The sequence below is a fragment of the Pinus tabuliformis genome, chromosome 5_2 (assembly GCF_031772625.1).
Source record: "Pinus tabuliformis cultivar Carrire ecotype Pingquan chromosome 5_2, CPIR1, whole genome shotgun sequence".
Classification (NCBI taxonomy): Eukaryota; Viridiplantae; Streptophyta; class Pinopsida; order Pinales; family Pinaceae; genus Pinus; species Pinus tabuliformis.
This window is the reverse complement of record NC_142306.1, coordinates 180,402,484-180,474,572: the sequence shown is the minus strand read 5'-3', so window position 1 is coordinate 180,474,572 and position 72,089 is coordinate 180,402,484. Positions and strand designations below refer to the sequence as shown.

Here is a 72,089-nt window from a genome sequence, read left to right as displayed (position 1 = left end):
AGATTGCAAACCAATGGGAGACCAGATTTGACAAAGAAAATAAGATTCAGCACATAAAGGTTGAAGTCCGATTGGACTGCTGAGTTGGCGAATGAATCATTTCACAAAGTAACCGAAGTAACGAACCGTTTGAGGAAGATCTTGCAGCTCATGAGGAGACAAGTGGCCTCCTCTCTGTGAAGCGTTACAGTGATGATGATGTAGAGCAGGGGATCCCAAGCAAACATCAATAGGCATCCGAACAGACGGAAGCCAAAACGAACAGTCGGTGAACAGAATGGTTCTTGGCCATGAACAGACAGAGAGTAAAAAGGGGGTAGAAAAAGGGAGAGAGGGAGGAGAGTAGACCTGGAAGCAAAGCAATGAGAGTTGAGCTCGCGGTAATAGGCAAAGCCACCAGAGGTTGGAGGCAGAGCCGCAGAGCGAACAGCGAAAAAACACTGAATATGCAAAGATTCTTTGGAGCCACTCGAAGGTCGAGTGGAAAGCCAGAGATCTCAATTGACATCAGCATAGTGTTGTTGGAGTTTCTTGGAGGTCGAGCGATCCATAGAGTCATGGAAAGGCCGAGAGAAAGAGCTTTGAGAACCAGATCAAACATCCAGAGCCAAGAGCCAGAGTAAGCACCAGAAGCGAGAGTTGAGAGCCAGAACCAGAGCCAGAGCCAAAGAGCCAGAGCTAGAATCAGAGACAAGAGCCAGAGTAAGAGCCAAAGCCAGAGCTGGACAGCCAAAGAGCTCTAAGAGCCAAGGGATAAGATGGTGTTCTGAGCCCAATGGTCCTGTATAAAACATTGGAGTTAAGTGTAGCACTTGTAAAAGAATTGAAGCCATAATCCCAGAGAGCCTAATCAATTCGATTAGAGCATAAGAAGACGTAGCCCAAGATATCAGGGTGAACTCCATATTATACTGTTGTCTTATGTGTTTGTTTTTACTGCTGCTTTAACTACTGTTATATGCATTTATACATCAGTTTAAGTAATTTCACATATCCTCACAAACAACAGATTTTAAAGTAAATAATCAACTGAAAACAAATACAAGCATACACCTTATTTTCTAACATTTCTTAATTCCTCATTGGTTAATCATTAAGACTTGGGAAAATTTAAAGCTTTGGAAGTGGGAGAGGTTCTTGTATGTTAGAAAAGAAACCTAAGAGCCCCATTTTTAGATCAGGTGGTATCAGAGCTTAAGATTGATCAACCCCACCTTCAAAGAAGGTTGTATCAGAATGCTTGATGGATAGGGAAAAGATTGCTCATCTAAAAGGTGTTTGGATAGTCAAGGATTGATTGCCTCATTGATTGTATGCTTGGTTGCAGACTGACTATTGCTTCAGTTTGCAGAGGTGAAGGAAAAACTACTAAAGGAATTCTTCTATCCCCAAGGACCTCAAGGTAATCCTTGAAGCACAAGAGGTTTGTTCCAAAAGGTTACTGAATAAGCTCTTTAATAATCTTGTTTGAAGTTCTTTTGTGCATTTTGAAAATGACAACTTCTATAAGTGATTTCTCAAATTCTTCTTACTCTTGAAGTTCCTTTAATGGAGAAATGAAGCAAGACTTGTCCACCATGATGGATATGGTGAGAGAAATGTATGAGGATGGAAGGAATAACAACATACTTAGAGAGAATTTGAATTCTGTGGAGGGAGAGAAGTAGATGCTTTCTGGCAAATTGCAGGAAATGGAGAGGCAACTTCATATTGCAAGTATGAACTTGAAAAGGATGCATGAGTTGGAGTCACAACTCTTTGTTGCAAAAGAACCCTTAGCCAAATATCAGCTTGAAGAAGTGGTAAACCATTCCTGTTTGTCTTCAAATTATTCTAAGAATGCTTATATTGGTTCTTTTGAAAAACATACCAGAGGCATAGGTTCCAAGCTAATGTCCAAGATGGGCTATGAAGGAAAAGGATTGGGAAAACATGCACAAGGTATTGTTGAGCCAATAATGGTTGAGGAAAGGCCTAAGTATATGGGTCTTGCCAATGGACAATCTTATGGAGAGAGTTCCAAAGCTTCCATGAAGGCCATTGAAACAGTTCCGAAAAGGAGTTTCATTGCAGGTCCTCTACCTCTAAAGTGTGAGGATTGTATTCAGGAGGAATGCAATAGCTCGAAACATCATTCGCATGATGTAGGTGCTCAGAAGCACACACTTTAACCAGAGAGTTGTGGAAACTCTGACAGCCTTGAAGAAAGTGATAGTGTTCCAAAGGGAGCTACTTCTTCATTTGTTTTACCTCCTCATGAAGGCAATAAAGGTGAAAGAGGCAGGTATAAATCTGGTTAAAAAAACATCCCTTTTGATTTTGTAAAGCATGGAAAAAGAATTTCATGTTCTTTTTGTGGTTTGGATAACCATTATGTTTCTAGATGTTGGAAGAGGATGGCCACATACAGGAAATTTTTGAAGGAAAAGAAGCAAGCAGCCAAAGGTCCACAGGACAAGGCAAATCATGTTGTCAAAAGGATGCACATGTGTTGCACTTACTGCCATAAGCAAGGGCATCTTAATAAAAGGTGTTGGACTTTGAATCCCACACTGCTTCCGCCAAAGCTGAAGGAGAACGTGGAAAAAGAAAATGGTAGGGATGGAAATAAAGATTCCATGATTTATGTGGTTCAGGATGATTCACATATTGATGTTGATGTGCAAACAAAGGAGGGACCTTTGAAATGGATTGGTAAGAAATGGTTAGAACTCTTATCCAATTAAGGATGCATGTCTAGTGGTGCATCTATTTGCATTTCTTTGTGGAACAAATGCAAGTTGCAGGATCTTACCAAAATGGTAAATGGAAAGAGGTTGAGTAGGAAACTCAATTTATTACTGCAACAATACGTTGGCTTGGGAGAAGTTAACTTGGTCTCTAAAAATGGAGATGAGGATGAAGTGTTTCATATTTTGGAAAAGATTCCTAAAGGTCTTTTCCTACATGCTTGACTTGAAGGGTCATTTGTTGTAAACACATGTTTTATTAGCTTATTATCCAGCTAATCATTTGTATATAGATATAAGACATGGAAGGGTTCACAAGATGTGAAATCTGTTTCTTTGTTGAACCAGGAGTTAGCCCATGCAGTTGCTGTCTGTATGCCTGCTGTTGTTAATAGTTGTTGTTGGTAGCTTTTCAAACAGGTACAAATGAATGTTTTGTGGAGCAGATGTAATTCACATTTGTTTGGCCACCTTGGGTCAAGGATCAAGGCAAACAAGTTCAAACTACCTTCTGTAAATTTCCCAATAGAAGTTTTGCATGAAGTCAAGGAGGAAAACAATTCTTCCCGAGGTGACCAACCCATCCAAGAAGGGAAGTGGTAAGAGATTTTGGTTCAGAGGCACTATGCAAAGGCAAGTGTAGGGAGGCTGAAAGAAGAGGGCGTTGTTACTCTCATTTACTACTCAGATCAGTATATCAGTCTTTTGGTGGACCAAAAGTTATTTTAGTGGGAACGCGTGATCCGAAATTGGATCCTTAAACTCTCTTAAAGCTACCCGAACTCTATAAACACTCATACCAAAGTTTAAAGTCTTGTGGATGTCGAAGCCTATCAGAAATAACCTCTGAACAACGAAAATTGCATCCAACATGTAGCAACGAGGACCTTCGGTCAAAGCACGCTGACCGAGGCCCATGGAGACTGCATAGTGGTGCAAACTAGCACTTGGGAAATCCAGATCAGAAAACAGAGGTCGTTTATGATGTGTGATTAGTGCAGAGCGCTAATCGCGCATCGCTAGGTAAAACCACTTGAGAAGGAAAAGCCCCGAGTGCACGGTCACAAGCGGAGCCAAGAAACCATGGGAAAAGCGCTAAGATAGATGGGGGGTCCCATGCTCCAAAACCTGCGGAATATCGGAGGCGTTTCAAACAGTAAGAAGGTTTGTCAGAAGACCCAGTGATTCCATACAGCAAATGATGTGTGTCCGGTGGATGAGAGAGAAAACTGCTCTCATCACGGGCTAATGTCCAAGCAAGTCAACCGCATGATAAGAGCGAACACCATAGGTTCTGGAGGCCCCAGATATAACATTGGAGACTGCACCCGATGGGAGACCGGATTTGATGGAGAAAATAAGCTTTGGCACATAAAGGTTGAAGTCTAATTGGACCGTTGAGTTGGCGGATGAATCATTTCACAGAGTAACCGAAGTAACGAACCATTTGAGGAAGAGCTAGCTTAGCTCATGAGGAGACAAGTGGCCACCTCTTTGTGAAGCGTTACAGTGATGATGACGTAGAGTAGGGGATCCCAAGCGGACATCAGTAGGCGATCCGAAGAGACAGAAGCCGAAACGAACAATCGGAGAATGGAATGGTTCTAAGCCACGAATAGACAAAGAGTAAAAAGGGGGAAGAAAAAGGGAGAGAGGGAGGAGAGTAGACCTGCAAGCAGAGCAACGAGAGCCCAGCTCACGGTAATAGGCAGAGCCACCAGAGGTTGGAGGTAGAGCCACAGAGCGAATAGTGAAAAAAGGCTAAATGCGCAGAGAGTCTTTGGAGCCACTCGGAGGTCGAGTGAAAAGCCAGAGAGCTCAATTGGTAGTAGCATAGTGTTGTTGGATTTTCTTGGAGGTCAAGCGATTCACAGAGGCATGCAAAGGCCAAGAGAAAGAGCTTTGGGAGCCAGAGCAAACAGCCAGAGCCAAGAGCTAGAGTGAGTGCTAGAAGTGAGAGCTGAGAGCTAGAGTCAGAGCCAAGAGCCAAAGCAAGAGCCAGAGTGAGAGCGAAGAGCCAGAGCTAGAAAGATGAAGAGCTCCAAGAGCTAAGGGATAAGATGGTGTTCTGAGCCCAATGTTCCTGTATAAAACATTGGAGTTAAGTGTAGCACTTGTATAATAATTGAAGCCATAATCCCAGAGAGCCTAATCGAGTCGATTAGAGCTCAAGGAAACGTAGCCCAAGATATCAAGGTGAAATCCATATTATACTGTTACATGAATTTATATATCAGTTTAAGTACCTTCCCATATCAGCACAAACAACAGATTTTAAAGAAAATAATCAGCTGAAAAAAAATATAAGCATACACCTTATTTTCGAGCATTTCTTAATTCCTCATTGGTTAATCATTAAGACTTGGGAAAATTTAAAGCTTTGGAAGTGGGAGAGGTTCTTGTATGTTAGACAAGAAACCTAAGAGCCCCATTTTTAGATCAGGTGGTATCAGAGCTTAAGATTGATCAACCCCACCTTCAAAGAAAGTTGTATCAGAATGCTTGATTGATAGGGCAAAGATTGCTCATTTGAAAGGTGTTTGGATAGTCAAGGATTGATTTCCTCATTGATTGTATGCTTGGTTGTAGACTGACTTGCTTTAGTTTTCAGAGGTGAAGGAAAAGCTACTGAAGGCATTCTTCTATACCCAAGGACCTCAAGGTAATCCTTGAAGCACAAGAGGTTTGTTCCAAAAGGTTACTGAATAAGCTCTTTAATATTCTTGTTTGAAGTTCTTTTGTCCATTTTGAAAATGACAACTTCTACAATTGAGTTCTCAAATTCTTGCTCCCGAAGTTCCTTTAACGGAGACATGAAGCAAGACTTGTCCACCATGATGGATATGGTGAGAGAAATGTATGAGGACGGAAGGAAGAGTAGCATACTTAGAGAGCAGTGTAATTCTGTGGAGGGAGAGAAGCAGATTCTTTCTGGAAAATTGTAGGAAATGGAGAGGCAACTTCATATTGCAAGTATGAACCTAAAAAGGATGCATGAGTTGGAGTCACAACTCTTTGTTTAAAAATAACCCTTAGCCAAGTATTATCTTGAAGAAGAGGTAAACCATTCCTGTTTGTATTCAAATTCTTCTAAGAATGCTTATATTGGTTCTTTCAAAAAACATACTAGAGGCATAGGTTCCAAGCTAATTTCCAAGATGGGCTATGAAGGAAAATGATTATACAAACATGCACAAGATATTGTTGAGCCAATAATGGTTGAGGAAAGGCCTAAGTATCTGGGTCTTGGCTATGGACAATATTATGGAGAGAGCTCCAACGTTGCCATGAAGGCCATTGAAACAGTTCCGAAAAGGAGTTTCATTGCAGGTACTCTACCTTCGAAGTGTTAGGATTGTATTCAGGAGGAATGCAATAGCTCGAAACATCATTCGCATGATGTAGGTGCTCAGAAGCACACACTTTAACCAGAGATTTGTGGAAACTCTTACGTCCTTGAAGAAAGTGATAGTGTTCCAAAGGGAGCTACTTCTTCATTTGTTTCACCTCCTCATGAAGGCAATAAATGTGAAAGAGGTAGGTATAAATCTGGTTCTAAAAACATCCCTTTTGATTTTGTAAAGCATGGAAAAAGAATTTCATGTTCCTTTTCTAGTTTGGATAACCATTATATTTCTAGATGTTGGAAGAGGATGGCCACATATAGGAAACTTTTGAAGGAAAAGAAGAAAGTAGCCAAAGGTCCACAGGACAAGGCAAATCATGTTGTCAAAAGGATGCACATGTGTTGCACTTACTGCCATAAGCAAGGGCATCTTACTAAAAGGTGTTGGACTTTGAATCCCACACTGCTTCCCCCAAAGCTGAAGGAGAAGGTGGAAAAAGAAAATGGTAGGGATGGAAATAAAGATTCCATGACTGATGTGGTTCAGGATGATTCACATATTGATGTTGATGTGCAAACAAAGGAGGGACCTTTGAAATGGATTGGTAAGAAATGGTTAGAATTCTTATATAATTAGGGCTACATTTCTAGTGATGCATCTATTTTCATTTCTTTGTGGAACAAATGCAAGTTGCGGGATCTTACCGAAATGGTAAATGGAAAGAGGTTGAGTAGGAAACTCACTTTATTACTGCAACAATATGTTCATTTCAGCTTCAAAAGTACATTGTACTTAAGAGAAAGTTGATAGATGGAATGCATGCATGAGCATGAGATGCATGTAATGTTGGCTTGGGAGAAGTTAACTTGGTCTCTAAAAATGGAGATGAGGATGAAGTGTTTCATATTTTGGAAAAGATTCCTAAAGGTCTTTTCCTACATGCTTGATGTAAACGCATGTTGTATTAGCTTATTATCCAGTTAATCATTTGTATGTAGATATAAGACATGGAACGGTTCATAAGATGTGAAATCTGTTTCTTTGTTGAAGTAGGAGTTAGCCCATGCAGTTGTTGTTTGTATGCCTGTTGTTGTTAACAGCTGCTGTTGGGAGCATTTCAAACAGGTACAAAGAAACAGAAGAAGGGAAGTGGTCAGGGATTTTGGTTCAGAGGCACTATGCAAAGGCAAGTTTAGGGAGGTTGAAAGAAGAGGGTGTTGTTACTCTCATTTACTACTCAGATCAGTATATCAGTCTTTTGGTGGACCAAAAGTTCTTCTAGTGGGAAGGCGTGATCCGAAATTGGATCCTTAAACTCTCTTAAAGCTACCCGAACTCTGTAAAAACTCATACCGAAGTTTAAAGTCTTATGGATGTTGAAGCCTATCAGAAATAACCTCTAAACAATGACAATTGCAGCTAGCATGGAGCAACGAGGACCTTTGGTCAAAGTACGCTTACCGAGGCCCATGGAGACCACACAGTGGTGCAAACTAGCACTTGGGAAATCCAGATCAGAAAATGGAGGTTGTTTCTGATGCACGATTAGCGCAAAGAGCTAATTGTGCATCGCTGGGAAAAACCCCTTGAGAAGGAAAACCCCTGAGCACATGGTCATAAGGGAAGCCAAGAAACCATGGGAAAAGCGCTAAAACAAATGGCAGGTCCCGCACTCCAAAACTGGTAGAATATCATAGGCATTTCAGGCGGTAAGCGGGTTTGTCAGAAGACCCAACGATTCCATACAACGAATGACGTGTGTCCGATGGATGAGAGAGAAAACCGCTCTCATCGCAGGCTAACATCTGAGCAAGTCAACTGTGTGATAAGATCGAACACCGTAGGATTTGGAGGCCCCGAATCTAATGGTGAAGATTGCACCCAATGGGAGACAAGATTTGACGGAGAAAATAAGCTTCGACACATAAAGGTTGAAATCCGATTGGACCGGTGAGTTGGCGGATGAATCATTTCACAAAGTAACCAAAGTAATGAACTGTTTGAGGAAGAGCTGGCTTAGTTCGTGAGGAGACAAGTGGCCACCTCTCTATGAAGCATTACAGTGATGATGATGTAGAGTAGGGGATCCCAAGTGGACATTAGTAGGTGATTTGAAGAGACAGAAACTGAAATGAATAGTCAGGGAATGAAATGGTTCTAAGCCATGAACAGATAGAGAGTAAAAAGGGGGCAGAAAAAGGGAGAGAGGGAGGAGAGCAGACCTGGAAGCAGACCAATGAGAGTCGAGTTCATGGTAATAACCAGAGCCACCAGAGGTTGGAGGTAGAGCCGCAGAGCGAATAGTGAAAAACGCTGAATGCGTGGAGAGTCTTTGGAGCCACTTAGAGGTCGAGTGAAAATCCAGAGAGCTCAATTGATAGCAGCATAGTGTTGTTGGAGTTTCTTGGAGGTCAAGTGATTCACAGAGGCATGCAAAGGCCAAGAGAAAGAGCTTAGAGAGACAAAGCAAACAGCGAGAGCAAAGAGCCAGGGTGAGTGCCAGAAGCAAGAGCTGAGAGCCAGAACCATAGTCAGAGCCAAAGAGCCAGAGCTAGAGTCAGAGCCAAAAGCCAGAGCAAGAGCCAGAGCCAGATCCAAGAGAAAAAGCTGGAAAGCTGAAGAGCTCCAAGATCCAAGGGATAAGATGGTGTTCTGAGCCCAATGTTCCTGTATAAAAAGTTGGAGTTAAGTGTAGCACTTGTAAAAGAATTGAAGCCATAATCCTAGAGAGCCTAATCGAGTCGATTAGAGCTCAAGGAGATGTAGCCCAAGATATGATATGGATCTTGGGAGGAGGCCCCCAAGATCTAAAAGATTGAAATGGATCTTTGGGGGAGAGAACCCCAAGATATGAAAAATTGAAATGGATCTTTGGGGGAGAGAACCCCAAGATCTGAAAAATTGAAATGGATCTTGGGGTAGAGACCCCCAAGATCTGAAAAGTTGAATTTCCGGAAGAAAAAGAGGAGAATGCCCAATAAAAAAAACCACAAAGAAGCTTTTATTTAAAATAGTAATGCTTGATAAACCATCTAGGGCAATTGTAGCTTATCTCTGAGAAGAGATGTTGCAGCTACATGCCTCTGAACTGTAAATGCTACATTGTGGCGAACAATCTATCCTTTTACAAAATGTGACTTGTTACTTATAGTATTCTTCAGTTACAATACCACGGGTCAATTCCATGGGTGAATGAATACCATGGGTGGATTTTACAATACCACGGGCAGATTCCATTTACAATACCATGGGTAAATTCCATGGGTCGATGAATAATATGGGTGGATGAGTACCATGGGTTGATACCATTTTCCATTAGAATCATTCCTCCCTCCTTAAGAAGAAATGGTTCCCATTGCATAAAGTTCCCTCCTGCAAAGCCTTTATTTAATATGAAGAGCCACTGAAGATAAGGATTTTATGTGGTTAACCCAAACCCGTGATGAACGAAGATCCGAGGATAGAGATACCCTATAATGCTTGTGACCAACTGTGATTATGACAGTGTGCGGCCTAGAAAATGGACTTCAATGACAAATATTATATACGGTTGACCCATAACCATGATGTTGGTTGCTGATGAAGTAGCAGGTGCCTACATAGCCTGGGGTGGGAGGGCACATCTCCAAATAACCCAAGCCAAATGCTGCTCCAGAATTAAAATGGACATTACTCGGCCAATATAACTCAGAATATTTATTTTAACCTATTTTTGGAAGCAGAAGGATCATTTTTCATCTTCCCATGAGTTGGAAATCCTTATCTAGGCACTCTGTGATCTCAGATTTGCACTGCAACAGTTCCGCCATCACAAAAATTATGATAAAATAGCTTATTTTAAATCAGCGATATCTCCCACATCCGGACTCCGATTTGACCCATTTTTTTTTTAAATTGGGTGATTTTTCGAGAGGAATCCAGATATGGCATTTTTTTTTTGTAAATTTTGTACCAAATGTTTCAAATATGATTTGCAAAGTCGCCGCCCAAAAAAATTCATGCAAAAAAATGAAAAGAGAAAAATTCTTCCTACTTGACCCAAGAAAGTGCTCTATGGAGGTTGTAGCACATGCCTGAAGTTTGTTGAATATTGCTGCAAAATTTGAAACTGAAATATGCATCAAACCCTCATTCCCATGGAATCATAACCTGCTCCAATACCACTGATTTGGATCTTGGGAGGAGGCCCCCAAGATCTAAAATATTGAAATGGATCTTGGGGGGAGAGACCCCCAAGATCTGAAAAATTGAAATGGATCTTGGGGTAGAGACCCCCAAGATCTGAAAATTTGAATTGCCAGAAGAAAAAGAGGAGAATGCCCAATAAACAAAACCACAAAGAAACTTTTATTTAAAGTAGTAATGCTTGATAAACCAGCTAGGGAGATGGTAGCTTATCTCTGAGAAGAGATGTTGTGGCTACATGCCTCTGAACTGTAAAGGCTACATTATGGCAGACAATCTGTCCTTTTACAAAAAGTGACTTGTTACTTATAGTATTTTTCAGTTACAATACCACAGGTCAATTCCATGGGTGAATGAATACCATGGGTGGATTTTACAATACCACGGGCAGATGCCATTTACAATACCATGGGTAAATTCCATGGGTCGATGAATAATATGGGTGGATGAGTACCATGGGTTGATGCCATTTTCCATTCGGATCAAGATATTAGGGTGAACTCCATATTATACTGTTGTCTTATGTGTTTGTTTTTACTGCTGCTTTAACTACTGTTATATGCATTCATATATCAGTTTAAGTACCTTCCCATATTAGCACAAACAATAGATTTTAAAGCAAATAATCAGCTGAAAACAAATACAAGAATACACATTATTTTCGAGCATTCCTTAATTCTGTATTTGTTAATCATTAAGAATTGGGAAAATTTAAAGCTTTGGAAGTGGGAGAGGTTCTTTTAAGTTAGACAAGAAACCTAAGAGCCCCATTTTCAGATCATATAACCTTATCGAGATGAACAATTTCAAGTGTCTTTGTGAGGAATTTTTGAAGATATTTATGAGATGGACTGGGCTATTCAGTTGAATAAGATGGTGCTGAATCATGACTAAATCAAGATTTATCCTCCCAATTCTCTCAATCACATCATTCAAAGTGTCTTCTTGATCAGAGGTTGGAGCTTCATATGGGGAGAGAGTGCTTCAAAAGGAGATTCCACATATTGATCCAAGATAGGGATTCCCCCCCTTCAATATTTGGAATCTCATTATAATATTATTGAAAGGATTTTGCATGTCTAAATATGTCAAAGTGATCAAGATTTCACTCATTAACATTTTTAGTCTTGGAACATTCAAGAATGATCACATCTCTATATATTATAAACTTCTTATTTACTTCATCATAGAGACAATATGCTTTGGAGTTATCTAAGTACCTGAATAAGATACATTTTCTATTCCTTGCACTAATTTTTCTTCTTTATTTCTTAGGTATCAAGGCATAACAGGTGGAACCAAAAACCCTAAGATGCCTCGCTGAAGGAATGTGGCCATAGAATATTTCATAGGGAGTTGTGTTTTTTAGAGGATGATATGGACACATATTCTTAATATATACTACACATAGAACCACATCAACCGAAAATATCAACTTTACCTTTTTTAAGAACATCATTGAACGTACCATATTTAATATTGTCCTATTCATTCTTTTAGCTACACCATTCTATTAGGGATTATAAGGCATGGTTGTTTGATGTTGATCCCATGCAGGAAAATATATTTTTCAAATTAATTTGAAGTATATTATTTTCCATTATTAGTACGAATAGAGCCAATATGAGATTGTGTATCATTTTTAATACATGCATGAAAGGTTTTTAAAGTTTCAAAAGGTTTGCCCACGGGGCTTTGGATTGACGGTGAATGGGTGCACTGTTAAGGCACTCCTTGCGATAGGTCACTGGTTCAATTCCCCTTGGGTGCTTAGTTTAGTCTTAACATAGAAAAAAAGTTTCAAAAGGTTTATATTTGTTCTTTCATAGATATACCCAACACATTCTAGTGTATTCATCAATAAATATCATCATGTATTTATTACCATTTGTAGGAGTAATAGGCATAGGGCCACACAAGTTAGAATGAATGAGTTCAAGCTTTGTATGTTCTCTCGAATGATAATCATCAAAATATTATTTGTTGTGATTTTCTAAAATACAAGAATCGCATTGCTTAAGTTTCTTAGGAATGGTTGGAAATATAGTAACACCATTTCTATTCAATAAGCACAGATTGTCATAGTTTAGATGTCCAAATATAGCATTCCATAAGAGATTGGATAGTATTGTACATTCATCAAACTAAGAATTGTATGCAATGTTTGTGCACGAGAAGAGATTCATTGCAACTTTAGGAGACTTTCTTCTTCTAACCCAGTCATAAAATGTGAGTTGTATTAGAAAATCAAAAGGTAGAAAGATTCTGTTATGATGATAATTACTTGTGTTATTATTGTATTCTTATTATATTCTTTATGTTCTTCTTTTATCTTCTTTTCATCAAGAAATTATCAAATAAAAACATGAAGATATATGAAACTAGATGTAGGCACTCAGCTAGGGCTAAAACTCTTATCTAGGGGAAAAAAAAGTGACACTCTTCCATTAATCAAATTGAGATAGAACAAGACCTTATACCTGACCAAAATACCTTCCTCCTCCACTAAGTCAGCCTTCTAAGATGATTCACAAATCTTTTGTAGTCTCTTATTGTCCAGCGGCTTCAACCCAATGTTGACATGCGAAAAAATTCTTCCTGCAATGAGTGAGTATTGGCCCAATCAGAGCCAAAATTAGAGCTTTTTCATTGAGATGATTATATACTCTCAGTAAATAATTCCCAATTTCCTATGCTAAACTAAACTAAAAATAAAGGAAATGAATAAATAAACTATTTTTATAAACTAGGGAAAACATATTACATATTTTAACCTTTACAATATCTACAAAATATAAAAAAAGTTGATCTTTAGATTAGATCAATTTGAACAACATGGGGTAGAGGATTTATTCAAACATAATAAACCATGTGAAATATTATGTATTTTTAAATCTGATTGGAATTTAGGTCTAGCTAGCCATGCAAAGAGGTTTTGTGGGATTTTTTTATACAAAAAAAAAAAAAATTATCAGTTTTTAATCCTATTCAAACTAATTTTTATTTGTTTTATAGAATAAATATGCATGCATTAATGAAAAGAGGAAAGAAAAAACATTATCTCAAAAATTAGAGCAATTAATATTCTATCTTTTGAATATCATATTCCAATCATGAGACAAGAATATAAAAAGTTAACAGTTCATAAACTCCTACTGATAATAAATCTGGATTGTAACATATCCTAGGAAATGTTTAAACAAAACAATCAAATTTTCATTCAGAAATAAATATGCACAAGTTAAAGAGAAATACCATATGCATTCATTAAGGAATTAAAAAGACGACCAAACATTAATCTCATAGCTCAAAACACATTTGAGTTTGAAATAGGTATTCAAAAGGGTTGTAACTTCAAAATCTGATTCAAAAATGGAATTTCTAAGTCTTTGCAATTTCTCCACCTTTACTCCAATCTAAGAGGTGTTATAAATACTTAAGAGCCAAGGTAAGCCTATTTGACAAATATCAACTTAGGAAATCATAAATATTTTCTCTAATAAAGAAAATCTCTTAAAAATAAAAGTTTCTTCCTTTTAAACTAATTTCTCCTGAAAAGATGACCAGATGTTAATTTTTCTTCCTCATCCCCAGAGTCTTTATCTTCCACATTGATTAACGGATGTGGTGCATGAACTTGGATGTTGCTAACCCAATTTGAATATACTTGAGTAGCAACTGAGAAGTGCATTGGATGAAACTAATTTATGTTTTCCTAGCAATCTAAAACTAAGCTTTCGACTATTCTCTTTCTCTTTTGATACCCTTTACAAATTTAGAGATGAGCTTGATTTGTTCAAAAGGAAACTCCAGAAATTCCTAGAAAGTCTTTTGTGTCAATATTCGGATCTCGCTTATTTGTTTTTGATCTATTATGATGATTTGTTATGATGACTACTTCAACTCTCCTCGAATGACTTATTTTAATGGCTTTGAACCTACAAGATCAAATTCTTCAATAAAATAAGTTCCCTTTTCCCATATTGCTAAACATTTCCCTTGGCCATTTTTAACCCATTATTTGATTTTCCTGGCTTCTAATTTTCTGTGGCCTAAGGATGTATACGTAAATCTTTTATCATTCTTAGAATTTTTTGGAATTACTGTGGACTGTAATTCCTTTTCCCAATCCAAGATGGATGAAAATTTAACCTTGATGTATTTATCTTCTTCCACTAAAGAATCAATCATTTCATTAAGATTTAAAGTTTCTTGATAAAATCTTGAGATTTTATCCATGCGTTTATAAAACTTGGATTAATCTTTCCTCAAAATTAAATAGATTTATAATGTTTGTTCCTTGAACATTTCTACAGTTTCGATTACTTCATGGTTTTGTTTGAGAAGAGATTGAAGAGAGTCAACCTATTCTCTTAAAGTTGTAGTCATGATTTCAATGTTACTTTCATCCTCCTCTTCTAATATACGAGTTTTATTCTCATGAGATTGCTTCAAATCTTGAATGTGTTGGTCATGTTTTGATTTTAATTCATTTAATTCCTTTTGGAATCAATTTTGTAGATTTTCTCTTTCTACCGCAAAACCTTGTACAAGAGTTGCAAAATATTTTTACCATTTTTCTTCATTAAATAATTTGCTCTTATCTAGCTGTTTTTCCAGTGCTTTAATTCTCTGTAACTTGTTGTCATAGGAAGTTTCTAGCTCATTAAGATGATATTTCTTATATTTTACAAAATCACCTAAGGCCTATGAAGATTCTTTGGCCTTTTCCTTTACATCCCCTTGGGATTGCCAATTGTATTCTGGAACGGTCTCTACATAATCAAAATTTCTCTTCTTGGTTTTTCTCACTACTGACTTGGTCTGAGAATTAAAGTAGTACTCTGTTAGAGAAGGAATATTATCAAAAACTATTTCTAGATTAGAAACAAGGTTAAACAAAAAATAATCCCAAGGGATATTAGTGGAAATAGGTGCCATTGAAGTGTTAGGAGATGTTTGAATGACAAGGGATCTAATACTCTTTGTATGTTGTTCCAATGCCTCTTTGTATTTTTCATAAGAAATATCATCATATATTTTCTTATTCTTCTCTTCATCAACCTCCATTTCATCACCCGCTATATTATAAGTTTGTTTTTTTTTTCTGTATTGTTAGGAGAATTGATCACAATTGTTATCACCAAAATAGATCACCTACCTAATTCTAACTAGGGGGTCGAAATACACCATGTAGGATTAAGTTTATTGTCGCAAAATGGAAATAATTTAGTAAACCATTTTTATTAAATTATTTAAGATTAAGATTAAAAAACCCCATGAGAATAATTGGATAAATTATTATTTATTTAATTTTCTCTAGGAATAATTATTATTATCATTATTTGATAATTATTCCTTGTCACATTTGACTAAATCTCCTAAGAATAACTAAATAAATCACTATATATTTTTTATTCCATAATTATATTATTGGAATAATTGTTAAATCACTATTTAATAACTATTACAAGTTCACACCATTCTTAATGTTCACGTAATAATTAATAAATAATTTTATTTGTTAATTATTTCTAAATAAAGATATTTGACCATTTTGAATATCTTTTCTCTCTCCAAAAAATATAATAAAGTATTCCTAACTATTAGATCTTGATTTGGTCAATATTATTTTATTGTTTTCCATTTTCGATATCAGCTAAATACTTTGTTATAAATAAGAGGGTTTTCCATTCATTCTTCACCATGATCATTATCATCATCACCATTACTGTCTTCTTGCATTTGAGTTCCCAATTGAGTTCTACACTTTCTTTGGGATTTTCACAGATTGGGAGAGAGAATTGACTACTGAATCATCAAGGAAATCGAAGGACCCATCCCATGAAGTGGGATTTGCAAACCCCTTTTGTAGAACTCCTTCACCATGTGTTATCAATACAGATTATTATTCATTTCAAATTATTTCCATATTGGGTTATTACATTAGATATATATCATTTTTTGTTGTTTTGGATCGCATATGTCTTTTTGTTGTATATTTTTCTCATTTTATTATTGCATATCTTAAGCATAAGAAACCACAAATTTTTGTTAAGGTCACTTGTCACAAGTGACTTATGTGAAGTGTTTTTGGTACACCTTACAAGAAATTTCATACTAACAAATGGTGACTCCAATGGTGTATTAATTCAGATCTTAAGTGACTGAAGTTTTAGTAAATTTCAGGATTTCTATAGCTACTTATAGCCTCTTAATTTCTATTTATAGTTTTCTTTCCTTTTTTGTCAAATTTTCATATTCTGGCCTTTCTGGTTCTTTCTGTAGTACACAGGTATCAAACGAGCAGGAGATGGAAAAATCTATGTGAGATCTACTGACTGAGAGTCCTAGGATAAAACCGCACTTTTTAGCCTCAGATCTGCATTCCAGAGTGCACTTTGTGGCCCATTATCTGTGGTTTCCACTATTTCTAGGTCAGTACCTGCGTTTTGGATTTTTTTCGAGAAACTTTTAGAACTTTTTCAGACTTTCTGAGAGAGTTGGGTGTTAACTGGGAAAGGCTTATTATCTTTGTTTTAGTCTCCCCTAGGCCTATATTCTCTTAGTTTTTCTCTTTGAGGAAGGAAAAATCCCCTAGGGTTTATAGTACACCTCCACCTTTTTAGGAAGATATTGACTAAGTGAGGAGTCTGGGGTTTCAACATTTTCAACCACTAATTTTCAGAGTTTGATCCATTACTTTACAACACTTGTGGATACGTTTACTTCACCTTTTCTCCCTTTAGGGTTTGGGTTTTACCTTTCCTCATTAGGATCCCCTTGAGCATCCTAGATTTTTGATCTTCATACCTATCCTTTGCAGTGTTTCTCACCTCTGATTTTTGTTGTGTGTTTGCACCATTTATAGTAGATTAGTTCCTCTAGATATCGGTCCCTTAGACATTAGGTATTTTAGGAATTTTATGTATTTGAGTAGCTTTTTTGCCTTCTCTTGCTTAACTTCTTGATAACCTTCTTGGGTGGGGTTTTGTGCACTTGATTGGCTATTTATTTTTCTATCCTTTTCATCATTATTTACAGTATTTCAACGATTTATTTTCAACAGCACATGCCATCATAAAACATGCTCAATTAAATCATCCACCTGACATATCATTTTCACACACTCACACCCTAAGAAAACGCAAGGTTGGTTAACATTGCTAAGCCAAGACTTGATATACTACGCCTTAATAGTTTAGCATACATATATTAAGCCCACGTGGGCACTAGGGCCAAACAATATGTGTAGTTTAGGTGTAGGATTGGTGGGATAGGCTTCAAATAACACCCATCAATCACTTACATTGAGACATAGAAGTTGACATATTAGGGAGCTTAAAATCTTTCACCATCTCATGGTCTAAATCCAGAGTGCATCAAAAACCTGATTCAGAAGGGGATAGGCTAGGTCATCGTGTGAGCGGTTCTCCTCAGGGCTACCCAACCCATGGCAAGGAATCTCGTGTGGTGGCTGATCACAAAGAAGTTCAAGGCTCGACCAACCCCATAGGACAAAGGTAACTATAGCAACCAATCTTAGGAAAACACCCTATAGGATTGGCTATGGGAAGCAGTAGGTTCTCTACCCTACCTTTCGATGGACAACTCTACTTGCAGGGATGAGATTCTATCAAGTAAGAAGTTCTTTGGAAGGCCATCTAAAATAATATATTTAGGATTGTTTGAGGATTTAAACCAGTTATAGGCTATAGGTATTTTTCTTTGATAGGACATGTTTTCTTGTATTAAAGTAGCATCATTAATATAGTCAGTTTACACTTGGCACCATTGCACTAGGTGTTTCCTTGTTGTTTATTTCTATTTTTCTCCTATCATCACCCTTTAGTTCTTAAGGTCATCATTGTATTGACATCATTGTGCCCCCTAGGTGTTTTTCGTGGAGAATTTGAGGCATTTTCCCCTAGTTTCCATTAGGATATATTACTCCTCCTCGTCGAGTTAGATTCCATCCTCCCATTCCTCCATCGAGTCCTCATTCTGACTCTGGTTCTCTTGATTCTTCTAGTTCATCCTTTGGTTCTGCATCTTCTTAACCCCGAACCATCACCATGTTAGGTACAACATGGGTATAGAAAACCAAGGTTGTAACCCAGGTACTAACTAGGGTAACCCCACAAGCGGAACCTTTAGCGGTATGGTCACTCCAACTCTATTTCTTCCTTTTATGGCTAGTTTGAGTCTCCCTCATTTCATCCAGCTCATCAACAATCCTCTTCTCCATGATCCCAATTAGCCAACTGTGCCTACGAAACTCCCTTCCAACATCCCTATGTTCGAAGGTAATCCTGGAGAAGATCCAACAAATCATGTTCATTCATTCCATATGTGGTGTTAATCCAATTCTATCACTGAAGACTCCATCTGTCTTCTCCTTTTTCAATGCACTCTTAGTGGAGCTACTACTAAGTGGTATGTCGATCAACCCAGAGCGACTCATTCCACTTTTGTGACTCTTGCCAAAGCTTTTCTAGCCTATTTTCAGTTACCTTTCTATTATGACACTAGTACTGAACTATTGACTTCTTTCCATCAAAATTCTTCCACCCGCCTATCTAATCATGTGCAGGTATGACGTAGAAGGAGGAGCATATGTAAAGCTCCTGAATTCGAAGACCGCATCTATATGGATTGGTTCCTTAGATTTCTTTTAGCCACCAGTTCTAAAGATTGTGCTTCTCACTTCCCTCAATATGAGGAATATGCACTCCGAGTAGCCTTGAAATTTGACCTAATCTTTTCCCAGTCTAGCTATGTTTATACTATTATTCACGATTTGCCTCAGCCTAGTGTTGCTAATGCACGGGGAAATTTCATGTAATTGATGGTATTGTTCAAATCATTTCACACGCTCAAATTAAACCATATGCTACACCTTCAATGAGTTATGGTCAAACCCCAGGAGGGACCATTTCCTCTTACACCTATCCCTCCCCCAATATTCCACATGGCAACTCTTACCCAGGTTCTAGCACATCATATGCATATCCCCATCCACATCAATAAATGTCAAGGCCATATATTTCTCCACCTCTCTATCCCAGTGTTTCCCCATATCCTTATTATCCCTATGCATCGCCTAACACTCTAGGCCCACTGACACCAGTGCCCCAACCCCCCATGCATTTTCCACCTCTGCCACAACAAAAACCTCCTCCATAAGGTCAAGTCTATGCTCAGTAGAGCAAAACCAATCCCCCCAAACCCAAGAAAAGGAACAAGGGGAAAGGTAATGGGAACCAACAATCTCAAGGTAATCAACGTATCCAGGGTCCAACACTTAATGCCCCTGAGCGAAACTAGCTTAATCCCACAACCCAGCAACAGGGCGTCGAGCCAAAGAAAAGCAAGGCTCTTCGTACAAACAAACCTTTTGCTTGTTGCAAAATATTTTGCCATTATACTCATGAGTGTCCCCTTTTGCCTCATATGCGTCAAGTATGGGAAGCTAAAGTAGTTGTCTCTAGAGGACCATTGCCCATAGCTCCTCCTCCTCCTCCTACTTCATCTCAACCGGTCATGCTTACCAATCCTTTTCATAATCAAGGATGTCTCATTGCTCAACCTACACAGGGTCATATAGCTCCCCCACCTCCACCATTTGGTCATAATCATTATCAGATTATTATGGTGAATTATAACAAAGTCAATACCTAACAAGTCAACCTTTAGACTTGATTGCGCCAATATGATAACCCACCCGCTAAGTCAGGAACTATGTCCTGACCCCAAGTTTCCACCGAGCCTCTATCGTCATCGCATGGTACCTTACAGATCTCTCCACCTAAGGTAGAGGTTATCGCCAAGTTCCCCAAAGGTCCATTATTTCAAAATGATGCTTCTACTAAAGTTGCCCATACCTATAGCATAGTAGATGACTTGGGCCTTGGCATAGTATCCTCTTTCCATGTCAATGCTCGAATTCCATGTTTACTCTCTTCTTTGGGTGTTTTGGATCCCTCTGACATTCTTATTATTTTCTTTGACATTAACAAGTCAGAACATCTCCCAATCACTTCATCCATTGCATTTCAAATACCAATCTCTGTAAGAAATGCCATTATTTAATGGTGTATCATATATGAAGGTTCCTCCACCTACATGATGGATTCTAATGTTTGGAAGAAACTTGGTTCACCTAACCTATCTCCTTTGGCCATCAGTCTCTGTGCTTGACATGGTCATCCCTCTCAGCCCCTTGGCTTATATCACACATTTTATATCAATGTTTCTAGTAAGGTTGTCTTTATTGACATCCACGTCATTAATGCCCCATTAGATTATAACATCCTTTTCGGTCATAGTTACACCTATTCGATGTAAGTTGTTGCATCTATGGTTTTTCGTAAGATGTGCTTCCCTCATAATGGAAATATCATCACTATTGATCAACTATCATACTACGATCCTATCTCTTAACCCATCTGGTGAGGGGGGAAATCCCACAAAAGGGGAACCAAAGACAAGAAAACCTAAACAACTCTAGCTCCTCCTAAGACGCTAAAGAATACTCCTCCTTATGCTTTGTGTGATGTTGTTATTCATACAAACAATAATTGTCCTGAACTCCTCCATATCGAGAATGCAGTATCTGATACCTTTCATGATTCTAACATTCCTGAGGTCCACGTCACCTTACCCAAGTCAGCTAAAGAAAAAAAATAATTATGCATGAATCACTCCTGTGTTTTGTGTGATACTTATGGCCATTATTCTCATCATGGTCGCCATCTTGAAGGCCTTTGTGATAAACTTCAAGTGCTTATCAAACTAGAGGCAACTTGTAGTGATTCCACCTCTCCTTTGCCTGTCGGTTTTGGTCTGACTCCTATGCTAGAGCATGAGGTCTCTCAACCACCCATCATGATCCCTCCCCATGATGTCGAGATGACAGATAATACCACTCTTATTCTCTACCTTTCATCATCTATGGGATCGATATATTAGGACGCCCTTGATGTCTCCTATTGTGATTCTATTGAGCCTTCTTTGATGAACAATTCGATCTCAACATTGGTATATGTAACATCTAATACTCACTAAGAAACATGTTCCCTTATATCGTTAACTACATTATCATCTATTAGATCATAGATACATTGCTCAATCATTTAAAAACCAAAACATGAGGAGAGCCATATATCATCACTATCATAATACATGCTTATAAATAGCATAATAAGAACATAAATATGAAGGATACATCAACCATAGAATCCACATATAAACTAGTACGTTTACACATGAGATATCAAGGAATGAACCTTTTATTAAAGAATGCAAAAGCCAATGCAGGATGGGGCTACCATATTCCACTTGACCATAGAATGGATGAGCGAATTCTCTCTTCAACCATTCACCCTTGTGCCATATTCCAAGCGTGAATGTGGGACTCAAACCAAAAGAACTAACCAAGGCATCCTAAGGCTAAACCACCTCATCCTCATCAATAGAAACCAGGATTTACCACAATCCACAACATATCACTAGGCCAAAACAATAAACATGTAATAATAAGCTTTACCATGATCTCCACCAAATCACTAGGAAAAAAACACACATGGATGCCACCAAATTTATCCACCTGCACTGTGAGGAATTTTCCTATCTCCTAGTCTCTCAGGCTTTACTGCAATCCATAGTCTAATCTAGGGATTAGTAGGCCCTAAATAGATACTCCACCCTCTAGGATTTACTGAATATCCCGCCATTCACCAGTAAGGATTTCTAGGCCTAATCAAGGCCAACCACCTCTAGGATTTACTGTTTAACCCTCCATTAACTAGTTGAAGATTCCTAGGCCCACTAAGAGAAGACAAAATCTGGCTTTACTAGAACCCACAGTCTGGTTCAGGGGTTACTAGGCCATGTCTTCTATTATTTAGAGATCCACATCACTAAGCTTCAAATCCATCCGGAAATCCAACTCAACCAAAACATGAGAACCCCATCACACCATTTCTATCCAAAATGGTAAGGCTAGGCTGAAAACACTATCACACCTAAAAAACTCATGCCATAATAGCAAATAACCACATGCAATACCATGCATGCCAAATCTAGCAAGGAAAAAAAATATGCAAATCGATACCTGCAAAGAATCCTACTGTAGTTGCTTCATCCTACTCTTCCTTGCTTGTTCCTTCCTTCCTCTTGCCTCCTTTGCCTTTCTTGATACAATGCCAAAGTGCTCTAATAAAATTCGTGTCTAAGAGTGAGAGAGAGAGAGAGGATAATGAGAGAGAGATCTAACACTGAACTCACAAAAGGTACCAACTGATCCTGAGAAGCCTTTTTATCAATTAGGCCTCTATTTTCTTCATTTTCCATTATTTTCCTTCATTTTCCTCCTCACATGAAACCTATGACCTTTCACCTTCTTTTTCTCCTAATTTTCATTCTTTTCATAAACAAATGTGCCAAAACTGCCATTTTTCCTTTCCAAATCCTTAGTCATTACCTTTCCCAATTTTCTTAGCCATAATAAACCCATGAACACCAACGCTAGGATGTCTTGCCCAAAATTCAGCTTGGCATAAGTGTCCCATCAACCATGGTTATTATTTTTCATTTATTGACTTTTATTACATGCAATTTTCGCCAGGGCTATTACATAACCACAGAAGTCCCTAAAGGAGTACTTGAGAAACATGATATATGAAAAGGATGTACCTTGGGGACATACAGAAAAGCCACATTCCATGATCGGGACAAAAAAGCACATGCAGTCCTTGAAAGGATCCAGTCTAATCTCCGTGGACCTTTGCTGACAACCTCCAATGCCAGGAACAAATATTTTGTCACTTTGATGACCTCTCACAGAAGTGTTGGATCTTCTTCATGTGGAAGAAGGATGAGACAATCTCCAAGTTTGTATAATTCAAGGCATTTGTTGAGAAAGAAATGGGCTAGAAGTGAAGGCACTCAGGAGTGATAATGGAGGTGAGTACGTGTCGAATCAATTTAAAAATTTCTCTGCAAAAGAAGGCATTCAATGAGAGTTGATAGCACCCTATAACCCACGGCAGGATGGGGTGGTTGAGAAGAAGAATTGTAGCATTGTGGGAGAAGTGAGGGCGGTGTTGTATGAACAAGGCCTACCTCTACGCTTGTGGGCTGACGCATGTAACAAAATAGTCTATTTATAGAACTGGAGTCCTCATCGAATTCTAGGCACGATTAGAATGGTGGAGGCTTTCTCAGGAAGAAAGTCAGATTTGTCACACTTCAGTATTTTTGTAGCCTCTATTTACTGCCATATCTCTAAAGATGCAAGGAAGAAGCTAGAGCTAACAACAAAATTGGGGGTATTGGTGGGTTACACAGAAACTTCCCATAACTATCCTGTGTACTTAACATCCCTCAGAATGGAAATTGTGCAAAGGTATGTAAAATCTGATGAAGAAAAAGCAATGCAGTGCTCTCTTGAGAGAGAGCTTCAAATCCCACCGAAGAGGATATTTTAGCTCCAAAGGAGGAACCTTAGGAATTCGTGGAGCAACCACAAATTGAGGAGCAGAGAGTGGAGATAGCCACTCAAGAAAAACCATCCAAAGAAGGTGGAAAAAGGACCAGGAAAGATAAGGGACTTGTGCATAATGCGAGGGAGAATGTATGTGCTCCTTCAAATTAATGCAAGCAGATAAGGTCAACAAATTGGTGCATTGGCTACATGGCTATAATGTCTAAGCCTGTAAATACTAATCCATCCTCTTTCTAGGAAGCAGTAGAGAAACCTGTATGGGTTGATGCAATGGTGGAGGATTTTGAATCCATTGTAAAGAACAGTGTTTGGGAAGTGTTCCCAAGACCAACAGACAAAGTAGTTCTAGGTTCGAGATGGATCTTTAAGGTAAAGAATATAACATACAACAACATAGAAAAGTACAAGGAGATATTTGTGGCCAAGGGGTGCTCTCAAGTTGAGGGGATTAACTATGAGGAGACCTTCTCTGTTGTAGAAAGGTATTCTTCCATCAGATCAATTCTTTCTTTGCTACATAGATGGGGTGGAAGATCCACCATATGGATGTGAAAACAACATTTCTCAATGGATTTATTGAGGAGGAGGTGTATATCAAGCAACCATAAGGCTTAGAGACTTTTGATTGACAGTCTCATGTGTGCAAACTCAAGTGAGAGTTCTAGGGTCTTAAGAAAACACCCCATGCTTGGTACACTAGCATTGATAGCTATCTCATCGGTTTGAGATTCACCAAAAGTGAAGTGGATGAAAACCTCTATCATATTTTCGTAGAAGGTAAATTGTTGGTTATTGTCTTATATGTTAATGACCTAATTTTAACTAGTGATGAGAATCTACTCAGATCATGCAAGGAGGAACTTGCAAAAGAGTCTGAAATGAAAGACATGGGTCTCGTGCACTACTTCCTCATATTGGAAGTACAGCAAGGAAATGGGGAACTGTTTGTCTCTGAGCGTATGTATGCTATTGAGATACTTCAGAGGTTCCACATGGACAATTGCAAACCCATGGAGACACCTCCAATGACAAACTGGAGGAATGAGGATTCCACTTCAGGTGAGGCAGTGGATGTTATTATTTACCAACAATTGGTGGGTTCACTAATGTATCTTGTGAACACATGACCATATATGTGCTATGTAGTCAAATAGCTGAGCCAAGCATGTCTATTGCAACCAAATTATTTTGGATGGAATCTAATCATGTTCTAAAGTACCTCAGAGGCACTACCCACTTTTGATTGTGCTACAGACAAACAATGGGAGTGAAGATGTGTGGCTTCATAGATACAAAATAGGTGAGGAGTCTATCAGACCAAATTTATACATCGAGTGCATTTTATGTGTTGGGTCTACCACAGTTTCTTGGTACAACAAGAAGAAAATATCTATGGCACTCAGCTTGGTAGAAGGAGAATGCATGGTTGCAATTCAAGTGACATGTGAATTGATCTGGATGAGAAAGATAATTGTTGGATTATTTGGTCAAATGATGGATCCAACTATGATCTATTGTGACAATCAAAGTTGCATTAAGCTCTCTGAAAATCCTATTTTTCAAGATCGATCCAAGCATATATATATTTGGTATCATCATTTATGGGATTGTGTGTAGTGTCAAATAATGTTGTTGTAGTCCATTCCAACAAAGGAATAAAATGTTGATATTTTGACAAAGGCCTTGTCAATATGGAAGTTCGAATTCCATAGGTGCAAGATTGGGGTGGTTGGTAATCCATTTCTTGCTAAGAGGGAGTGTTGAAACTGCAACAAGAAAATCTCAGTTTGACCTTTCGTTGGCCAAACTAGAGAAAATTTGAATTTCCATTTTAGCAGAAATCTTGGAGGTAGTTAGCTGAGGTGACATGGAACTTGTCATTTAGTTAAATCATTTAATTCAAGTTGGGGAAGCTTTAGTTCAATTTAGTATGATTGATTTCTATTTTTTAGCAATTTATTTCAGTTAAATTGAGTTATTGTCAGTTAAACTAGTTCTAATTGTTATAGGAACTAGTAGAGGGTCAAGTTGTGCAGTGTGACTTCAGTCACACTCAGTGATCATCCAGCTAACTAATCAATCAATAAAAAATAATTGTTGGATCCAGATAATTCAAGTTACCCATTTGAGATGGATATTCTAAGACAATGTACTGTTAGTTGTAGACTATTTCGATGTTTATAGGTGGTGCATGCAGTCAGAGGATGAGCTTAGAGGAATTCCGCAATATAATTGAGGGAATTTTGTAAATAATAAGGGTTAATTTCCTCAAGGAACAACACAAGGAAATAAGAGCTTGGAGGGCTTCAAAATTGGCTAAGTGTTGGTTAGATTCAGTCAGTCAGGTAGAGAGATAGACTATACACTTGCAGGTTCGGGACTTCCACATACGACTCGACCATAGCCATGGCTGGACCAAATATCTCCTTCATCCAGTCACCCTTGTGCCATATTCCAAGAATGAATGTGGGATCTCATAGAACAACCAATCCAAGAATAATCAAGGGAATCTAGAGGTTAAACCACCTCCACCCTCATCAAACCGTGATCACACCAAATCCAATGCTCCAATCACAACCAAATAGAACTTGGAATGCCATCTAGAATCCATCACTATCCTTGAGGAATTTTCGTCTCCTTGTCTCTCAGGTTTTACCGCAATCCGAACTCGGATCACTAGGCCCTAAACCGAGACTACTTCCTTAGGCTTTACCATGTATCCTGCAAAAAGCATCCAAGGGATTCCTAGGCCTTTGGGAATTAACCTTGAGAGCACCTCCAACCCGGATTCCGAAATCCCTCAAACAAACAAAAACTCAAAAGTCGAAATATCATCCCAACATACCATGGCATCTAGAAAAAGGCTAGTCTAGGCTAAAATCCACTATCATAACCTAGCAAAACCATGCGACCGAAAACAAGAGAACCATACACCGACATGCAAAGCCATGCACGTCCAAACCAGCTAGGAAATCAGTCATGCAAAAGGTTACCTGCAAGTATTCTCGCTGAAGCTGCTTGAGTCCATCCTTGCTTTCCTTTCCTCACTCCAAACTAGGGTGCTCCAATAAAACTCTAAGTGACCAAGAGTGAGTGAGAGAGAGAGAATAATGAAGGAGCTCCAAAATTGAATTGACAAAAAGTTACAAAATGATCCTCATAAGATTTTTTATGAATGAGGCCTTTATTTTCTTAATTTTCCATTATTTTCCTTCAATTTCCTCCTCACATGCAATCTGTGACCTTTTACCTTATTTTTCTCCTAATTTCCTTTATTTTCATAAATAAATGTACCAAAAATTCCTTTTTTCCTTTTAATGCCTTTGCCTTAGCCGTTTCCAATTTTCCTTAGCCAAAACACACATCCAGTGATGCCCACTAGGATATCTTTACCCGACATTCAGCTTCAATTACCTGTCCCTTACCCATGGTCTTATTTTTCCTTTATTAAATTTTATTACATGAGCTTTTGAACGGGGTTGTTACACTCAATGATAGATGTCTGATGGACTACATGTCTGTTATCCAATGTTGCATAGGTATGAGGAATGCTCTGACCCACATCCCCAATAGTATGCAACTCTTTTGCACTATATATCAGAGGCCTACCACCCTGATTATGTGGACAAGCTCTCTTAAGGTGTTCCTTACCACATGTCCTACACTCCAAATGTCCAATACCATCACCTCTATGCTGCTGTTGTGACCCATATCCCTATCTAGCTGCATTGAACTTCTTTTGTGGTGCCACATTTTCTTTCTCTTCTGCACATAGAGGCCTTCTTCTTTTTGGCTGCCATTTTCCCTTACCTTTATACTTATCGTTCCCTTTTCGTCCTTGCTGAGATTCATTCTTACCCTTTGATTATTCATAGCAGTGCTTCAATTACCCAATAAATTCCTCAAGTGTCTGAGGCTCATCATACTCGATCTAGTCTCTAAATGCTAATGGAAAACCACTAACAAATCGTTGAACTTTAGCCTTCTCATCTTTAAGATATGATACATACCTCAATAGTTCAAGGAACTTACTTGTGTACTCTTCGTATGACATTGATCCCATCTTTAACTCATATAATTATTTAGCCTTACTGTCATAGTACCTTTATGACAAGTAATTCTTCTTGAAAATCCTCTTGAACTCATGCCAACTCAAGTCATTTGTCCCGATGTATCTAACCCACTTCACATCTTCCCACGATATATTTGTTTTACCTTTCAGGCTAAAGAGAGAAATTATGGCCTTCATGTTTTCTGCATACTCAAGCAACTCAAAGAACCTATTCATCCCAAGTATCCAAGCCTATGCATCTTCTTGTTTCTTCAAGTCTCCATCAAAAGTAGGCGGATTTTTTTTCTTAAACTCATCTGGAAATTATTCCCTATCACTCCTCCTATAAGGATGATAACGATGATGATCATAATCTTTGTCAGAACTAGAACTAGAATAATACTTGTATCCATCACCTCTCCCATCTGGATTATCCAACAATATTCCATCTCTAACCATGTCATCTCTATCCGACATGTGACCACCATAAGAGCTACTGCCATATGTCGCATTAGTTTTGTCCTCTTATTCATGGTTGATCCAAAGTGGCCCTTGTGGCTGTAATTCTAAAAAACTCTCAAGGAGTATTGCATTAACCTCTTCTTGTTTCTCTTGTGCCTTCATGATTTTGTCATTGTCTGTCTTACAACTCCTTATTTATTCCTTAAAGGTTCTCAATGTGTATGCTAATCAAAAGAGTGCCCAACACTACGTTGTTCATCTGATTCATATGGAGAGTCTTTGTAGTCTACCATCTTGCTAATCTTTTATGATCTCTTTCCTTCCAGGCATACTATGTCAGCTAAATCAAATCACAATAAACCAACATACCTTAGCAAAATTGGGGGAGGATATCTTATCTACAAGATCAACCAATCAATGTAGTACATGTATAACATAATCATGAAAAAATATATACATATAATACATAATCATATAAGCTTATAACCATCAGTCTACCTAGAGTCCAGCCATCAATGCATGACCATATCAACTACACATACCATGACCTCATGCATGGCAACAACAACCATACCAATGTACATTGACAATACGCAAGCAGAAACAATGTGTAACCAGTCATACACTCATGAAAACACACTTCACAACAACAAAATCCTATTTCACATGGAAACGTCACTACAACCATGACCAACACCATGCATATGCAACAAGCATATAGACCACAAGGATGATTAACACACATGCAACTAACATGAATGCATGATCAATGCACATTGCGTATCCAATCTACGAGGTGAACCATTCTCTGATACCACTTTGTAACACCCTCATCCCACGTATACCCAAGTAAGCGACGCACTAGAGTAAACATGCAACGAGAGGCCACTATAATGGGATTGAACCTCCTAGGTTACCTTAAGGAAGAAGAATAGATGAAAACACGCCACACAAACCTTCCACATCAGCAACAGAACTCCTAGGATCCAACCCAACCACTTAGGTAACCATCCCTTAAGACCAACTAAAATTTTAGAGCATTAAAATCCCACATGCTCCCTTGATATGGGCAAGCATGCGTTTAGGAGGCTCGAGACACTCCCACAACATGGGTATGCATGCATCTAGGGAATATTCTACCTAGTGTTGTGCCTATGTCTCTGGGATTTGATCCATTTTTTAGGCCCAGAGACCAAGTCACTTCCTAGAACTCAATGGCAGTTTCAGAAATGAATTTACATAACATAACAATGATGCATTTGAAAAAACAAGGACAAGGTGTAGACTTGACCCCTACTAGCCATGATAGGCATTTCGTCAAACATGTCACAAATATGTAATCTACAAGTGTAAACAACATATCTGATTATATGGGTCTCATACTTATCTGATAATCATTAAGAAATAGTGTTCCCTTATATCATTAATTGCATTATCATCTATTAGAGCATAGATAAATTATTCATTCACTTACAAATCGAGACATAAGGAGAGCCATAAATCATTGCTATCATAATACATGCTTATAACCAACCCGATAGCGACAAAAATATCAAGGATACATCAACCATAGAATCTACATATACACCAATACATTTGCACATGAGATTTCAAGGAATGAATCTTTTATTAATGAATGCTAAAGGCAGCCTGGGATGGGACTACCACGTTCCATGACCATAGAATGGTTGAGCCAATTCTCTCTTCAACCATTCACCCTCGTGCCATATTCAAAGCATGAATGTGGGACTCAAATCAAAAGAACAAACTAGGGCATCCCGAGGCTAAACCACCTCACCCTCATCAATAGAAACTAGGCTCTATGACAATCCACATTGGATCACTAGGCCAAAATAATCAACATGTAATAACAAGCTTTACCGTGATCTCCACCAGATCACTAGGCCAAAACAAGCATGGATGCCACCAGATTTCTCCACATGCACCATGATGAATTTTCTTATCTCCTAGTCTCTCGGGATTTACCACAATCCATAGTCTAATCCAGGGATCACTAGGCCCTAAACTAAGACTCCGCCCTCTAGGATTTACCATATATCCTACCATTCACCGATAAGGATTCCTAGGCCCACTGGGAAAAAACACCTCTAGGCTTTACTATATATTTTAACATTGCCTGGTCGAAGATTTCTAGGCCCACTACGGCAACACAAAATTTGGCTTTACCGCAACCCACAGTTTGGTTCAAAGGTTATTAGGCCATGTGTTCTATTATTCAGAGATCCACCTCACTAAGCTTAGAATCCTTCCAACAATCTAGCCCAACCAAAACATGAGAACCACAACACACCATGGCTATCAAGAAATGGCAAGGTTAGGTTGATAACACTGTCACACCTAGAAAAACCCATGCCATAACAGCAAATAACCACATGCAATACCATACATGCCAAATCTAGCAATGAAACCACACATGTAAATCGATTCCTTCAAAAAATCTTGTTGTAGTTGTTTCATCCTGCTCTTCCTTGCTTTCTCCTTCCTTCCTCTTGTCTCCTTTACCTTTCTTCATCCAATACCAAGGTGCTCCACGAAAACTTTGTGTGTCTAGGAGTGACAGAGAGAGAGGATAATGAAAGATAGCTCCAACATTGAACTGACAAAAGGTACCAATTGATCCTCAGAAGCCTTTTTATCAATTAGGCCTCCATTTTGTTCATTTTCCATTACTTTCCTGCATTTTCCTCCTCACATGCAACCTGTGAAATTTCACTTTTCTTTTCTCCTAATTTCCATTATTTTCATAAACATATGTGCCAAAAATTCCATTTTTCCTTTCCAAAGCATTAGCCATTTCCTTTGCTAATTTCCTTGGCCATAATAAACCAATAAATACCCACACTAGGATGTCTTGCCCCAGATTTAGCTTGGAATATGTGTCTCATCAACCATGGTAATTATTTTGCCTTTATTAACTTTTATTACATGGAATTTTCGCAAGGGCTATTACGTAACCATAGAACTACTCAAAGGAGCACTTGAGAAATCGAATGTATGCAAAGGATGTACCTTGGCGAAGTACACAAAAGCCACATTTCATGATCGGGATAGAAAAGCACATGCACTCATTGAAAGGATCCATTCTGATCTCTGTGGACCTTTCTCGACAACCTCCACTGCTAGGTGCAAATATTTTGTCATTTTTATTGATGACTTCTGACATAATTATTGGATCTTCTTCATGTGGAAGAAGGATGAGACATTCTCCAAGTTCATAGAATTCAAGGCAGTTATTGAAAAAGAAATGGGCAATAAGGTGAAGGCTCTCACGAGCAATAAAGGAGGTGAGTACGTGTCGAATGAATCTAAAAAATTCTTTTTAAAAGAAGGCATTTAACGAGAGTTGGTAGCACCCCACAACCCATAGCAGAATGGGTGTCTAAGAGGAAGAACTATAACATTGTGGGTGCAGCGAGGGTGATGTTTCATGACCAAGTCCTACCTCTGCACTTGTGGGCCAAGGCATGCAACACAACAATTTATTTGTATAACCAAATTCGCCATCTGATTCTAGGCATGATTATAATGGAGGAGGCTTTCTCAGGGAGAAAGTTGGATGTGTCACACTTCAGGATTTTTGTAGCCTCTATTTACTTTAAATATCTAAAGATGCAAGGAAGAAGCTAGAGACAACAATAAAATTGGTGGTATTTGTGGGTTACACGGAAACTTCCCACAACTACCATGTGTACTTAGCATCCCTCTGAATCATAGTTGTGTAAAGGGATGTAAAATTTGATGAAGACAAAGCCATGCAGTGCTCTCTTTAGAGGGAGCTTCAGATCCCACTGGAAGAGGATATTTTAGCTCCAAAGGAGGAACCTCAAGAATTTTTGGAGCAACCACAAATTGAGGAGCAGAGAGTGGAGATAACCACTCAAGTAAAACCATATAGAGAACATAGAAAAAGTATTAGGGAAGCTAAGAGACTTGTGGAGGATGTGAGGGAGAATGTGGGTTCTCCTTCAAATTAGTGCAGGTAGAGAGGGTCACCGAATTAGTACACTAGCTACATGGCTCTGAGGACTGAGCTTGTAGAGACTGAGCCATCCTCTTTCAAGGAAGCAGTAGAGCAACCCATATGGGTTGATGCAATGGTAGAGGATTTCGAATCCATTGTAAAGAACAATGTTTGGGAAGTGTTCCCAAGACCAACAAACAAATTAGTTGTGGGTTTGAGATGGATATTCAAGGTAAATCATACAACATACAACAACATGGAAAATTACAACACAAGATTTGTGGCCAACGGGTACTCTCAAGTCGAGGGGATTGACTATGAGGAGACCTTTTCTCTTGTAGCAAGGTATTCATCCATCAGATCATTTCTTGCTCTGGTTGCACAGATGGAATGGAAGATCCGCCATATGGATGTGAAAACAACATTCCTCAGTGGAGTTATTGAGGAGGAGGTGTATATTGAGAAACCGTAAGGCTTCAAGAATTTTGATTGAGAGTCTCATGTGTGCAGACTCAAGTGAGAGTTGTAAGGTCTCAAGCAAACATGTCATGCTTGGTACACTAGGATCGATAGCTATCTCACCTATTTGGGATTCACCAAAAGTGAAGTGGATGAAAACCTTTATCATATTTTCATAGAAGGTAAATTGTTGATTATTGTCTTATATGTTGATGACTTGATTTTAACTGGAGATGAGCAACTCATCAGATCTTGCAAGGAGGACTTTGCAAGAGAGTTTGAAATGAAGCACATCGGTCTCATGCACTACTTCCTTGGATCGGAAGTATGGAAAGGAGATGGAGAACTATTTGTCTCTCAAGGAAAGTATGCCAACGAGATACTTCAGAGGTTCCACATGGATAGTTGCAAACACATGGAGACACCTCTAGCGACAAACTAGAGGAAAGAGGATGCCACTTTAGGTGAGGAAGTGGATGTTATTATTTACTGATAATTGGTGGGTTCACTAATATATCTTGTGAACACATGACCAAATATGCGCTATGCAGACAACTAGTTGAGCCAAGCTATGGCTAGGCCAGCCAAATTATTTTGGAGGGAAGCTAAACATGTTCTACAATACCTCAGAGCCACTACCTAGTTTTGACTACCGTACAGATGGACAGTGGGAGTGAAGCTGTGTGGCTTCATAGATGCAGATTAGGCGGGGATTCCATCAAAACAAAATAGTACATCAAGTTCAATTTCAGTGTTGGGTCCGCAGTAGTTTCTTGGTACAATAAGAAGCAAAAATCTGTGGCACTCAACTCCGCAGAAGCAGAATACATGGTTGCAAGTCAAGCAACATGTGAGTTGATCTAAATGAGAAAGATACTTGTTGGATTGTTTGGTTAGATGATGGATCCAACTGTGATCCACTGTGATAATCAAAGTTGCATCAAGCTATCTGAAAATCCTATTTTTCAGGATCGATCCAAACATATAGATATTTGGTATCATTATTGACGGGACTGTGTGCAAAGGCAGATAATGTTGTTGCAGTACATTCTAATAAAGGAAGAAGATGTTGATATTTTGAGAAAGGCCTTGTCAAGAGGGAAGTTCAGGTTCCATAGGTTCAAGATTGGGGTGGTTGATAATCCCTTTCTTGCTGAGAGGGAGTGTTGAAAATGCCGCAAGAAAAACTCAGTTTGACCTTGCCTTGGTCAAACTAGAGAAAACCAAATTTCCATTTTAGTAGAAATCTTGGAGATATTTAACTGAGCTGAAATGGGACTTGTCACTCAGTTAACTCAATTAATTGGAGTTGGGGAAGTTGTAGTTCAATTTAGTATGATTGATTGCTAATTTGCAGCAATTTATTTCAGTCAAATTGAGTTATTGCCAGTTAAACTAGTTCTAACTATTGGAGGAACTAGTAGAAAGTCAAGTGTAGTATGACTTCAGTCACATTCAATGATCATCAAGTTAACAGATCAATCAACCAAAAATAATTGTTGCATGCAGAGAGTTCAAGTTACCCAGTTGAGATGGAGATCCCAAGGCAGTGTACTATCAATTGTTGACTATTTTAATGTTTACAGGTGGTGCATGCCTAGAAGAATTGCAAAATCTAATTGAGGGAATTTCCTAAATAATAAGGGCTAATTTACTTAAGGAACAACGCATGGAAATAAGAGCTTGGAGGGCTTGAAAATTGGCTAAGTGTTGGAGTCAATCAGCCAATCAGCCAGGAAGAGAGATAGACTATATACTTGCTTCTATTATTCTTCCTTCCACGTCCTCTTCGACCGCCTCTTCCACTAGAAGAATCATGTGCGTGATTCTTCTCTTTTTATGCAAGACAAACAACTTCCTTGAAAGACTGAACAATTTTCATCTTTTTCCCAAAAGCTTTCTCCCTTTCAAACTTCTCCACAAAAGAGTAAAAAAAATCTCCTTAAATTTACCAATTTCAAGATAATACAAGATAATAAAAATAATTAAGATACAATGCATTCACAAAAAAATGTGAGAGAAACATCTACTATGACACCACAATTTGAAATACATTATAGTCCAATTTTGGATTTCACTATGAAATGGCAGTCGAGATAGCGTTTGGAACCTAACAACGAAAAAAACGTTAAAACTACATCCTATCATGTTGTTTATGGTAATTTGATAGCACGTGGTTTCTGCTAATTTCTACTTAATATTGAATTTTTTTTTATTCCAAAGTATTGGATATTGGATTTTATTTTATGAAAAAAAATATACATACCAGATTTATGTTCATATTTTTTTTATTATAAGGACAGTTGTATCCAAAACAAAGCTGGAAACAGATTAGATTTTTGCATTTAACGATGTTACTTTATCCGCACTGTATTCGCTATTTAATTTCCAAGGTGGTTCTAATTTGCAAAGTTTTATTAAATAGAGTAATTTTTGTGGGGTAGTTTATCAAGGCGGAGGAATTGCTCTAACTGTTAAAAGTGGTTGAAATCTGGGCAAAAGAATTTTAAAATTTTTTGTAAAGGCAGTGTTTGAATCTTGTTTTTGATGGTGGAAATGGATTCAGCACGATCAAAAGCGTCTAAAACACCTAAAATTTTGAAGTTTAACAACTATAACTTGGATTTACATCCTTGCCAAATTTTCTCTAAATATAACCGAAATTTCCATAACTTTTTGGATAACTTCTCCACCTCGTACACTACTTTCTAGGCAACTAAGCGATTTTTATGATGTTTTTGCATATTAGTTTCTTTGTAATAAAAATCGCTGCCTGAATTATCATTTATAACAGGATTGGGCATCAATAATTTGATTCAATCTGAGAAAGGCATTTTCCATCGATCAGTTGTGCATCACGAATGGTTCCATTTTGGCATGCATTAAACACTATTGCCTGCTGGAGAGCACCATCACTGCACTTCGATATGCGACTGAAGGTGAGTCTAGCGGTCGGGCCTCGGGATTTTCATCCTGAGAGTCTGTTTTTCTGACCTCTATAACGGTGATCGAATATTTGATCCTCGTATATTTATAATAATTTACGCCTCATTGCCAGATTCACAGGTTCGGACAGTGTTCAGGAATCTGCATGTACTTTCAAATTCAAAGTTAACCCTGAAAGAGCAATCTCACATATTACGTCGTGGGCATAAATGAGCGTAGTCTAATGAGGAGGCGGAGGAGTATGAGGCCTTAAAGTTATGGGAATTTTGGTTATATTTAGAGAAATATTTAGAGAAAATCCGGCAAGTATTAGTTATAGTTGTTAAACTTCAAAATTTTAGATGTCTTCAACGTTTTCGATTGTGCTGAATCTATTTCCACCATCAAAAACATGATTCAAACACTGCTTTTACAAGAATTTTTGAAATTTTTTTGCCTAGATTCCAACCACTTTTAACCATCTGTCAATTCCTCCCCTCACTAGACTCCGACCACTTTTAACCATCTGACAATTCCTCCCCGTCACTAGACGACTCCAAAAGTAATTAAATTTTCAGATTTATGCTTTTTCTTTTATTGATTCATTTAATTCCCCTGACTGTTCCTTTTACTTTTTAAGGATTTTTAATCTTATTCTACTATATATAATCTTTTATCTATGCTTAATTTTCTTTGGGAGTCATTTATTTTAATCACAATTTAAATCTATTTTTGTTCTTTCTTGTTCTCTTTTCGATTTTAATGTCTATTTTTATTTAATTTTTGAATTAATTATTAATAAATTATTTTTATATTCACAAAGGGTAAATTTTTTACAAAAGTTTTTCTCAAAAATATATTATCAATTTATTGTTCAAATAGTTTAGATTTTAATAATAATATTATTATATTTTTACTAAATATTTATATCGTTAATTATTAATAATTTATATAGCTAATTATTAATAATTTATATGAAAATAATTTTTTGGGTAATAATTATATAAGAGAAAATATTAAAAAAAAAAAAATTAGATCTTGGCATTAAATTAAATAGGTATAAAAATATATTCACTAACCATTAAAATATACAATTAGTTTTGATTGAAAATTTATTATTTATAATAAATATATATTTTTAATATAAATAAAACCATAGATATTTAGGTATAACGAAAAAATTAAATTTATTATTATTAATATATTGTTTTAAGAGAAAGAAAATCCTAAAATAAAACAATGATAAGTTCAAATTTAATGGATCCACCGTAAACTCTTCATTGTGATTTTAATTTCCAAGGCTTCATATCAATTGTTTCGATGGGTCTGCATAGGTAACACGGTAATTATTGTGATGGGTTTGCCTGAGATTTGATTCCGTCAATTCCGTAACGGGATTTTGCATTCCTCGGTCAGCGCAACGTGAATATTTTGATCACGGGATTTGCACGCATTAAGCACCATGCCCTGGTTGGGCTTGGAGAGCATGAAGGTCACCATACCTGTGTAATTTGGTAACGGGATTTTGCATTCCTCGGTCAGCGCACCGTGAATATTTTGATCACGGGATTTTGCATTCCTCGGTCAGCGCACCGTGAATATTTTGATCACGGGATTTGCACGCATTAAGCATCATGCCCTGGTTGGAGAGCACCATCCCTGCCATTCGATATTCGATGACTGAAGGTGAGCCTAGTGGCCGAGCCTCCGGATTTTCTTACCTAACGGCGGTCACCCTCGTATATCGGTAAATTCTCCTACATCCGTAATAATTTATGGGTCTTCCCCGATTGACAGATTCTGACATTGTGCACCAAATAGGAATGTCGCGCATTACGTGGCGGTAATTAAAAAATATTGAATTTTCAAATTATGTAATGTTAAAAGTTATATATATATATATATATATAATTAAAAGAATAAAATAAAATAAAAATTAATTTTAGGAAATCAAAATTCCAAGATATATTAATATTTTAAAATTAATTAAATGTTTAAAATATTTAATGTAAATAATATATTTATATATATATATATATGTGAGATGAAATGGTTTTTTGGGTTAATTTTGTCAAAAAATTTCTAGAGTTTTTTAAAAGTCATAAATTTAAATTATTTAATTTGTAAAGTTCAAGTACTTATAGGTTCTATTTATGTATTCAAAAGTCTATTTAAAACCCTCAAAAAATACGTAATTTTATTCAAAATTGTATTCTTAAATTCAAAGAAAAAATCATTGTCTAGATTATATATATATATATATATATATATATATATATATATGAAAGAATAATTTAGAAAAATTAAAAATTATATAGTTAATATAAATACGTCGTAAGACGTTTCCCTCCGAAAAGAACTCTCTTCTTAGATTACATGTACATTCTTGTGCCCCTTGATTTAGATGTTAGACAATTAAAATAATTCGAGGCATTCAATTCATTCGACCGATATTAAATTAGTTACAAATTTAGTTATAAGACTCCAAGGAAGAAGGCAAAGGTATCTGTCCAATCATCTTGATCCCAAGGTTGATCTCAAGTTCCGCCAACAAGCAAACAACAATGGCGTCAAAGGTGCTTATGTTCGTCATCTTCATTTTCAATCTCATTGCTTTCCGCTTCGCAATGGCCGCAGAGTGTAGGACGAGCACTAGAGTCATGACTCCACACAAGTACGATGAGGAAACTTTCTATGTATACAATTCATACATCTCTACTTGGTATGGAGTCGAGGCATTTTTCATTCTTCTGGTGAGCTAGGCTCTTGTCCTGGCCTTCACCAGGTGCATGTGCTGTGGAAGCGTTCTCAAACCTGGCGGATCTCACACATGGGTGATCATATTATTCTTTATTTGTTGGATAACGTTCTTGATTGTCGAGGCGTGTTTCATAGCAGAGGTGACAAGGAATGCCTACCATACAAAATATAGTGGTAGATTTGGTATGGGTGACCTGTATTGTAAGATGCTGTGAAAGGGGGTATTTGTTGTCGGGGTTGATGGAAACCTTTGAAGAGATCAAAGAAGCTTCCATTATTCGAAATTGTGAAAGGAAAAATATGGAAATATAAGAAAGCAATTTTCACTAATAACCTTTTGGGGTCATGCTCATTGCTACAAACAATGGCATGGTCGGCATGAGAAAGAGCTTTAGTATGGGAAATCTTGACCATTACTATTCACTCTACAATGTCAATCACTATTCTGGGACAAGCGAATGTGGATCTGCAGATTAGGATGGGTATTTGTCTGATGGATTTATTCATTCTTCCAACAATGCACGCGAGAGGAAGAAAGGTGCGGGTGGTGTCAATCAAATCCTTCGAAGCCAAAACTCTTCCTCCAATTCACAATCTTAGCGGTACTATTTGTTTGCCTTTGGTAGATTTGGATTTGTTGTGATTGGTTGCTGGTTTGGTTTCATTAGTCAGGTTTTGTGGTTGTGTTATTGTTTGATTACAACCAACACATTGCAAACCTATATAGCCTCTGGTTTGATATGGTCCTTAAGGTTGCATATCTCGGATTCCATAGTCATTTTTATGTGAACTCTTCTTAGCAACCTAGATGCATACTCCAGGTTTAAATTATCTGTAATAATGTCTCTATGCAATGTGCCCAAATGTTTCCTGGTTTAAATGCTCAGTATTACTGTCCATATTTAATGTGCCCTATATATCCTTTATATTGAAGTCGATATTCAAATTTCCCAATAAATCCCATGTATTAATGTCCATGTATAGCATACTCATGCCTTACGAGATTTTCATGAACTCGTTAAGATATGGAAGGATGCTCTGCATTGTTTTATTGTCGACTTTCATTAAATTGTACCTAAGTTGGCCATCAAAAACATGCAATTTGTGCATGTATTCACATAACAGATGTAATTACAGTGCAGTCATGCCAGAAAAATTATTTGTCACCAACCTTTTTGCAAAGCCGTTGTCCGCTTTGAAAAAATAAATCATGTGTGGGACTTTTCTCTCTTCCAGTTGGATTGAGAAGTTGATCAAATTGTTCAATTTTTTGTGGAGTTACATCATAAGATTGCGCTCATAATACCTCAGTCCTTGAATTTCTTGCTTGATTTACTAGAGGTCCCTCTCAATAATCTTTAGTCTCTTTAATACCTTCTCAACCCCCTTTTCTATCCCAACAATGGTAGGAGACATAGACTCATCTTCATTTTCTTCTTCATCATCATTCTGAGCACCTTGACAAATGGGGATGGCATTACTTGATGGCACATCTAGCTCAACAAAGAGCTTGTAAAGATTGTGATATCGTCTTTACAATACATCCCTAAATTCTTCCTCTCCAAGAAGGTCCCTTGTGTAGTTGAATCTAGCCCCTAAGATGTTAGACCCTCCTTCAACAAAAAACACTCCAGCTATGATGATATTTATATATGTTGTCTACTAGAACTGAGAGTAGCTCTTCCTTCAAATACTCCACCAAAACAAATTGGTCCTTCCTGTACCTTGGTGGTGCAAGGTCCTGCATACATTGTGGCCTTAAAGTAACTTGAACTAATAGTACCCCTTGGAAACTCGCATATGATGCACAAAGTCTTAGAATGCTTTCAACAACAGCCTAGTTCAAAACATTAAGAGTTTCACTGAGGTCTTGTGATGAGCAAGCCAATATCTCGATATAGTAGCCCATTTCGCTATGAGTTCAACTCGGATGTCAATGCCATTGATGACTATTGAGATGAGGTTATTCTCAAGTTTTTAAGTGGTAGTTTGTCTGTTATCTGACCCCAAGTTGTAGATGTGCACCCATGACAGATAAAAAAGGTGGCCATAAAAATGAGATGAGGTGCAAATCAAACTATTAGATATCGATATCAAATATATCGAAAGGAATTAATTTTTATGAATGATATCCAGTTTCATAAACAATAATAGGGAATTTGATATTGTTCCTTGTATCTCACTCCACTCATTCTTAAATGATGGGCACTCTCCTGTGGAACCGACATAGTAAGGTAGTCGAACAACAAAACGAAAGGTAAGAAAAAAGGATGGTAGGTAGGGGAAACTTTGGGATATAATATTGCGGTCTGATGCCAAAGTGAAGAAATTTCCTAATGCAAGTTTCAAATTCCACTCTTGGTAGAAAAAAAAACAATATTGTGGGATCCTATAACCAAAGCAACTACCATTTGGACCTTATGTCTCGAGGGAAATATAGATTATGTAAGCTAAGCTACTGATGGATATTAATGCCTGGTCAACTACTTTGAGGCTTGAGATCTATCTATTCATATCTACTCTAGGTAATATATTGTAATGGAGATATTAACTCTAGACAACTTGGTGGTATTTTGATATCATTTATAGGGAAGGAGTTTCCCATTATGCATCTACATGTAATGCTGGTATGGATTGCAAATAGAAAAAGTGTTCTTACTTGAATTTCTTAAATGTGAGTTTGCACCATTCTTTTATAAATCTTCTAAGTGTCCTCAACTATTTCTATATCCTGGTCTCTTCAGCCATGACATGTTGGTTTAGAGAGTACATGCCAGTTGTGATGAATACAACATTCCTTGGGGCTTAAGTTTTAAGCAATCCTAGCTGTTGGACACCAATATTGATTACAAACTTCAAAATCAATTATGATTTTCATTTCTCTAAATTTCTCATAGTGAGGCATATTTTCTTTGAGTTTTGTTATATCAGAAGCTTTCCAAACAAATAATTTGTTTTCGTGTGCGTTCCATGGTTCTTTGAGGTGTAGCCAATTTAAATTCGTAAATTCCAAGATTTGAGTCATTTACTTAGTTTCTGTTGTTTCACTGGGAAGGTTTGGCTCATGGAAACCATAGATTTTCATTTGTGTCTTGAAACCTCTTTACGTAGAGAGAAATCCTAATCATTAATAGTCAGTTGTGACAAATTAAATGACTATGATTTCACACTAAAAGGTGAAAAGTATGAAAAGTGGTATTTTCCTCCCTACCAATATTCGTTGTAATGTCAATTGGATAGAATAGACACAAGGAAATTTTTCAAAGATGAGATCGATAGAGTGGAGAAGCATTGATTGTGGGCTAGTAACTAGTTGATAAGTTTCATTGAAGTGCATTAAAAGATGGGTGGAGAGTGTGGACAAGCCATAACTAGTCGAAAATAATATGTTTTTGGTTATGTTTTCTTCATTCCATAGAAGGATTTTATGGTTCATTCCAACTCTTTGTTTATAGAATCTAATCTAGATTGTATCCTATTGGATTTTTAAATATTCCATTTTCATAGGGAAATAAAGGAAAATCTATGGTTGTTGGCACAAGTAGCCATCTATGAAATTTCTCTAATAGTTTTTCTATTTCAAACATGGAAGGCCTGTAATGTAGTCCCGATAATGAAGGAGAATTTAGAACAATTCTAAGAGGCTTAAATATTGCCTTACAAAGAGAGATATGAGAGTTGATTATCAGGATAGATTCCAAATTGGTCATTGAAACATTGTTGGATAATTAGAGTGAATCATATGGAAGCATTCATTTTGTTCCTTGATGCATTCCCTATGTTCTTTTCTTTCCATGAACAAAGGGATACATTGGAGGCATAAGCATTGTATCCCCATTTGCATGTAATAGTCAGGAATTTACCTGGGGAGATAGATAAGTAGACAAACATGGTGGAATGATTACGTAATGGCTCACAATATTCAAGTAGAAGCTCTTTATTGCAATCCTGAATAAGTTTTCCTTAAATGGATAAGTGGTTGAATCTAACATATTATGCCTTCCACCCCAGGGAATATGATATCCAGCTTCAACTCTATTCAAGGTTGAGCAGTAAATAGGACATGCGATCTATGATATTTAGAATAAATTAGTCATGACTCCTATTCTTCTCAAAGATAAAAGAGACTCAAGTTTGACTATTTTCATTGTGTATTTTCAAGTATTAAAATCAAAGTGTCTTACCTGCAACTTTGGGAAGAATCCAGGAGTGTGATTTGAATCATTGCACTAAAAATGGCATCCAGCGTAGATGTAGCTTGATCCACCTAGCTTCCATGTTTGTGGCTTCTACCAACCTTCCTCTAGTATGTAGGTATGAAAACTTCAAATTGTGATTGCGAGGATCTTGTTCATAATAGTGTTCTAGTTTCAACATCATGCTCACAAGGTGACTTGGATGCACATTCTCAAAAATTATGGGACCAAATCCGAGTACTAAACCCTATAAATATTGTCTTAAAATAAACTCCAACTCTTTTCTAGTTGTAAAGCCCCTTTGTTGTCGATTTAAAGTAGATTCACTTTTGTTGTTCAGTCTTACTAGATGTCCAATTGCTTCCTCACAAAACCACTCACAGTCGACTATGATGAAATCAAGCTCTTCAAAATAAATGATTTCTCCAACTTTATGCAAAGAGCATGCTATGGCTCTTCGCCTCTCTTCAACCTTTGTGGGGTCATCATAGTGAGACTGTATTCTTAGTGATGGAATATTCGTTTCACACAGTTGAGAAAACTCTTCCCATCTCATAATTGGCTTGTTGTAATGCTTAGATTTCCAATTGAACAACAACACTCTTAAGTCATCATTAAATTTTTGGAACCCTTTCTAAAATTGTTTTGGCTGTTTGCTGCACATGATGAGAAACCTTATTCACTAAACTAGATGACATTGCATCCACTGTATATACGGTTGGGTATAATTCAAAAAAGGTAGTGAAACAATCCTCAAGCTTGTAAACGCATTGGACAGTTGATAAGTGAAAATCTAAACTTTCAAAAGTTTTATCAATATGAGTGAAAACAACTATGACATGAGTGAGAAAGGATTCTGCTCTTCTGGAATTGGAAACAATAAATCTTAGCCGATATACTATATCTTCTTCAAGTTCTTGAAGCTTTTTGGAATGTCTGTTGTCTGGTTTTCTGAACAAGTGGAAAATTAAAGAAATATGGGCTCACAGGACCAGGGAACATGAGATAATGAAAAGCATGGAACTCATGCTGACCCGCAAGGTCCCAAATTTAGATTCTAGTATCATCATCTTCCAAGACCTTGATTTTGTTACATTGAGTTCTTGTGATGGGTTCAACTGGGTGCAAAAGAGTTTTTATTTTGTCCACTGATGGAAGCTTGGCTCGAGAAAAACTCTACAATATGGAATTACATAGATTTGTTTTACCTGCAACCAAAATTATAGGTATTGGTCACTTGAATTGGAAAAACCAATCTTGGTTTTCCAATTTATCATGGAATACCCAATAACATTCTCAACAAGGATAAGTCATCTAATTTTAGAAACTGTAAAATTTTCTTACTCTTATGAATTTTGAAAAGCTTAAAACTATTTTTAGGTCATATTTTATTTGATTCCAAATAATGAATAATCTTCCTCGTGTTCATTGCATGATCGATCTATCTATCTATCTATAGTTGTTTTTAAGTATTATATATAATACATTATCATTCTCCTCATTGAATATTTCCACAATATATAGAAGCAGATTGGATTGTTTCCTTTACCTTTGTGTATAGTGAGAAATTGATTAAGGTTGAATAGGGAAAGTAATAAATCTTGCCTGCAAATTTTTTTCCAAAGAGGAAAACTCTAGTAGTTTTGGGCACTTTCATGGGCATGTCTTCCAGAAATCAATATGTGGCTCGCCATTGGCACTTTTTCCAAGCCGTTGGTGAACACAATCAGTTTTAACAGAGACTTGAAGTGGAGTTCCATTTAGATCAATCTCTTCAAGCCATGGATTCACCTGCAATGTATCCATAATTGCTTCAAGTATTGCATCTCCTGCAACTTCTTTACATCCCTTTAAAGGCAAGGACTTCAAAGTTGCAATTCTTTGAAGAGCTACACGAATTTTGATGAAATCAGCTGCGCCCATGCTACAATCATCATTTATAGTGAATTTTAGTAAACTCTGGTTTGTGGAGATCATCTAAACCAATGCACTTACACCAGAACTACCCATCTTAGTATGAGGTCCGCCAATGGAAAAAAATTCCGAAGAATTATTTTCTTCAGGTTGGCCTAGTTTGAATTTATAAGAGGACAAAGAAAATGATCAATTCCTTTTCCTCCCATTGGATTTCTTTCAAGTTGCAAGGATTACAGGGTATGGTTCGAAAACAGAGCAATTACAATGTAGGAAACACCCTTATCATTGATGCCATTGTTTGACATATTGAGATGTTTCAGAGTCCTATTTTCTTGAAGGACCCTCCTGAACTCATGAGAACATTTGGACTTTATATGATTTCCAGTTATATCCATATTTTCTATGCTATTCTATAAGACCTAGAACTATCAATTTTGTAAATATTTAGGACTTTATTGGAAGGGATGAGCTCCTCTAAGAGATTACAGCTGAAGTGACACACCTTTAAGGCCTTATGTTGACACCAATGTCAGAAATATCATGGTTAGGTCTGTCAGGTGGATTACCGAATGATAAATGCTACCCATAAAGGCTCAAAACAATAGCTCCTACAATTGACTTCAGCATCTCTACATCCAAATCACCATTGCCATTGCCACTTGAAGGAAGTGATGAAGTTGTTTCCTTTGATTTTCCATTTACTACAAAATGTTCCATGAGTTTTGGACTATCAAGTAAATCATCCAGCTTCAGTGGCACCATTCCACTATTTTCATTACCATTGAGAAATTATGAAGTAATCATTAATTTGAAGTGGGCATCACCTATCAGCTTTAGAAGATACTTTTTATATGTATCTATTGTTACCAATGGAAATTTTTTATAGACATTTTTGTGCCTTACAGCTCTAAGCATGAAATGTCCATAATCCAAGGGACCCAAAGTCCCTAAAAGTGTTGTTCCTGCCCCTAAAGGAACAATGTCAACCAATGACAGCTTCTCCCAGAAGTTCTCCACCAAAAACTGCTCAAAACTAGTCAAATCAGGATCAATTCAGAAGCTCCACTAGCTGGCTACGTTGCAAAGCAACCAAATACACTGGCTAGGTGCGTTGCAACGCACTTGAATGCACTACCCAGGTGCGTTGAGCGGGAAATGACAAGTGGCAGAGTCATTCAACGAGGTGGAGAGACAATGGAAGCTTCCAGAATCTTCTCCAATGACACTTGCCTCACTGAATTCGACCAGTGATGAGTAAGAGGCTCTCAGCCTCCAAGTGGAAGCAAGAACTGGCAGAGAGAAGCCACAAGTCAAAACATAAGCTGACTCATCCTCTCTGCTTACATCTATATATGGATCCCTCATCCCAGAGATCTAGAGGCTGGAATTTTGTACTTTGCAGAGAATTGTTGTTGGTTTGAGATTGAGATTAGTGCATTGGGTGATTTATGCTTTGTTGGAGGTGAGGAAGGGATTCCTTTGCTGGGAGGTAGATGCTGGATCGGGACTCACTTGGTTGTATCTCCTCCTGGATCTTCTTATTGCATTAATAAAACTATTTGAGTTTCTTCTACATGCTTGTGTATCAGTGATGTTTTGTTATATTTGCATGTTTAGCTTAATCTGATCCTAAGCTTTTTATGAATGTAAATCTATATCTTCGTGTAGTTTCTCTCTTCTGTGATCTTGCAGGAATTTGGTGAAGCTGGGCTGGTAAGGGAGCAGGGAGCTGGAAGCTATTGAAGAGAGGAGCGATTGGATCAAAAAACTAGCGCAAGACACAGGTTAGTTTATCCTTCCTCTTCGTTTACATTTCATAAAGAAGAATACACAAGTAGTTTTCCTTGTTTGTTGCTAAGGCATTGTCACACCTTAGAGTGGGATAGGGGCGTTCTAAATAGATACTTTTCCCAACAACAAAATGGCGACTCCACTGGGGATCGTGTCTAGTTAGTTTGTTTGTGTTTCTTTTGTTGTTTGCTTCATAAACACAGAAGTAGCAATCAAACTGCATTTGCCATTATCAAATGCAAAGTAGCTGCTACTTCAATCCACTCACTGGATTTGTTTATGATTTGAACAGCTGATCCACAAATTCTCTAATTGCCCTTTGTGATAGTTCTTAGTCCTCCTTTAAATCATCCCTCTAATTGTACCTTACTGATAGCTTTTACTCGGCCAAAATCCATAGATTAAACTGCAAACTGTGACCCAGAACCCGAATAGAAGTCTCGTTTCTGCCCCAGCATAGGCTCTGTGAAGAGGTTCTGCATTTAAACGCAGGTCCCGAGAGGGCTACCTACACTGCAATTCAGTTTCTCTGTGCAACAGGTGCGCTGATCAGCCCTTGCCCTGTGCAGCTGAGGTTCTTTGCATCCTTGTGTTCAGTTTTATCTTTGATTTTTGCAACCTGTTATCAGTGTGTGTACCTATCTGAAAACCCCTTTTCTCTGCCTTAATTCCGCCTCCTTTGTACAAAAAGATTGTAGGTGTTCTTTGTGTATTTGTTACATCATTTACATTTTTTCCATTGAAAAGTGAAATAGTCATACTGTCGTCCTTAGATTTAGATCTGTCGTAAGTGTCGATTTTGATATTAGGAGAAAGTTTCTTTGCTGTGGATAGTTGATTATACCTGTTTACTTTTGCTTTGGTTTGAATTTGTCTCTTTCTAGTGTCGAAACGAGTGTTTATTTCAAAATCATAAAGTGTCATAATCTTCTCTACCTTTTTGATTTCGAAAAAGAAGCTTGTTTGTGTTGTTCACTTGAAAGCAAATTCAAATTTGTACATCAACTTTCTTTTTAGGCATCAATATTAAGAAAGTGAAAACAAATACATGCATTTGTGCATTTGCATATTGATAGTTTGTATGGTTTGATTTAGGAAAAAGTGCATTTACAGTGTGCTCTTTGCTCTCTGAGAAAAGATTGTGTCTTTCTTTTCCCCTTTGTAGCTAGGATTTTCATTGTTGAAAAGAGATAAATGCTTGCTTATCATCTTTAGATTGCATTTAGGAATTACATCTACATCTCGTGGTGATCCAAAAAGGCAAACTTCTAAGAAATATCAACTTAAAATAAATTCAATGAATCTAACAACGCATTGGAACTTAATGCACAACATAGAGGTCTAGGATAGAGACGTGTTCCGACGTCGTAAAGCCTGGTAACTGTTGTCCTCACTGATGGTTGGGTGATTCCTCCACTGTGAGACGATAAGTTCCAATACGGATTGTGCTCCCATGTACCGTCGAGTATATATTGGGAGACCCCTATAGGCTTAAAACCTTTTATCCATAGGAAGCCGTGTCGGCCGCCCTACTGATCGCAATGCACCGAACACAACATTCGGTAAGATTGACTGCCGTACCGTAAAACGTATTCTGCAGTTTTGTGATTGGTTTGGCACACCCTCTACCTAGATCTCCAGAGCAGTCCCTTTCGTTCCTTTTCAGACTCCTTAATGGAAAAGGTCCATCTGAGCACTTGTCACTTCAGGCTCATTAAAAATCGAAGGAGACTAGAGTCATCTTTTGTTTTTTCTCGACTCTTTAAAATTGAAAAAACAAGTTGTGTCCAAGCGTCGTAAAATTTATTTTAAACGGAACATTCACACCCTTTTCCTACGTTGATCTTAGGTTGAGAAAATGGAGTCTACCAACCAAGGAATTCCCCTTGGAGGAAATCCTAGTTCCTTCTCCTCTTGGGGAGATGTTGGTGCACCCCATATGGCCACATTGTCGCTTCCAGGACTGACAATTGGCTTGCCAGTCTGGCTCTTCTTAACCAATGTCGTTCAGAACACCACTATTCTTGAACAATCGAATCAGCAGTTAGGCCAGTCCAGAGTTACCCACCAACCTTCTACTTCCTCTAATTCTTCCTCTCCTCCTTCCTCTTCGCTTGATGGGGCTGGCAAAGCCAAAAGTCAAGTTCCTAGCGAGAAGAAGGAAAAGAAGAAGAAAGAGAAGAAGAAGAAGGAGCCAAAAGCGACTGGGGGAAAATGAGTGTCGTCTAACGAAAATCCACACACTGCACTGACCAGGCCTAAATCGCCATGTGTCATTTGCAAGGGAGACCACTTTCACAGAGATTGTCCCTGCATCCCTCGGATACTAAGGGACTGGTCTCCCCATTTGCACAATCCGGTGGCGTCAACCTCTGATAGCCATGTTGAAAGCACACCGTCAACTAGCGGAAGTGAAGTCCCAGGAAAAAAAGGGATTGCTAGATCTCCCTGTAAACTGTGCGAAGAAGATCACGCCATCCACGTTGTCCCTTCTTAGACGAAGCTAAAAGAGTTTTGGATGATCGTCCGGTTTCACCACTACGACTTCCTCCTGGATATAAAAAACTCTTGCCGAGTCCTTCGTTAGTTGAAAATCCAGCTAGCCCGCTCAAGTGGTCAGCTGAAGTGCCTGTCATTGAAGATGAACCGGCTGAATCCATACCCGACGAAAGTCAAAAGGTCGAGGCGGCAGTTGACCCGGTCTTGCCTTCAAAGGTTGTATCTCCGAATGACACAGTCACTAGAGAGAACAAGGATGACATCGTCCAAATTCTCTTCATCAACACAGACTCCGACAAACACGGGGGCAACCCACCCATTCCTTTATCACAGGAAGGAAGTTCGTCAGAGCCGTACCCGGCTGTCTACTCGATCCCACCACCAAGCAACCTAGTTGTCTCCTTCGACTGGAATCAACTAGGCAGACCCCGTTTACCAACAAGAATACCATTCAGAATTATCGTCCAAATATATAGAATGGTCATGGCTGGTACCATCATAGATGAAGGGGCTTCTGTGAGTATCCTTTCCTCTACTGCTTGGAAAGCACTTGGTTCGCCATCGCTTTTGCCTGAGATGAGAAATCTGACAAGCTTTGATAAAGGAACCAGTCGACCTTTAGGGATCCTCCCCAATGTGCCCATAACATTGAAAGGGAAGACCGTTCAAATGAACATGATGGTCGTTCAAGGACCCTTGGATTATAACCTACTCCTTGGACGAGACTATATTTATTGCATGGGAGCCATAGTCTCCTCACTCTTTAGAGTAATGTGTTTTCTACACGAAGGAAGAGTGGTCAAGCTCGTGCACCAGCTTTCATTTCCCGGATCACGCATCGCAAATAGTCATATACAATCCCTAAATGGTCTCTTCATGCAAGAAATGTCTCAATCCACGGTCCGTCCTTCCGATGAGCGCGAGTAATTCAGAGGGATATGATTGGAACCCAGGGGGCATGCATCCTGGTCTGCTTCGGCAGGAAAACTTCGGGTATAGAGTGGGTTTCCGTGGGAGAATATGACTAGTCCGTACCCCATCTGTGATTGGAAGAGGGGTTGTTCTAGAATAAGATTCTCTTGTCAAAGTTATGTGAGTTGGCAGAACTGAGTCAATCACCTTTGTTTATCTTGGTAGACATCGCCGAAGAAGTGTTTTGTTTGAAAGATTAATAGAACAATCTTTGGGTGACCTGAAAGAGGTAGGCCTTTCCTGATAGAACAAATGTTTTGTCTGCAAATTGAGGGGTAACCTTGAAATCATATTTTATACCTGGGGGCATGCAAACCTTTTGGAGTGCAAGCAAGGGGCGGCTATTTATTTTTAAAATTTTTAGGTCCTCCCTTTAAACCTGTAGGCTAACACTTTAAACTTGTAGGATTAGTCGTTTCCGAACTTGCATAACGAAAGGATGCGGGGCAAAGCTTTGTAAGGCGCAAGCTCCATAAAAAATGGCATCTTATATGAGACATTCTTATCATATGACTGGATTAATCGAGCAGTTTTAGCACATAGTTCATGCTCGTTAAAAAATAAACATAAGACCGAGCAAGTGTTTCAATCCGCGTTTAAGCTCGTTAAAAAATGAACTATCTTCCGGTAAATAACCACCGTGAATGTAACATTATAAGCCATTAAAGCCTTGGTCGTGTTTGCACCGTCACCTCCACTTTTCCATTGGCCGATCATTCACCTCCATTTGATTGTTTACCCATTTTGAGGAACAGCTGCGAAGAGTGATTTCACTAGCCATCCTTGTGACACTGCCGTGCTTGGAAAATTCCAACCCTTACCTGGAATCAGCTGCTACCCATTTTATCACTCGTTCCACAAAAGACGAGTCTTCTTTAAGCTCTTTTCATCTGACTCATAAAATATGAAAAGATTGCCGAGTTTTGGCCTTCCAGCTCGTTAAAGCGACAGGAAGAGCTATCCCTCCTCTAGATTTTAATCTTTTTGGACCTGAGGGATTATTGCACAAAAAGATCGAGCGCTTGTTTTGTTCGGCTCGTTAAAACTATCGAAAATTCATCCCTTCTGTATTATTTTATACTTTTTCGGACTTAAGGGATTAGATGACGAAAAAGGAATTTCGGAGTTAACTTTACGTACCTTTTCAGACTCTCTAAAAATGAAAAGGACCGAGTTATCTTTGTCGTTAGACTCGTTAAAAACATTAATAGCGACAAACTTGTCTTTAGACGAGAACGAGTTTCACTATCGCTAGGCTCGTTAAAACATAGCGATGGGTTTGCCCGAAGGGAAAATTATAGAACAATCATATGTTATCCTCCTCAAACTTGACAAAAATAAAGAGGTACTGGTCAGCAATGACTGGGGAAAAATTGGGAAGAAACTCAAAGAATCTTTGTTGGTAGCAAGTCGCTCTTGAACATGACACTTCCACTCCGTGCCTGAGTCGGGTTGGGTTGTTTCATTCACCGGTCACATCACCATGGTCTCGCCATACCATCCACATTTGGGGTAAATGCTACCGATCCATCACATAAGTGTCCCCGACATGTTCAAGAGAAGTCATCCAGAGAAGTCAACCGTGTCCCATCCACTGCCATACATTATACTTCATTCTTTCATGACCGCCACCCTGAACCATATATCATCAGTTCATTTTCACCTCCATCAAAATCATTTGCTCCGTTCCGTGTCATTGATGTGGGATTCATCAAGGCCCTCCTTTGACGGATCGCTTCTTGTCGACATCAGCTCATTATCCAAGAAGTTGATCTAGGAACACCCCATTCAGTACTTTGAAGCTTGCATGCCTCAATGGCAAGTTTCTCACTTCCGACGACAGGTATACATCAATGACCTTCGACCGAAAGATTTTGCGTGGTGTTCGATGCCAAGTCCTTTATTCACACCACGTGAATTGTACTGCAGTACCTTGAGGGTCATCATCCTTATCGGTGATTCCTCTCGCGCTTGTTAACAGTTTACATCATTGACTGGTAATCAAGCGATGTCTTTCCATGTTCGACTTCAGAACATTTCTCACATGGATCAACTTGTACTTCGAGTGAAGATCAGACGAGATTGAAGACCCCGGATCTAGTTTCATCCATCCGGGCTGCGATATATATTCAGGAAAATAAAGACATTGAAATGTACAACATTGCAGCACAAATAATCATCCTACCAAAAGGATGATGGCTCTATCAGAATCATCAGTCTACCATCAGATGGTTGTCTGTCCTATGTACATGAAAATGAATTTATAAAGTTGAGCATGGGAATGCCCGCCTCAGCTAGATCATGAAAATAGTATGAAGATAATGTATTGTATTGTATCTTATTACAGGTCTCCTCCCAGCATTGAAAGAACTTCGGACCCTCCTAATAAAGCAGTTCACCCGATAAACGGCCTCATACTTTAGGGGGCAACTGTTATTGACATTTTTGTGCCTTACAGCTCTAAGCATGAAATGTCATAAACCAAGGGCTCCTAAGTCCTTACAAGTGTTGTTCTAACTCCTAAAGGAACAAGGTCAAAAAATTACAGCTTCTCCCAGAAGTTCTCCACCAAAAACTACTCAAAATTGGTCAAAACTGGATCAGCGCACCTAAATGCACTACCAGGGTGCTATGCAGCGCACCTTGTACACACGGGAAGTGCATTTCAGTGCACCTAAATACACTGTGAGGGTGCGATGGACGGGAAAAGACAAGTGGCGGAGATAGTTTGCGAGGTGGATGATCATGGAATCTTCCAGAAACTTCTCATGGGACACTTGCCTCCCAAAATCGCCCAAGGATGAGTAAGAGATCAATGAGATCTCCAAGTGGCATCAAGAACTATCAGAGAGAAGACACTAATCAAAAACCCAGAGCTGACTCACACCTCTGCAAATATCTATATATAGATCTCTCATCCCAGAGATCCAGGGGTGGGAGGCTAGAATTTTGTACTTTGCAGAGAATTGTTGTTGGTTTGAGATTGAGATTAGCGCATTGGGTGATTTATGCTTTGTTGGAGGTGAGGAAGGGATTCCTTTGCTGGGAGGTAGATGCTGGATCGAGACTCACTTGGTTGTATCTCCTCCTGGACCTTCTTATTGCATTAATAAAACTATTTGAGTTTCTTCTACATGCTTGTGTATCAGTGATGTTTTGTTATATTTGCATGTTTAGCTTAATCTAATCCTAAGCTTTTTATGAATGTAAATCTATATCTTCGTGTAGTTTCTCTCTTCTGTGATCTTGTAGGAATTTGGTGAAGCTGGGCCGGTAAGGGAGCAGGGAGCTGGAAGCTATTGAAGAGGGGAGCGATTGGATCAACAAACTAGCGCAAGACATAGGTTAGTTTATCCTTCCTCTTCGTTAACATTTCATAAAGAAGAATACACAAGTAGTTTTCTTTGTTTGTTGCTAAGGCACTGTCACACCTTAGAGTGGGATAGGGGCGTTCTGAATAGATACTTTTCCCAACAACAAAATCATTTGCTCCGTTCTGTGTCATTGATGTGGGATTCATCAAGGCCCTCCTTTGACGGATCGCTTCTTGTCAACATCAGCTCATTATCCAAGAAGTTGATCTAGGAACACCCCATTCAGTAATTTGAAGCTTGCATGCCTCAATGGCAAGTTTCTCACTTCCGGCGACAGGTATACATCAATGACCTTCGACCGAAAGATTTTGCGTGGTGTTCGACGCCAAGTCCTTTATTCACACCACGTGAATTGTACTGCAGTACCTTGAGGGTCATCATCCTTATCGGTGATTCCTCTCATGCTTGTTAACAGTTTACATCATTTACTGGTAATCAAGCGATGTCTTTCCATGTTCGACTTCAAAACATTTCTCACATGGATCGACTTGTACTTCGAGTGAAGATCGGACGAGATTGAAGACCCCGGATCTAGTTTCATCAATCCCGGTTGCGATATATATTCAGGAAAAATAAGGACATTGACATGTACAGCATTGCAGCACAGATAATCATCCTACCAAAAGGATGATGACTTCATCAAAATCATCAGTCTACCATCAGACGATTGTCTGTCCTATGTACATAAAAATGAATCTATAAAGCTGAGCATGGGAATGCCCGCCTCAGCTAGATCATGAAAACAGTATGAAAATAATGTATTGTATTGTATCTTATTACAGGTCTCCTCCCAGCATTGAAAGAACTTTGGATCCTCCTAATAAAGCATTTCACCTGATAAACGGCCTCATACTTTAGGGGGCAACTGTTATAGACATTTTTGTGCCTTACAGCTCTAAGCATGAAATGTCCATAATCCAAGGGATCTAAAGTCCCTAAAAGTGTTGTTCCTACCCCTAAAGGAACAAGGTCAACCAATGACAGCTTCTCCCAGAAGTTCTCCACCAAAAACTGCTCAAAACTAGTCAAATCAGGATCAATTCAGAAGCTCCACTAGCTGGCTGCGTTGCAAAGCACCCAAATACACTGGCTAGGTGCGTTGCAACGCACTTGAATGCACTACCCAGGTGCGTTGAGCGGGAAATGACAAGTGTCAGAGTCATTCAACGAGGTGGAGAGACAATGGAAGCTTCCAGAATCTTCTCCAATGACACTTGCCTCACTGAATTCGACCAGTGATGAGTAAGAGGCTCTCAGCCTCCAAGTGGAAGCAAGAACTGACAGAGAGAAGCCACAAGTCAAAACATAAGCTGACTCATCCTCTCTGCTTACATCTATATATGGATCCCTCATCCCAGAGATCTAGAGGCTGGAATTTTGTACTTTGCAGAGAATTGTTGTTGGTTTGAGATTGAGATTAGTGCATTGGGTGATTTATGCTTTGTTGGAGGTGAGGAATGGATTCCTTTGCTAGGAGGTAGATGCTGGATCGGGACTCACTTGGTTGTATCTCCTCCTGGATCTTCTTATTGCATTAATAAAACTATTTGAGTTTCTTCTACATGCTTGTGTATCAGTGATGTTTTGTTATATTTGCATGTTTAGCTTAATCTGATCCTAAGCTTTTTATGAATGTAAATCTATATCTTCGTGTAGTTTCTCTCTTCTGTGATCTTGCAGGAATTTGGTGAAGCTGGGCTGGTAAGGGAGCAGGGAGTTGGAAGCTATTGAAGAGGGGAGCGATTGGATCAACAAACTAGCGCAAGACACAGGTTAGTTTATCCTTCCTCTTCGTTTACATTTCATAAAGAAGAATACACAAGTAGTTTTCCTTGTTTGTTGCTAAGGCACTGTCACACCTTAGAGTGGGATAGGGGCATTCTGAATAGATACTTTTCCCAACAACAAAATCACAACCTCACCAAATTCTTTTTCATACTCTTGGATGCAAATTATTCCATATTGGTTATTTCTTGTTTAAACAAAAATAAGCTAGTTTCCCATCCTTGTAGACAATCTAGTGAAAGAAATCTAGTTGATTTCATTGGCTTCGTTGGTCTCAAGATATTTTATGTGTCACTAGAGATACATCCATAGAATCCTCTCGCTGGTTCTTATGGAAACAAGCTTTCATTCATTGTAGGAAAAATAGATGAGAGGAAATGTTCATCATCTACTAACAGTTGCAAGTTTTTGGACTAGAGCATGCAATTTACTGCCTTATCATCAAAACCTAAAATACACCCTAACTTAACCACCTCACATAAACTCGCAACAAGTTCAGGATGCTCATGAAACAAGCTAGATGAAATTGCCTCTGCAAAATAAGTTGCTGAGGACAAAGTTTCCTTTGGATTGTGTGGGCCAGACTTTTTGATCAAAATTTGCTTCTTACACTTTTCCCATCTCACCAAACTAGTTTTTCTTCCCTTAAACTTATCTTCCACAACATTTTATGTTGATACTGAAAGTGAGTACTCAATTGTATATGGTTTAGTAGCTTCATAGATAGTAGACTCAGCAAGAGTACTCACAATTTGATGCCTTATATGAGGTGGAAATTTGGTGAAAGGGTGTGCAATATATGCTAAGATAACTCTGTATATTCCTACTTTGACCATCCCCTTTCCTACATGAATCTTTTGCAAAGAAATGTCATTTGAAATAGAGATGTCAACCTTTTGTGTTCCTTGGGATATGTTCTGAGTGCCAAGATGGATATAAATTGAGAACAAGGAGTCCAATGGTATGTTTGGATCTGAAGGTTTAGGATGCCATGCAAATTTTGCACTTGCAAAAGATCCCATGAAGAACTCTTTCAACTTCAAGTCATCAGCAATGAAGGTTTCATTTGGGGAGCTTAGATGGATATCTCCAGAGTTTTTGTAAGCTTGCAATTTATTGCATCATCATTAAAACCTAAAATACACCCTAACTTAACAACCTCACATAAAACTGCAACAAGATCAAGATGCTCGAGCAACAAGCCAGCTGAAATTGTTTTTGCAAAATCAGTTGCTAGGGACATAGTTTCCTTTTTATTCTGTGGATCATACATTTTGATCAAAATTTGCTTCTTACACTTTTCCCATCTCACCTTATTGGTTCTTCTTCCTTTAAACTTATCTTCCACACCATTTTTTTTTGGTACTGAAAGTGAGTACTCAACTATAGTTGGTTTAGTAGCTTCATAGATAGTAGACTCAATAAGAGTATGCACACTTTGGTTCGTTATATTAGGTGGAAATTTGGCGAAAGGGTGTGCAATATATGGTAAAATAACTTTGTATAGTCCTACTCTGACCATCCCCTTTCCTACAAGAATCTTTTGCAAAGGGATGTCATTTGAAACAGAGATGTCAACCTTTTGTGTTGGTTGGGATATGTTTCAAGCTCCAAGATGGATATAAATTGAGAGAAATGAGTCCAATGGTATGTTGGGATAAGAAGGGTTATGATTCCATGCAAATTTTGGGCTTGCAGAAGATCCCATGAACAACTCTTTCAACTTGAAGTCATTAGCAATGAAGGTTTCATTTGGGTCATTTAGCTAGATATATCCAGAGCTTGTGTAAAATGGAAATTTACTGCATCATCATCAGTACCTAAAATACTCACTAACTTAACCACCTCATATAAACCTACAACAAGATCAGGATGCTCAGGCAAAAAGCAAGTTGAAACCGCCTCTACAAAATCAGTTGCTAATGACATAGTTTCCTTTTGATTGTTTGGATCAAACTTTTTTATCAAAATTCATTGTTGGGTCCCTATAATACTAGTGATTACCCCATTACTATTGTAGTTATACCCCTTATTTATATTGTTGTTCCCCTATTACCCCCATGTTGTTATTTTTGTGCCCCATAGAATCCCTCTATTGTTATTTTTGTGGCTTTATATTATTATTGTTAGGTCGGCTAGATTATATTGTGACTCCTTACACTCCTATATATAGAAAGGAGGTTTTGTCATTTGTATCATCCAAGAATTGTTCATTTATGTAATGTAAAGGAGGTTTCCCCCTCGAAGAGGCTGAATTATAAGGCGTTGATCTTTCTTTTCTATCTTTTCTTGAGCTGGTTTCATAACATTTGGTATCAGAGCTTTGGATTCTAGGGTTTCGCTGCTCCAAATAGGTAATCGTTGCATTTTTGCTATAAATTTTTTTCTGTGACGTTTCAGAAGTCGCAAAAAATACCCATTTGAGAAGAAATCACGCTGAACATTGGATCCGAATTTCAGAGCTTTTTGCGCGATATTTGCGGAGATATGATCTGAGGAAGTTGGTCTTTTTGCAGACTCCTGAATTACATTCAAAACAGGTGACCTGGAGAAAATCGTCATAACTTTCTCTCTGGGGATCAGATTGAAATTTCGTAAGAAGGTATAGAAAGAGGATGGACTGTAGTTTATTGTATGCAAGTTTCAGATCCAAAGGTTGAAACAGTGACTCGTGGCACGTCGTACAAGTTCGCTCTACTCAACTTGTCTAAAAGCAAGTCACTGTGGGAGATTTCACATAACTCTTCCTTGGAGAATCCGATTTGGGTCAGACTTGTGGCATTGGAAATAGGACGTAGAAGGATACTACAGGTTGCAACTTTAGAATTGGATGATCTAAAATTACAGAGATACATCAGATTCAATATCAGGCTTCTATAAAGTGAAAAAAGGTGTGTAGTTTTTTTTTTTTTTTGTGTAAGCTTGGTTTAACGGAATTCAAAGGGCATAGTAAAGCATTATTATCGGTAACTGATGCCCCGAGGAAAGAAAATGCAAACACCTAGTAAGGAACCTGAAAGCTTTAGCATGACTCATGAAGAAGAGGAAGAAATGTTACATGATATATCAAAATTACAAGAACAAGTGGAACATATGTCACACTCACAAAAGCTAACAGAAGCTAAGATAAATGGCGTGGAATCTAAGATAAATGGAGTGGAGTCTAAGATAAAGGGCATGGAAGCTAAGATGGATGATTTGAAGACAGATTTGAAGACAAACATGGCAGATTTGAAGACAGACATGGCAGATTTGAAGACAGATTTGATAGATTTTCTACAAGAAATACTTACTAATGGTGAAAAGGTTGTAAAGGAAACTCATGATGTGAACAAAAGTAATGTTAATCATGATTCCATAGACTCTAATGTTGGATCGAAGACCCACCATATTCCAAAAATCGATATGAGGAAGTTTGATGGCAAGGATCCCGCCACATGGATATTACAGATGGAGCAGTTCTTCGATCTCAATAATGTGCAAGACACACAAAAGGTACGTATGGAAACTGTATATTTGGAACCAAATCAATTTGTATGGTATCAATGGCTTTGCTCTCGTAAAAAATTTATCACTTGGGCAATTTTTACGGAAGAATTGATAGCACATTATGAAGATACAAAAAGCAACACTTTTTTTAGCCAATTGATAAGTCTCAAACAAAAGGGTTCAGTAATGGAGCTTCCTACAGCTTCTCGATTGCACCCAGTTTTCCATGTTTCATGTTTAAAGAAGGTTATAGGCGACAAGCTCCCAGTTCAAACAATATTGCTAGAACTTGACGAGGAAGGAAAAATTATATTGGAACCGGAAGCAGTCACAGAAACAAGAACTTGACAGCTACGAAATCGATCAATTTCAGAGTATCTTATCAAGTGGAAGAACTTATCCGCTGAAGATTCCACATGGGAGGATGAGAATTTTATGTAGAAGTATCCAGAACTACTCAAGCGTTGAGGACAACACTTTTTTGAAGGAGAGGGGCATGTTGGGTCCCTATAATACTAGTGATTACCCCATTACTATTGTAGTTATACCCCTTATTTATATTGTTGTGCCCCTATTACCCCCATGTTGTTATTTCTATGCCCCATAGAATCCCTCTATTGTTATTTTTGTGGCTTTATATTATTATTGTTAGGTCGGCTGGATTATATTGTGACTCCTTACACTCCTATATATAGAAAGGAGATTTTGTCATTTGTATCATCCAAGAATTGTTCATTTATGTAATGTAAAGGAGGTTGCCCCCTCGAAGAGGCTGAATTCTAAGGCGTTGATCTTTCTTTTCTATCTTTTCTTGAGCTGGTTTCATAACATTCACTTCTTACACTTTTCCCATCTCACAAGACTAGTTCTTCTTCCTTTAAACTTATCTTCCACACCATTTTCTGTTGGTACTGAAAGTGAGTACTCAACTCTAAATGGTTCAGTAGCTTCATAGATAGTAAAATTAGTAAGAGTACTCACACTTTGATGCCTTATATCAGGTGGAAATTTGGCGAAAGGGTGTGCAAGATATGCTAAAATAAATATGTATAGTCATACTCCGACCATCCCCTTTCTTGTAGGAATATTTTACAAAGAGATGTCATTTGAAACAGAGATGTCAACCTTTTGTGTTGCTTGGGATATGTTCTGAGCTCCAAGATGGATATAAATTGAGAATAATGAGTCCAATGGTATGTTGGGATTGCAAGGGTTAGGATGTGATGCAAATTTTGGGCTTGCAGAAGATCCCATGAATAACTCTTTCAAATTCAACTCATTAGGAATGAAGGTTTCATTTGCAGCACTTAGCCACTATGTTAATGTCCATGTGAAATATACTCATAGATCCTCTTTTTTGTTATTATTTACATTAACACTATATTTTTTTGGCCAAAGTTTGTGACTAATTCCCCTTCAATCCTGCTATCCAACTACTAGAAGATAGGATTCCCAAGCTAGAGGTTAAATGAAATGTCCCAAGGTACCTTTCCTTTGGGAACAAACTTTGGGTCAATGATCCAACTGCTAAACCACAACCTAGCTAACAATTAAATCATCCTCTTAATACATTGTTATGTATTTCCAAACTCCCACATGGGCTCTAAAGCTATGACTTCTCTTCGACAATAACCAGGCTGCAAAGAACCTCTCTTCTCTTATTTCAATAGCCTTGATGGTTAGAAAGGGCTTTTCTTCTCTATGTGAAATAGTCCCCACTCTGGGCATAAATCAGTCTATAAAACACCTTGTTGGGCTCTAAAAGTATTACCCTTTCATGTAATAATTGTGAGACACATGGTATGTAGAGCATTATTTGTATAACAAAATTTGTCAGTCCAAAAGTTGCCTTTATTTCCAAGTCCTAGATTAATGTGAGAACATCCTCATTCACTCTCGTCTTTAATATCAGTGACAATTTATGTGCCATCTTTGACTATGCTATGCCCTGTGAGGTTTTGTGACATGTGGCTATTTTTTGTGTCATGTTATAAACTATTTAGACTCTGGCATAGCTCTATATTGGATTAAATTCAACATTAATACTCCTCTCTTTCTTTTCTGCTTACCCACTAGTATAAAGCACCTTGCTTCTTTTTATGCAATAAATCCCGCACTAGAGATTTTTTAGATATCTAAAGTTGTGGGTGAATATTTACTATTTTAAGTATTGTTAAATATTATTTTATAAATATAAATGTTATTTTGATTAAACATATATATATTTTTAAATGTATTTTGATTAATTTTTTATAATTTTTATTCTAAATTTGTAAATATTAATTTAAGTTTTATATATTTATAATAAAATATATATTTAAAAAGTTTTCTTTATGACATATAAATTAGGTATTTATAAAAGTAATTTAGTTAAAATAAGGCTATGATAATCTTAATTTGGATTAGGTTTTTACTTATTGAAACTCTGGCTATGATGAGGTATCAAAGACAAAAATACCTATGATTTTTCAACTCTAGTTACAATCACTATTTGTGTGAGAGGAATAGTCCAAAGATGTTAATTCTTAGATAAATCATTGGAGAATATAAATGATCAATTGACAATACAATTGAAATAACATAACATTTAAATTAAAGGAGTGAGTTTGGTTTAATTAAGAAGTAGGGGATAAATAAATTAAGATACTTTACTGCAGTTATCTAACCCAATCTAAAACATAAAAATGTCTTTATATTAGAACTAGTTTAAAGAAAATCAGCATTATTAAAATAAGATTGAACTCTCACGATCTCCATTGTGAAACGTAGCACTGGAAAAATTGCAAAACACAATGGGATGCAGTTGTCTCTCATCTTCATGATACTAAAAAGGTAGAGGATGGAAAACACATTTTAAAAATGTAGAGGATAGAAAATGAATTTTTTTAAGAGTATTTTACATATACCCATATTAGACCTCAAGTTTAAAGTATTTGTAATAATAACTATAATGACTTGTTAAGTCACCAAAATTATAAACATTTAGTAATGGTTATTTTCAAGTACTCATCATCCTAAGATTCTCGCCACAAAAATATTCAAACTATCATTATAATTTTTCACTCAAATTTCGCTATAGTTAGATCACATAAGATCTCACATATTTTTTCATCTATGCTCTTCTTCTATATGGGCTACTGACTTATGACATTTCCTTTGCAACATCTGGTTCAAATGCTACTATATATCAAATTTTGAGTAATATCATTGGCTATGTTAATTGAGGTTATCTCAGGTGGTTGAACAAAATATCTAGTGACATGATGCAATATAATTCCAACAACTTCACCCTAGCCATGATGAGAAACCTCACAACCTCTTTACCATCCACCTAACAAATTATTGAAAATTAAATTAAAATTATGGAAGTTGTATTGATTTGTATTGTCTTTTATTTTAAAGTATCATAGCAAGTTTCTATAATATGTATCCTTTGAAGACAATTATTGCAACTTATTGATCATAAAATTTCATTTGCACTACTTTTTAGTAAATATTTCATAATTTAACTTAATATTGAGACTAGTTTATAGTAATCATTGAAAGCACACAACCTTTGTGTTTTTCATGATATCTTCCCCCACCTCCACCCTCATCCTCACCTTCACATTCACCTCCGTCTTCATATAATGGTTACGACATCTATAGGATTAAGCACATGAAACATAAAGGGAGTGATCTTTAACATTAATGTCTTGAATTAGATTACCCACAAATGATTGTCAAGACTTATTTCATCTATACAAATGATTGTTGAATGAAGTAGTAGTTGTGGGAGGGAACCACCCTTGAATTTTATCAATCCATGAGATCACCAAAGAGATTAGCTACCTAAGTTGGTAAATAATTTACCCATGAATAGTCCAGTATGCCAACAATTTCTTGATTTTTACTAGTAAATAATTTGATTTATCCCATATATATCAAATCCCATTACCTTGATTTATCTCTTTAAATACTCTTTTGATTTTCTTTGAGTTAATAAAGTTTGGTAACAAATGCGTATTTTATACTTTCTCATAATAGGAAGTAGATTGACCCACTCTCTTTAGTATTAAGTTTTCTTCCATTATTATTGTGTTCTCTCCTTCTCACTACATATTCACACCACCATTATGAGATCAAATATCATTTCCTTGATCTATTCCCAACACCATATCCCTATCTTTGACATCATTTCCCTATAGTCTTTCATTATCTTGATGGAATTATCATTGCTCCATTCATCCATAATCAATATCACGCATAATCTAGTTCAGGTCAAATTGAAGACAAATGTTCATTTATGCAAAACTCTATTAATGTCTTGTTGGATTGATTAAGTTTTTTACATCAAAGCATCTTACAATTTGTCTAGTGGTAAGTAAGAAATCAAAATCTCTATAACACCATTATTACTAGGTTGGAAATCATGAGGCACAATTACATATTGTGAGTTGACTAGAACATTAAAAGTGCATGCTAAAGTTGTATAACTGATGCACTTGATAGGGTTGAAGATTGTAGGTAATTTGAAATATTATTGCAAGCCATTGTTCAAAGTTTCTAACGTGTTAATAATTTCCACTCTATATCATGTAGTATTTATAGAATATAAAAATTTGACTAGAAAAAATTACAATTTATAAAGTCATAAGATACTGATAATAATTTGTGAGCTTTGAGAATTTGATCAAACCACGATATGAAGAGAAAGGACACCAAAAATTGATCATGAAGACTATGATAAAAGACATAGTGAATCTTTAATTCTTCTAAAATTGTGAATTAAAAATCCTTTGATTTTTGGTAAGGAATGTAAAATAGCATTAGACTTATGCCCAACCATCAAGGAGCATTATAAGCTAAACAAACATTGTATGTGAAAATTTTCTTGTTTTCCATGAAATTGTGAGGAGGAGAATTAAGCTCTCTCATATTAGGAAGGTAATAGCTTATGAAGATATGACTACTTTGTTGATATTAAGCTTACCACCATCATTTGATTCAGTTTTTTAGTGATTTCATGTGCTTGTGGAGACTCGAAAACTTATGTTTACATAGTTATGAACATTTCCTCTATGGAAGGAAAGGAGATTAAAGTAGAGAGAGGCATTGAACTCATCCACCATAGATATTGCATTCAGTGCATGGTACAAAGGCAAAGAGAAACAAAACATTGGTAACAATGTATCTAAGAAATGTATGTTTAGATGTTATTATTGTGACAAACTTACACAATCCAATAGAGGTTATTAAGAAAACAAGTATTACTTGGTAATAGGTTAAAATAAATCTAAGACATTTAAAGGTCGTTGATGGAGAGGGTGAAGAAGAAGAATTGAGTTATTTTTCATTTTTGGTTTCACAACATCAATCAATAAAATTTACAACCTTGTATTTCAATTTACACATATATCTTATCATTACGAATTTCACAAGAATTGGTATATCTATTTGGGATGCTCATGTCACAATAAGTAATATTTTAAGTTATACATCAAAAAAAACTTCAACCATATTTAATATGAGTAGTATATTAAGTTAAAAATAAATATATATCTGATAATTATAATAAAAAATTGAAACATTTAAACCACCGTAGATTTGATTCATCTCATCTCTTGGTAGATCAAGAGTTAAGATGGATCTATGTCTTGAGAAAATTCCAAAGCAATGGAGACAATGCATCATGAATCCATCACAAGGATCAAAATATTTCATTCTACATCTCAAGATGTTAAAATAAAATAAAAAATCATGAAATTAAATAAATTATAAATTTATTTTAAATTATTATTATTAATAACTAATTACAAAAAAAATTAATATATAAGTTAAACACATATACATTAAAAAAAACTTGGAACGAGATTCTTAACTATGGAGATTTACCTCCACTTTACGATGAATATTCTTAATCTATAAATAGATTTTGTTACAATGCCATGGGCCAATACCATGACTTTTCAATACCACATGCCCAAGAAACCATAACTCATTTCAAATGACACTTATTCATATGCCATTTTTTAATTAATCAATTTAATTAAAAGGGAGCTTATATCCATACCATCCACCTAATAATTATTGATAATTCAAATAAAATTCTCCAAGGAAGTTGCTATAAGATGTATCCCTTGAAGAAGATTATTGTAGCTTGTATATCACAAGATTCCATTTGCACTATGTTTTAGTAATAATTTCATAATTTTACTTAATACCATGACTAATTTATATTAATCATTGAAAGAACACTTTATGTTTTGCATAATATCTCTGAGGTCTCCACCCTTGCCTGAACACCTTCGCTCTCATATGACCGTTAAGACATCTAAGAGGATTAATCACATAAAGCATAAGAGGAGTGATCATTGCTAGTGATGAAACATAGGTTCAAATCTTTGCTAGTGACATGTTGAGTTATAATGGCAGCAATCTCACCCTAGAACAACAAAGTCCATTACAATGTAGCTAGCTAGTATGAATATATATTAAGGATCAAAATTCCACCAAAACTAACTAAATTATAGCTTTAATTATTATTATTATTACTATTATTATTACAAAAAGAATTAATACATAAATTAAAAACACATACATTTAAAATACATAACAATATTTTTAACCATGGATATATATCTCCACTTTACCATGGAGATTCTTTTATAAATAGAATTTGTTACAATACCATGTGCCAATAGCATGACTTATCAATACCATAAGCCCAAGAAAACAATACCATGGATTATCATAAAATTTCATTTGCATATCTTTTTAGTAATGATTTCATAATTTCACTTAGCAAATAGTTTATACTAATCATTTGAAGCAAATAGTCTTTATGTTTTTGCATAATATTTCCCTGCACCTAGCGTAGCATGATTCCATAAAGGAAACAAATACCATAAAAAATATCTAAATTATAACTTTATTATTACTATTATTATTAACGAGGCTACATCCAGCTTAACCTGAGAGGGATCAAATCTCTAGAAGTGTAAACCTATTTATCAATAATATGATTACTTCTATCAATAATATGTAAATACATCTAATATTAACATAATAATTTTAAAGATGCTGAATATTGTTAATAATTTTAATGAAAGATTAATTTTATCAATAATGTGTAAATACATATAATATTAATATAATAATTATGCTTAATTACCTGAGTTTATTGAGATGATAAATATTGTTAATAACTTTAATGAATGATTAATTTTATCAATAATGTGTAAATATATATAATATTAATATAATAATTTTAAAGATGCTAAATATAATCTTGTCGTTTAATTTTAAATTTGTTTATTTACCTCAGTTTGCTGAGATGATAAATATTGTTAATAACTTTAATGATGAAAAATGATGAAATAAATATTTTGAATGAAAAGTGTCAATGTAATAGTGTTGAATGATAGAACACATACACACTCTCTCTCCATCTCTCCCTTGTCACTCCTCTCTCTCCACTTCTCACTCTATGTATTTCTTCTTCACTTGATCTCTCCTCTTTTCTCGCTCCCTCTCTCCTCCTCCCTCTCTCAAGTCCTCTCTCTCGTCCTTCCTCTCTCTCCTTTTCTCTCCTACCTCCCTCTCTCTTCCCCCATCACTCTCTCTCTCTCTCTCTCTCTCTCTCTCTCTCTCTCTCTCTCTCTCTCTCTCTTCCCTCCAATCCTCTCTCTTCCCCTGTCACTTTCCACCTCTATCTCAAGCCCCCTCTCCCCCTTTCTTGTCACGACCATTTCCATACTTTTCCAAATATCCATAAAAAAAAAATTTAAAAAGGTAACTATCACCTTCCTAAACATAACAATGTAAATCTATAATCTGATAATTGCGCTTTACCCTTTCTTTACCATCATCAAACATATACATAAGCATAAAAGTCTTTAACCTATGCACAATTGTTCACGGCATGCATGTTTTGTTTAAAGTCAATGCCTTTATATTATATTTGACACAACGTTAACATAGCATAAGTATGGATCCACTCTACCATCTGACATACTAGCCGAGATATTTATCAAACGACAGAGCTAATGGTGTGGACTTGATGTCCCACCGCAGTACCGGATGACAGATCATCCTTACCATAAAGGCATCAGTACTTCCAGGGCAGGTGGCGTAACCTGGTTTCACCAGCCACGTGATGCGTTGGTATTGCAGACTTTGGGCTTACCGCCACAGTCTCCCGCCTTACTTCGACGGTTCAGATCATGTTTGGTGATCGAAGGGTTAAGAATTGTTCCGGGTTTTGCTATGACTATTAAATGGATTCGTATTGGCATTTTGCTCATTTGCTGCCGCGGTCTTTGCGGACCTGGTGCAATGTTTCTCCTCCAGCTCGCATCTGAACACCTTTGTGTCTCCGGCCTGCAACACTCCAGGGTTCCTCTCAGCCCAGAACCAAATCCTCACAGGTGACTTCGGTTGATAGTCTTTGTTTGCATTTGAAGCATTGTATTTATGAGAAATTCCCTTACAGGTTCTTATGTTTTCCCTGACAAATTTCATGCAGCTGCAACCTACTATATTGCAGCAAGATCATGGCGTTCCTTCAGCTGAGCCTACCTCCGGCACTACCCAGGTATGACTCGGCATTTGGGGTTTGGTTTTGAATTTAGAGATTTAAGTTTCGGTCTTGAGCCACCATCTGTGACTTGGTGCAGACCTTATTTTCCAGCTCGATTCTCTTAAATCCGTTGCCGGGTATTCCTTGTGGGAAGCCCCTACAGCGGCCTTCACTGCAATCGACGGGGTTCCTCTGTTGAGAGGCTTAAGTTTATGAAACCGTCTCCAAGTTCTGTTATATATTTTTATGCTTTACTGTTTAGTTTCCGGCCGTTGCTGTAGACTTGGTGTCGTTACATGATTTCGGTCTTTGGTCCTTAAACTCAGAACTTGTATTATTATTTAGGGGCGTGACCCCCTTCGTCAAATGTATAGTTTCATTTAAGCTTATCAGTTCGCTGTTGGTACTGCTCGTATTTTGCAGATGTATGTAAACCCTAAGCCCTCGGGCATTCCTGTGTTTTAATGGAATATTTCTTTTTTGTTCATCGCTGTTCAGTCAGAGATATGAGCGTGTATTCTGTTATTAACTGTCTTTTGGTCACATGCGGCCTCCGCCTCTGTGATTACTTGTGTAACTTGTCCATTCTTGATTCGCGACCCAGTGGTTCTAAGAGTTATAATATCTTTGCATGTTACGCCTCGGCGTCTGTTCACTGTCTGAATGCTTAGACCTTTCCCTATGGACAGGGCGGCCCTTTGGTATAGTTATTATCTTTGCGACAGATTCATTACAGTCTCTTTGTTTTTAATATAAGGGTTTTACTTCTATGTTGCATGCACAGCCTTTCGGCCTTAGCAAGTTTAGTAATTAATTTCGCATGCTCACACAGGTTCCATTACGGTTAGTATATAGACATATACTCCAGCTCTGAGACTGATATACATATCTTTGTCGTTTACATGCATTTGTATCATCTATATTCCACTACTGTTGCATTTGTTATTATAATACATCGTTCTTTCACTTGTTTGCGATACACTGTGCGCAGTATAGTCTCATACCACAGATTTCTCTGTTAAAAAGATTTATGCAACGAATACAAAGATTCGATAGCGAATGCCTTGGTGAATATAGCGCATCTCTGTACTTTATATTCTCTCAATGACCAGAACTCTCTGCGTAGAGTTAATGAATAGGTATACACAGATAATTGTTTACTTCTGTTATTAACTATTTCATTTCTTTCACTATGGATCTGCTTCCATCCATAGTCGGGTTTGTTTCTTAATGTTCTTAGCCAAAGATCCCTCACAGATCTATAATCAAGTATCAGTCGTACGTTTCTGCTATATATTGATTTAGTTTCAAGGCCTGTTCTTTCGAATGTAAAAACTCTGTTAATAGAGCTAGGACGAGACTGTTACCTGTAACCAGTTCTCGGATTCAGGCTTCCTTAATCATATGCAGACTTATTTAATGACTCTGTACCATTTCACTTGATCTGGGTACTAAACCCGACTCTGTCTATTAAATGACAGTTTCTCCTCAAGTTTGCACAGATACATTACACTAACAGTATCTAGGAACAACAGTCCTTTTCTACTTAAAACACTGTAATTTTAATGCACATTCATTTTCTAACAGGGACTACCAGTTTGGAACCGTACCTGATTACCAATGTCAGGAATGGTTTTTCAAACAAAAGGTCACCTGAGCTTTAATTCTGCTCTCCTCCCAGCCATGAGACCCATCCTTCAGACGGAGTTCTCCCCCTGAGCCATCCTGCAGGCCTCCAGCGCTCAACAGGATTTGTGCACTCACGTGCCAGGTTATCTGGTCCTAACCAGACTTAACCCTCCTCTTCTGCACTTTTTCTCTTCTTGGAAAAAGATTGTCTATTCTCTCTGTCTGTCCTCACAGCACAGAATTCCCTCAGTCAGGACTTTCTCCTGTTTTGGAGGGTAGTTCCATCAGTTATCACAACTGATCATTTTCTTTAAGATTCACCTCTTAGAGGCTGCCAGCAATTTCAAGAAAGTATTTAAATTACTTTAATCAAAATAGTTTACCACAGTTTTGTTTAAAACATAACAACAACTGTATTAGTCTTTTACCATAGTAACTTTTCGAATTTACACAAATCTGGGGTCATTACATCTCCCCCTCCTGAGATTGGACATCGTCCCGATGTCTGTCTCCTTTAAACAAGTTTGGATAAGCTTTTCTAAGGAGTTCTTCATCCTCCCAAGTGGCCTCCTCTGGTCCATAGTGCTGCCACTGCACTTTAGCTTGGGAAATAACTCGTTTCCGCAGCTGCACTTCTCTCCGGTCGAGAATGGTCAGTGGTTCGACCAGAACCTCGCCTTCCGGCTCGACCTGCAATCAGCAACAAATTAAATTACTTTTCAGTTTTAGAAGTAATACTTGTCTATAGTGACCAGATTAATTCTTACCCGAACATTCTGCCATTGAATCACATGTTTAGGATCGTAAACGTATTGCTTTAATACGGATACGTGAAACACATTGTGAATTCTAATATGGCTTGGTAAGGCAAGTTGATAAGCTACCGGCCCCACTTTTGTCAAAATTTGGAAAGGTCCAAAGTAGCGGGGTGCTAATTTGGCACATCCGCTCCACTGCAAGGTACTCCTCCTTGGTTGGATTCTGACAAAAACATGATCCCCAACTTGGAATTCTTTAAATCTTCTCTTGCGATCAGCAAAACTTTTCTGTCTATCCTGAGCAGCTTTTAAATTGGTACGCACCCTTTTTACTGTGTCCTCCATTTCCTTGAGCATATCAGGACCAATTCGTAACCTGTCCTCCGGTCCATTCCAGCTTGCAGGTGTGCGGCACTTCCGCCCATACATAACCTCGAAAGGACTCATCTGTGTTGAGGAATGATATCCATTATTGTACGCGAATTCAACCAGATGAAGATAATCTTCCCATTGGGTTGGCTTCATCATAACGCATGCTCTCAGCATGTCTTCCACAACCTGATTCACTCGCTCGGTTTGGCCATCTGTTTGGGGATGATAAGCTGTGCTGAAGTTCAGCTGCGTCCCTAGTTCAGCAAACAGTGTCCTCCAAAAGGTTGATGTAAATTTGACATCTCGATCTGAGATAATCACCTTTGGGAGTCCATGCAACTTAAACACATTTTGCATGAAAACATGAGCGATTTGCACAGCCTTATATGTCGACTGTACTGGTATAAAGTGTGCTGCCTTACTCAGCTTATCCACTACCACCATAATGGAATCATTGTTCTTCTTTGTTTTAGGCAGTCCAGTTATGAAATCCATGGAGATAGTCTCCCATTTCCATTCCGGAATGGGTAAAGGTTGTAACAGCCCTGCTGGGTGCATGTGCTCTGCCTTAATCTGCTGACATTCTAGACATCGTGCTAGATACTCAGCTACCTCTTTCTTCATTCTTGGCCAGTAATATTCCTTTCGGAGGGCAGTCACCATTTTCTGGTAGCCCGGATGCCCAGTATAATGGCTGGTGTGAAATTCATCCAGAATCAACTTCTTAATACTGTCTTCGTTGGGTACATACAGCTTTTTATTAAAACACAACATTTCAGCATCATCTAGTGTATACTCTGGTTGCATCTCCTTACCAGATTGCTGTTGTAATTGCTGTTTAATGTGCTGATAAACAACATCTCGTTCAACTGCTATTTTTATCTTCTCCAATAGAGTACTTTGCCATTTACTGACCGAAATCTTGCACACGCACTGCACTTTCCGACTTAATGCATCCGCTACTCGGTTCTCCTTCCCCTTTAAATGCTTAATCTCAAAGTCGAACCCGCTTAAGAAGTCAGCCCAGCGGGCTTGCCTTGTATTTAAGGTGGGTTGGCTGAAATAGTTTGTTAGGCTGTGGTGGTCTGTTAACAGCAGAAATTTTCTGCCCAAAAGATAGTGCCGCCACATCTTCAGGGCATGAATAACAGCGGTCAGCTCCAAATCGTAAGCAGAGTATTTCTGCTCATGCTCTTTAAGCTTCCTAGACTCATACGCAATGACTCTTCCTTCTTGCATCAACACTCCACCCACACCTTCTTTACTTGCATCCGTGCAGACCACGTAGTCTTTATTAGGATCAGCTATACTTAACACAGGTGCGGTGGTAAGTAAATGCTTGAGCTGTTCAAAGCTCTTTTGGCATTCCGAGGTCCATTTAAATACTTTTCCTTTCTTTTGCAAGGAAGTGATAGGGTATGCTACCCTCGAAAAGCCTTCAACAAATCTTCTATAGTAACCTGCTAACCCCATAAAGGACCTAATATCAGCCACGTCCTTTGGTATAGGCCACTCCATTATAGTTCTGATCTTCTCAGGGTCTACTGCGATTCCTTCCTTGGTAATTACATGACCCAAATATTGTATCTCCTCCTTGTAAAAATCACATTTACTAAACTTTGCGTATAATTGATGTTCCCGCAAAGTTTGCAACACCAACCTAAGGTGTTCCTCATGTTCCTTTCTTGATCTGCTGTAAATTAGAATGTCGTCTATGAATATCAGCACAAACTTATCCAAAAACCGATGAAACACACTGTTCATCAAACACATGAAGGTGGCAGGTGCATTGGTCAGCCCAAAAGGTAACACCACGAATTCATAATGCCCATACCGCGTTCTGAAAGCGGTCTTAGCAATATCTTCCTCTTTTATTCTGATCTGATGGTAACCAGATCGCAGATCAATTTTTGAAAATACCGTTGCTCCCTTCACCTGATCAAAAAGCTCATCGATCCTAGGCAAAGGATATTTGTTTTTGATCGTAAGCTTATTCAGCTGACGATAATCAATGCACATCCGAAAGGTTCCATCTTTCTTTTTGACGAATAGCACTGGGGCTCCCCAGGGTGATACGCTGGGACGGATGTAATTTTTATCTAACAGCTCTTGCAGTTGCATTTTTAATTCTGTTAATTCTGGTACACTCATGCGGTAAGGTGCTCGTGATACAGGTGCTGCCCCTGGAATCAGCTCAATAGTGAAATCCACATCCCTTTTTGGTGGTAATCCCGGCACTTCCTCGGGAAAAACATCTGCAAACTCCTGCACTATCGGAATGCTACCCAACATAGCAGTTTTATCTTTTTGATTTGCGTATCCCACCTGAATAGCGTAGAT

The 72,089-nt window shown here is 37.6% G+C and overlaps 1 long non-coding RNA gene and 1 pseudogene across 1 annotated transcript; one reads left to right on the top strand and one right to left on the bottom strand.

Moving 5' to 3' along the window:
* Positions 1 to 39,403: 39,403 nt before the first annotated feature.
* LOC149158133 (protein TORNADO 1-like) lies at positions 39,404 to 45,282 on the bottom strand (annotated as a pseudogene).
* Positions 45,283 to 66,644: 21,362 nt separating this feature from the next.
* On the top strand, positions 66,645 to 67,477 carry LOC149158132 (uncharacterized). Its single transcript, XR_016262023.1, has 3 exons — positions 66,645 to 66,838; positions 66,937 to 67,005; positions 67,088 to 67,477. It is a non-coding gene; the product is annotated as an uncharacterized LOC149158132 (long non-coding RNA).
* Positions 67,478 to 72,089: the final 4,612 nt, after the last annotated feature.